Genomic DNA, 71,907 nt, shown 5'->3' on the forward strand with positions numbered 1-71,907 from the left:
CGTTAGCCTGTCCTGCTCTATTTATACCTCTTCAACGTTAGCCTGTCCTGCTCTATTTATACCTCTTCAACGTTAGCCTGTCCTGCTCTATTTATACCTCTTCAACGTTAGCCTGTCCTGCTCTATTTATACCTCTTCAACGTTAGCCTGTCCTGCTCTATTTATACCTCTTCAACGTTAGCCTGTCCTGCTCTATTTTATACCTCTTCAACGTTAGCCTATCCTGCTCTATTTATACCTCTTCAACGTTAGCCTATCCTGCTCTATTTATACCTCTTCAACGTTAGCCTATCCTGCTCTAATACCTCTTCAACGTTAGCCTATCCTGCTCTATTTATACCTCTTCAACGTTAGCCTATCCTGCTCTATTTATACCTCTTCAACGTTAGCCTATCCTGCTCTATTTATACCTCTTCAACGTTAGCCCTATCCTGCTCTATTTATACCTCTTCAACGTTAGCCTGTCCTGCTCATTTGCACAAGGTGATGAAGCCGGTGAGAGACGTGCCATGAGGCTGATGAGGCGGCATCATGTAACATTTAGTATTATGGAATTATTTCCAGTCGTCAGAGACACATCAAGTAAATCTAATCACAATGTTTGATTACTTTACAAAATTCTATAATCATAACCCCATTCGTTGAAGCAAGTGGATAACTTGACTTTAATCGTAAAACTTTAATGACTTTAATATTTTTAAGACATTCAGGCTCAATCCAAATGTGTGTTTAAAATGGCCTTTGTCATTCTATTTGTACTAATTAGAAGTTTATATAAGGATGAATAACACTTATCGGAGGTTATAAGGCTTCACAACGTGCCCTGACATGTTGAGGCTCTGAAAGAACATGTCGTTCTAAAATAACATCTGACTCATTCTTTTAGCCCTTCTGGGAAGGAGAGAGGGAGCAGACTGGAAAAGATGCCAACGATACCAGAGAAGATCAAAAACCTTCTGCTGCTTCAAGGACAAATACACGTTTTTAGATGGATTTTGATGCACAGGGTACTACTATCAACAAAACAAAACCATTTAAAATGAATCTTCCACTATTCATTTTGTCCATCCATTAAACACATTTGTGAATGATTTCACTAATCCAAATCAAGGAGCCATATCTGACCGGTAAGACCTTTTTCTTTTTAGAAGTTGTGGTTTGACTTTCGTTAAACCAAGGAAAGTCGTGACGTTTCTCTCGGTCTCAATGACCATTAGTTCCATGTATCTTCTGTTGTTGATTCACTGATATCAGTTTATTCTCTGTTCTAACCAAAGGGACGAGGCATCATAAGGACAAGCATCATGGACTAGCATCATAAGGACAAGCATCATGGACTAGCATCATAAGCACTAGCATCATGGCACTATGATGATGAAGTGTGAACTGCCAGGACATGTCTCAGCATCCGACCAGACCAGGGGCAGAGTAGGAGTGCTGATCTAGGATCAGGTCCCCCATGTCCATGTTATCTTATTCATTGTGATCTAAAAAGGCAAAACAAATCCTAGATCAGCACTCCTACGCTTGATAAATGGCCCTAGAGCAGAGCTGGTTGACAGAATAACAGAACATAACACAAACACACTTTTGTCTCTGGCAGAGGGAGGCAATGATTTCACAGTCAGCAAGCAGCCATGTGAAGAGTCACAATGCCCCTGTCTCAATGAACGAGTGCCATGTCAAGGGATTGAACCATATTGGAGTGATGATACAGAAAACACTGTTGTATTCCTCTCAGGGGATAATGATGATGAATACACTTATAAAGCTAGACATACACAAACCTGTCTATTATATGAATTCAATGTGGTTGATTTCTTCTTCACACTGACTGTGTGACTTGAATGACGACCAATGTCATTTCCCCTCTGATGATTGTATCAATGATTAGGCAAAGAATGCATTGATGACTCAATCCAGCCAAATCAGGTCTTGGCTGAGCTCGTATATATAGTTCCCATGTTTCTTTCCACTATAAAACTATGAACATTCCCCACATGCAGTTAGTATATTTTCTTCTTGTAAAAACAGATTTTTCTTCTTCTTGTGATTGATTCGTCAACCTGGTTCATCTTCAGTGCTCGTGCCTTACTTTGGACACGCCACTAGGGGCGACAAAATTAACGTTCGTTTTCCTCGCTAACTTTTACAAGCAAGTTATTGGATTGTGAAAGTAACGTAAGTGAAGCCAATAATGTGCTCTAAATCTATTTCAAATCTGCTATGAGAGTTTAAATGGCAAACTAGTGTGTATAATAACTTTAACTGTGTGTTATTTTGACATGTAATTTGTACAACCACTTTATTTTATAGCTAAAGTTTGAATAGCATTAGCCACATGCTACAAGGCCTCTCATCCTCGTGTTTTCCTGATGGCGAAAACGGGAAACTACTAGTAAGGCGTTCACGTTGAATAGCTAGACGTCGACACATAGTAGCGAAGTTGTTGTGGTAGCTAGTAGTACAACGACTAAACATGTAGTGTAATGTTAACCTAGCAAGAGTGTCGTCAAAAAACCGTTTGTTTTTCTATCTGGTGGTGTCGTAGTTACCCATGTAAATACACATGAAGATGCCTCTAAAAAGTGCTGCCTGCTCAGCGACTTGCCAGTCAACGTCCGGACTATAGTAGTTACTCGTTCAACAGTTTTATTTTTGGCGTAACGTTAGTGGTTAAATCACACATGTATTGTAAATACCACACATTGAATATAGCTAGATATAGCTACATTTGACTGTAACGTTGATGTTATCAGATATACTAACTTGTCAATATTGCACACTGGTCTATTTTTACAGGCTTGCAGAGTCCCACAACTGGGTCGTGGGTCTTTCCAAGCTGTTTGTCTTCATTGTGTTTTGACAGATTGATAGGAAACTATCCCATTTGGTTTGGTAGAAATCAAAAGGATGAGGATTGAAGTGTAGGTAACGTTACTTTTCCGGAGGTCAGTTTCTTTCATGCGATTGAATAACATTGATGGATATCTGCAACAGAGAAACTAATCTCAACATGACCAAATGTTAGATCAGATAAAACATTGTAATCAGTGAGTCCAGATGTCAAACCCCTCTTAATCTCAGTGACAAATCGTTACTTTGGCGTTAATCCCATACTTTGTAATTTCATATCCACGGTGGTAACGTTAATATCCAGTGGCAACCAGCTTTCATGTCCAATATTTCACCTGTCAACTTGCATGGCTCTTCCTTTGTTTGGAAAAGCAATAGCTGAGGGAGTCAGTTAAGTCGAGACACCCTTCCTCCAACCCTGCCCATGTCAGTCAAACAGCTGATTATTACACAATGCAGGGCTGTAGTAAACTGGGACATGCCCGGGCATATCCAACTCTAGCGGCCAGCTCAGCACTAAGGGTGGAGGCGGATGCACAGACGCAGGGTGGCCGCTAGGTGTGCTCGTCATATGTTAAAACATGTTACGTGAGGTTAGTCATCTAGTTTCAACCATACGCCGGCTGCGCCCAATAGCATCCTAGCGTTAACAGCCGGAGCAGTGCTAGTCCTGACATGTCTCTGTGCCTATTTAAATCCGGGGGAGACGGGGAAGTGGTTCCTAATGCTACCAGCCGAGCTGAAGCACTTTATGTACAGAATATGAAGGGTGTATTATAGAGGGGGTGTATCAAGAACATCTCATTAGTACTTCTATTTATTTATTTAGGTAAACTTGTTTTTGTCTTCCAAAGCTTTACCTTGACATTGTATGTAATTGTATACTTTTATAAGGCGTTGCATGTTCACTTGGAAATGGAAATGTATTTTACCTCCTACTCTTCGACAGGTGAAAGACAGAATGGCAGAGAATTGTGAGAGAATGTCAGAATGGCATAGAAGTAGTTCCCAAATAAATACGTTGGACAACGAGAAACTTGTAAGTAATCAACTTAAATCTCTGTCTCTCTGTCACACTGTTTAAGTCAGTCATTTGTTTACAGTTACATAGAATGTAAAATAATGTTTTTTTTGTTTTATGTGCTATATTTTCACAGGTACGACCTAAAGAGAAACTGTGCGTGTTATTGCAGCAGGCAGGTGCAGACAAAGACGTTTTCACCATGAAAGAGGTAAGAAGTGACCTGACAGCTGGCTGTTTTGTTTCCTTATATCCTGCTGATATCGAACCACTAGTCTTTGGCTTAACTTTAGTTAATCAAGATATTGTTCCATGAAGCAGACAGAGGAAACCTTTTTAAGATCCTCAATAGACATTATCTCCCGGACTTTTCAGTTTCGGTAATTATTTTCTAGTCTCACATTTTTTTATTTTATTTTTTATTATTTTTTACATTTAAATATTTGATGTTTTGAATTTCCAATTGCAGTATATCTTAGGGTTTACTCCTAGAATAGTGGATATTAGTTTCTAAGGGGGGAAACTCACTCTTAATTTGTCGTTAGCAGCCAAACTACTGGTATATACATTGTGTAGGTGTTTCTGGATTATTCTCTGCATTGCTAGATTTACACGAGTTTCACTATTGATTGTCACTTTCATAAACTAAGCACTGCATACGGTAGATGCTGTCACATACTAGAATGGCTTTTGACTTGGTTCTATTGTTTTCCCATTGATATGCTGTTTTACCTACTGTAGTTGATTAAACTGATTGTAGTGTCTACTAAGCTAGAATACAAATGCACTGTCTTTTTAAGAGCTATGATTGGCTAGCAGACAGGCCACCTTGGTTTGAGGACACGTCACACAGCTTTGATGAGACGTGTCCGAGGGGGTCTGTCTGTGTGAGAGTCTGAGTCATAGAGAGAGACTGGTGATTATCTTAGTTAGAATGTTAGAATGTTCAGTTGCCTCTTGACTTCTACTCTGACTCACTGGGGTTCTAACGGACCTCTGGAATGTCTAACTAGTCTGGGATTCCGTGTTTGGCTCCTTCCTCTCGGTTGTTCATCAGGGAGACAGAGTTATCTCAGAGAGCGAGAGAGAGGGAGGTGCTCCTCTGATGCTTTAGTTTATAGAGTGTATGGGAGTGCAGAGCCTTTTACTGGTCCACATTGATTGCTGGAAAATGTGTTTACAGTCTGTGTTAACCGCTTTTATGATAAGGAACTGATGCCTTCGTGCCAGTGATCAGTCTATCACAATAGCCTCCTGTCAGCTAGAGAAGAATATCGGGTGGAGTCATATACTTCTACCCAGTGCAGTGATCAGTCTATCACTATAGCCTCCTGTCAGCTAGAGAAGAATATCGGGTGGAGTCATATACTTCTACCCAGTGCAGTGATCAGTCTATGACTATAGCCTCCTGTCAGCTAGAGAAGAATATCGGGTGGAGTCATATACTTCTACCCAGTGCAGTGATCAGTCTATCACTATAGCCTCCTGTCAGCTAGAGAAGAATATCGGGTGGAGTCATATACTTCTACCCAGTGCAGTGATCAGTCTATGACTATAGCCTCCTGTCAGCTAGAGAAGAATATCGGTGGAGTCATATACTTCTACCCAGTGCAGTGATCATGTGTCTTATCAGTTGCCTGTCTAATATTCTGGATCAGTATGGGATGAGGTGTATCAACTAGACTGAGACAGGACTGTCTGGATCAGTATATGGAGGGAGGGTATCAACTAGACTGAGACAGGACTGTCTGGATTAGTATATGGAGGGTATCAACTAGACTGAGACAGGACTGTCTGGATCAGTATATGGAGGGTATCAACTAGACTGAGACAGGACTGTCTGGATCAGTATATGGAGGGAGGGTATCAACTAGACTGAGACAGGACTGTCTGGATCAGTATATGGAGGGTATCAACTAGACTGAGACAGGACTGTCTGGATCAGTATATGGAGGAGGGTATCAACTAGACTGAGACAGGACAGTCTGGATCAGTATATGGAGGGAGGGTATCAACTAGACTGAGACAGGACTGTCTGGATCAGTATATGAAGGGTATCAACTAGACTGAGACAGGACTGTCTGGATCAGTATATGGAGGGTATCAACTAGACTGAGACAGGACAGTCTGGATCAGTATATGGAGGGAGGGTATCAACTAGACTGAGACAGGACTGTCTGGATCAGTATATGGAGGGTATCAACTAGACTGAGACAGGACTGTCTGGATCAGTATATGGAGGGTATCAACTAGACTGAGACAGGACTGTCTGGATCAGTATATGGAGGAGGTATCAACTAGACTGAGACAGGACTGTCTGGATCAGTATATGGAGGGAGGGTATCAACTAGACTGAGACAGGACTGTCTGGATCAGTATATGGAGGGAGGGTATCAACTAGACTGAGACAGGACTGTCTGGATCAGTATATGGAGGGAGGGTATCAACTAGACTGAGACAGGACAGTCTGGATCAGTATATGGAGGGAGGGTATCAACTAGACTGAGACAGGACTGTCTGGATCAGTATATGGAGGGTATCAACTAGACTGAGACAGGACAGTCTGGATCAGTATATGGAGGGAGGGTATCAACTAGACTGAGACAGGACTATTGTTGGTGCAGTCTTCTCCTGAGACATTCCCAGGCTTCTTCTCTTGACCCTGCCTGTACCCCCTGTTACTCTCTCCTTGACCCCCCTGCCTGTACCCCCTGTTACTCTCTCTCCTTGACCCCCTGCCTGTATTCCCTGTTACTCTCTCCTCTTGACCCCCCTGCCTGTACCCCTGTTACTCTCTCCTCTTGACCCCCCTGCCTGTATTCCCTGTTACTCTCTCCTCTTGACCCCCCTGCCTGTACCCCCTGTTACTCTCTCCTTGACCCCCATGCCTGTATTCCCTGTTACTCTCTCCTCTTGACCCCCCTGCCTGTACCCCCTGTTACTCTCTCCTTGACCCCCATGCCTGTACCCCCTGTTCCCTCTCTCCTTGACCCCCCTGCCTGTACCCCCTGTTACTCTCTCCTTGACCCCCCTGCCTGTATTCCCTGTTACTCTCTCCTCTTGACCCCCTGCCTGTACCCCCTGTTACTCTCTCCTCTTGACCCCCTGCCTGTATTCCCTGTTACTCTCTCCTCTTGACCCCCCTGCCTGTACCCCCTGTTACTCTCTCCTTGACCCCCCTGCCTGTACCCCCTGTTACTCTCTCTCCTTGACCCCCCTGCCTGTATTCCCTGTTACTCTCTCCTCTTGACCCCCCTGCCTGTACCCCCTGTTACTCTCTCCTCTTGACCCCCCTGCCTGTATTCCCTGTTACTCTCTCCTCTTGACCCCCCTGCCTGTACCCCCTGTTACTCTCTCCTTGACCCCCATGCCTGTATTCCCTGTTACTCTCTCCTCTTGACCCCCCTGCCTGTACCCCCTGTTACTCTCTCCTTGACCCCCATGCCTGTACCCCCTGTTACTCTCTCCTTGACCCCCCCTGCCTGTATTCCCTGTTACTCTCTCCTCTTGACCCCCCTGCCTGTACCCCCTGTTACTCTCTCCTTGACCCCCATGCCTGTATTCCCTGTTACTCTCTCCTCTTGACCCCCCTGCCTGTACCCCCTGTTACTCTCTCCTTGACCCCCCTGCCTGTATTCCCTGTTACTCTCTCCTCTTGACCCCCCTGCCTGTACCCCCTGTTACTCTCTCCTTGACCCCCCCCTGCCTGTATTCCCTGTTACTCTCTCCTCTTGACCCCCTGCCTGTACCCCCTGTTACTCTCTCCTTGACCCCTGCCTGTATTCCCTGTTACTCTCTCTCTCCTCTTGACCCCTGTCCTGTATCCCGTTTATCTCTCTCTCTCGTGTGTGTTACGCTGTGGTGTTGACCTCTGACCCCTGTGCTGTCTATGTGTCAGGTGATATTCTACCTGGGCCAGTACATCATGAAGAAACAGCTTTATGACATGAAGCAGCAACACATAGTGCACTGTGCTGACGACCCCCTGGGAGCTGTACTGGGAGTGGACAGCTTCTCTGTTAAAGAACCACGGTGAGGACACACACTGCACGGTGTGGACATCTTCTCCATCAAAAAGCCACCCGCACTCGCACAATAACACACACAGCTTGGGACGGACAATAAACCCCCAACACACACGCCCTGTTTGCTCGGCTAGCGTTGCTCTAATATAACATCCTGGGGGCTTCTAATGCAGCCCTTCTACACAGCCTCTAATGCAGCCCTTCTACACAGCCTCTAATGCAGCCCTTCTACACAGCCTCTAATGCAGCCCCTCTACACAGCCTCTAATGCAGCCCTTCTACACAGCCTCTAATGCAGCCCTTCTACACAGCCTCTAATGCAGCCCTTCTACACAGCCTCTAATGCAGCCCTTCTACACAGACTCTAATGCAGTCCCTCTACACAGACTCTAATGCAGTCCCTATACACAGTCTCTAATGCAGCCCTTCTACACAGCCTCTAATTCAGTCCCTCTACACAGACTCTAATGCAGTCCCTCTACACAGCCTCTAATACAGTCCCTATACACAGTCTCTAATGCAGCCCTTCCACACAGTCTCTAATGCAGCCCTTCTACACAGCCTCTAATGCATCCCCTCTACACAGCCTCTAATGCAGCCTCTCTACACAGCCTCTAATGCAGCCCTTCTACACAGCCTCTAATGCAGCCCCTCTACACAGCCTCTAATGCAGCCCTTCTACACAGTCTCTAATGCAGCCCTTCTACACAGCCTCTAATGCAGCCCTTCTACACAGCCTCTAATGCAGCCCCTCTACACAGCCTCTAATGCAGCCCTTCTACACAGCCTCTAATGCAGCCCTTCTACACAGCCTCTAATGCAGCTCCTCTGGTTCTCTAATACAGTTTGTCTGGTCCTCTAATACAGACTCTGGCCTCTAACACAGACTCTGTTCTCTAATACAGCTCCTCTAATACAGACTCTGTTCTCTAATACAGACTCTGTTCTCTAATACAGACTCTGTTCTCTAATACAGCTTCTCTAATACAGACTCTGGCCTCTAATACAGCTCCTCTAATACAGACTCTGTTCTCTAATACAGCTCCTCTAACACAGACTCTGTTCTCTAATACAGCTCCTCTAACACAGACTCTGTTCTCTAATACAGCTCCTATAACACAGACTCTGTTCTCTAATACAGACTCTGTTCTCTAACACAGACTCTGTTCTCTAATACAGCTCCCCTAACAGACTCTGTTCTCTAATACAGCTCCTCTAATACAGACTCTGTTCTCTAATACAGACTCTGTTCTCTAATACAGCTCCTCTAACACAGACTCTGTTCTCTAATACAGCTCCTCTAACACAGACTCTGTTCTCTAATACAGCTCCTCTAACAGACTGTTCTCTAATACAGCTCCTCTAACACATACTCTGTTCTCTAATACAGCTCCTCTAACACAGACTCTGTTCTCTAATACAGCTCCTCTAACACAGACTCTGTTCTCTAATACAGCTCCTCTAACACAGACTCTGTTCTCTAATACAGCTCCTCTAACACAGACTCTGTTCTCTAATACAGCTCCTCTAACAGACTCTGTTCTCTAATACAGACTCTGTTCTCTAATACAGCTTCTCTAATACAGACTCTGGCCTCTAATACAGCTCCTCTAATACAGACTCTGTTCTCTAATACATACTCTGTTCTCTAATACAGCTCCTCTAATACAGACTCTGTTCTCTAATACAGCTCCTCTAACACAGACTCTGGCCTCTAATACATCACCTCTAACAGACTCTGGCCTCTAATACAGCTCCTCTAACACAGACTCTGTTCTCTAATACAGCTCCTCTAATACAGACTCTGGCCTCCAATGCAGCTCCTCTAACACAGACTCTGGCCTCTAATACAGCTCCTCTAACACAGACTCTGTTCTCTAATACAGCTCCTCTAATACAGACTCTGGCCTCCAATGCAGCTCCTCTAACACAGACTCTGGCCTCTAATACAGCTCCTCTAACACAGACTCTGTTCTCTAATACAGCTCCTCTAATACAGACTCTGGCCTCTAATGCAGCTCCTCTAACACAGACTCTGTTCTCTAAATACAGCTCCTCTAATACAGACTCTGGCCTCCAATGCAGCTCCTCTAACACAGACTCTGGCCTCTAATACAGCTCCTCTAATACAGACTCTGGCCTCCAATGCAGCTCCTCCAACACAGACTCTGGCCTCTAATACAGCTCCTCTAATACAGACTCTGGCCTCCAATGCAGCTCCTCTAACACAGACTCTGGCCTCTAATACAGCTCCTCTAACACAGACTCTGTTCTCTAATACAGCTCCCCTGGCCTCTAATACAGCCACTGAATATGCTGTCACCTGTTGCATGTGTTGGCTCAGATGTGTACTGATGATTCAAAAATACGTTACTGATGAGCAGACTTCTGTTTGCTAAACAAATCAGAGATGTGTGATAGTGAAACTGTTTCACTATGCTCACGTTAGCCTTGTGTGTTTTTGTTCTTTCAGAGTTCTCTTCGCTATGATCACACAAAATCTCCTAGCAGTGAAAAATCAAGGTACTTTTAGCTTTTCTTTTGTCACTTCTATTATCCTGTAGTTTCTAGTTGATATACATCTCTCTTGAAAAAAAAACATTTGTACGCTAGGCAGTTCAATGTTGCGTTATGTATTGGGCTGATAAGACAAGTGAGGAAGTAGTCTATTCTGATTTTTAAAATGTAGATGTTTCATTTTTTTCCCATTAGAATCCCAATCTGTCTTCACGGAACCCAGGAGCCAGAGTGAACCGGATAGAGGGCCTAAGGTAAGAAGACCACACAGAAAGAGCGTCTATTCATTGTATTTCTATGGTAGACACATTAAACTAAATGAAGGGGGGGGTGGGCAAGAGCATGTGATTGGTTGAAACATTCCAGTTGGGAGGGGGGGCATTGCTATAATGTTGCCGTACTAGATGGCAGCTGTTTTACAAGCTAGAGCACTCAACTTTGCTATTTTGTAATTCTTTAGTCGTAATTATAAAAAATAATTACGCTGTCATTTATTACAACCGACAAGACCTTTTGAACATCAGTTCCGACTTCAACTCATCTGCCCTGGGCTCTTTCTGTAAATCCAACCCATCTGCCCTGGGCTCTTTCTGTAAATCCAACTCATCTGTCCTTGGCTCTTTCTGTAAATCCAACCCATCTGCCCTGGGCTCTTTCTGTAAATCCAACTCATCTGCCCTGGGCTCTTTCTGTAAATCCAACCCATCTGCCCTGGGCTCTTTCTGTAAATCCAACTCATCTGTCCTTGGCTCTTTCTGTAAATCCAACCCATCTGCCCTGGGCTCTTTCTGTAAATCCAACTCATCTGCCCTGGGCTCTTTCTGTAAATCCAACTCATCTGCCCTGGGCTCTTTCTGTAAATCCAACTCATCTGCCCTGGGCTCTTTCTGTAAATCCAACTCATCTGCCCTGGGCTCTTTCTGTAAATCCAACTCATCTGCCCTGGGCTCTTTCTGTAAATCCAACCCATCTGCCCTGGGCTCTTTCTGTAAATCCAACCCATCTGCCCTGGGCTCTTTCTGTAAATCCAACTCATCTGCCCTGGGCTCTTTCTGTAAATCCAACTCATCTGCCCTGGGCTCTTTCTGTAAATCCAACTCATCTGCCCTGGGCTCTTTCTGTAAATCCAACTCATCTGCCCTGGGCTCTTTCTGTAAATCCAACTCATCTGCCCTGGGCTCTTTCTGTAAATCCAACTCATCTGCCCTGGGCTCTTTCTGTAAATCCAACCCATCTGCCCTGGGCTCTTTCTGTAAATCCAACTCATCTGCCCTGGGCTCTTTCTGTAAATCCAACCCATCTGCCCTGGGCTCTTTCTGTAAATCCGACCCAATTTTACGGGCTGCCCCTTGAGAACTTTTGGTTTGGCTTTTGTAGCCACTAGTGTTTAACCAGGGCTGGGATCATGTGAATGTTGCATTGACTATACAGTGTGGCTGGTACTGTTTGGTACTTGTGAGATCTGTTTAGGACAGTTTGGTACTGTCTGGTACTTGTGAGATCTGTTTAGGACAGTTTGGTACTTGTGAGATCTGTTTAGGACAGTTTGGTACTGTCTGGTACTTGTGAGATCTGTTTAGGACAGTTTGGTACTTGTGAGATCTGTTTAGGACAGTTTGGTACTGTCTGGTACTTGTGAGATCTGTTTAGGACAGTTTAGTACTTGTGAGATCTGTTTAGGACAGTTTGATACTGTCTGGTACTTGTGAGATCTGTTTAGGACAGTTTGGTACTTGTGAGATCTGTTTAGGACAGTTTGGTACTTGTGAGATCTGTTTAGGACAGTTTGCGGTGGAACACGTGAAAATTGTATGTACTTTCAGAGTAGTTTGTCGAGCTCGTCATAGGTGGGCTGGTAGCTACTGGTCGCTGGCTATCGACCTGTTGGAGAGCACTGCCCTAGACCCACTCCAAACTGCACACCGCCCCAACCGATGTTCCCTTTGGGTTTTTTTTTTTTTATCACTGAGCAAATCTCAGGTCTGATGAGCACAAACTTGAACGTTGTGACAATCCTGTTCCTACTGGAGAACTTATTTGCATTGCTTTTAATCTTTTTAATGAATTTATCTTATTAACACATTGTTCTAGCTAGCTATTTGTGTAGGTAGCTATCAAGTAAATGCAATGACGCTTACTGTAAACATTGAGGCACGCACCCACTTTAAGTTACAGTTGTAACAGTGGCCTAGTAGGCTACTGTGTCTTGTTTGATCCTAATGTAGTCCTACCTGCGGGGCCTGCCATCAAAAACAATGGAGAAAATTCATCCCATTAATATGGAAATAGCTGTTATATCTTTCAGCGGACAGTAGCAGCCAATGTGTAGTGTTCAACGTAGACCTACATTTCATGAGACTTTTGAAGAGAAAAAAAAAAAACATTGACCTTTTTAACCTGTTTTATCCACTTGTCCTTCAGACAAATGAGGTGACTGAATATTGTGTTTGATGCAAGAAACCACTTGACAAAATAAAATGCATTATTATTCCCACACCATTACTACAGAGAATCAGATACATTATACTAACCTCTGCCTATTGGCTACTTAGCTTATTCAAACCTGTCTCAAAATACAATACTGCCCCTTTAAGACAAAAAAAAAAAGATTTTTACCTGACCGGCTTTTTCAAATATGTCTAGAAATGTACACGTTTTGTGCTCTTGTAGGAAGCAATCACTTCCCTATTGCTGACGACAAATGATCTATAACTGGGCTAATAACTCACTAACTAGAAAATAATATGAACAAATGTGCACAAGTCGATCTCGCTTTGATCTCAAAACAAGCGCATCTACTCACGACCGCTCATGCTGTAAACACAGTCCAGTGAATGGCACAGATCCATATATGGCAATGGTCTATTTGCATATAGGCCTACTGCAGCTCTGATTGGTTATGGCTCACCGGCCTGAGTCGTGCCTGTCAGTGCAACTAGAATCCTACTCATTCTGACCAATTTCTAATTTTCCACTTCTCTTTGGCCGTTGTAAATAAACAGATAGAAATGGCATTTATTTTTTTAAATATAGACTATTTAACAAAAGTAATTGCGAGCACTTTAAGATGTTGTTTTGATGGTATTTCATGGGAAAATATTTAGGCCGATGTGGAGTTTGCTTAAACGGACGTTTCTCATGTCTTTCAATTGTGTATTTCACCACTGCTTTCCCCTAGTTAAACCACGTGAGAGAGCAGCCAAAGGCTTCTGGAAACCTTGGATTACAACCCGTCTCAAAAATAGTTGTACAGCGGTGGGCCACCGTTACTAAATGGATATAGGGGGAAACACTTCTCCATCACCCTCCACTTTAAAGAGTTACAAACAGACTTGTAAATCAAATTTGATTGGTCATATACACGTGTCTAGCAGATGTTATTGGTCACATACACGTGGTTAACAGATGTTATTGGTCACATACACATGTCTAGCAGATGTTATTGGTCACATACACGTGGTTAACAGATGTTATTGGTCACATACACATGTCTAGCAGATGTTATTGGTCACATACACGTGGTTAACAGATGTTATTGGTCACATACACGTGGTTAACAGATGTTATTGGTCACGTACACGTGGTTAACAGATGTTATTGGTCACATACACGTGGTTAACAGATGTTATTGGTCACATACACGTGGTTAACAGATGTTATTGGTCACATACACGTGGTTAGCAGATGTTATTGGTCACATACACGTGTCTAGCAGATGTCATTGGTCACATACACGTGTCTAGCAGATGTTATTGGTCACATACACGTGTCTAGCAGATGTTATTGGTCACATACACGTGTCTAGCAGATGTTATTGGTCACATACACGTGGTTAACAGATGTTATTGGTCACGTACACGTGTCTAGCAGATGTTTTTGGTCACATACACGTGGTTAACAGATGTTATTGGTCACGTACACGTGTCTAGCAGATGTTATTGCGAGTGTAGCGAAAAATGCTTTGTGATCAAACTAATTGCCTAGCTCTGGGTCACAGACATAAACATACTCGACCTCAAGTTGAACCAACTGTAGTTTTGTTGCAGAGGGATGTTTATACTGGCACGTGTTCCAAAGACCGGTTGTTCCCCCTGTGATGTCGTTTTAAGTGGTAGCTGTGTCCGAGTGAGTTTTATCGACAGACCTCCTCAGTGTCCTGGTTCACTGGTTGATTTCTCTAACGGTTCCTTCTGGTTAATCTGTTGACAGGAGACAGACTCAGACTGTCATTCATCATCTACCTCAGAACGCAGGAGGAGAAGGAGGAGTAGTGACCCTGGTGAGTGTCTGTCTGCCTGCCTCTCTGCCTCCCCCTCTGTCTGTCTGTCTGCCCCTCTGTCTGTCTGTCTGCCTGCCCCTCTGCCTCCCCCTCTGTCTGTCTGCCTGTCTGCCCCTCTGTCTGTCTGCCTGCCTCTCTGCCTCCCCGTCTGTCTGCCTGCCTGTCTGCCCCTCTGTCTGTCTGTCTGCCTGCCTCTCTGCCTCCCCCTCTGTCTGTCTGCCTGTCTGCCCCTCTGTCTGTCTGCCTGCCTCTCTGCCTCCCCGTCTGTCTGCCTGCCTGTCTGCCCCTCTGTCTGTCTGTCTGTCTGTCTGCCTGCCTGCCTGCCTCTCTGCCTCCCCCTCTGTCTGTCTGTCTGTCTGTCTGTCTGTCTGCCTGCCTGCCCCTCTGTCTGTCTGTCTGTCTGCCTGCCCCTCTGTCTGTCTGTCTACCCCTCTGTCTGTCTGTCTGTCTGCCTGCCCCTCTGTCTGTCTGCCCCTCTGTCTGTCTGTCTGCCCCTCTGTCTGCCTGCCCGCCCCTCTGTCTGTCTGCCTGCCCCTCTGTCTGTTGTTGTAGTACTCCAGCAGTGTGTACATAAACCTACACCTACTAACTTACACCAGTCCTGCTCATCTGTCTCTCTGCCTGCCTGCCCCTCTGTCTGTCTGCCCCTCTGTCTGTCTGTCTGCCCCTCTGTCTGTCTGTCTGCCCCTCTGTCTGCCTGCCCGCCCCTCTGTCTGTCTGCCTGCCCCTCTGTCTGTTGTTGTAGTACTCCAGCAGTGTGTACATAAACCTACACCTACTAACTACACCAGTCCTGCTCATCTGTCTGTCTGCCTCTCTGTCTGTTGTTGTAGTACTCCAGCAGTGTGTACATAAACCTACACCTACTAACTTACACCAGTCCTGCTCATCTGTCTCTCTGTCTGCCTGTCTCTCTGTCTGTCTGCCTCTCTGTCTGTTGTTGTAGTACTCCAGCAGTGTGTACATAAACCTACACCTACTAACTACACCAGTCCTGCTCATCTGTCTCTCTGTCTGCCTGTCTGTCTGCCTGCCCCTCTGTCTGTCTGTCTGCCTGCCCCTCTGTCTGTTGTTGTAGTACTCCAGTAGTGTGTACATAAACCTACACCTACTAACTACACCAGTCCTGCTCATCTGTCTCTCTGTCTGTCTGCCTGCCTCTCTGTCTGTCTGCCTCTCTGTCTGTCTGTCTGTCTGTCTGCCTCTCTGTCTGTAGTTGTAGTACTCCAGCAGTGTGTACATAAACCTACACCAGTCCTGCTCATGTGGATCTGTGCTGTACCTTTTCTCCTGGATGAAAAACTGTCATGTCAGGCCTCATGGCTTCATGTGGATCTGTGCTGTACCTTTTCTCCTGGACTGTTGCCCAGTCAAGTCTGTTGGGGAAGCAAAGACCGAGTTCTGGAATGCATAGAACCATCAGTCCCTTCTAATGGGTCCGTAGGAACACTGGTCTGGAGGCTGTGGGTGTTTTTAGACGACTTCTGCTCACAACGAGTCTCTTCAGGCCCAAAAGCAGCCTGACGGCATCCACACCACAACGACGTGCCTGTTTCCCTGTTTCCTAACGGACCAGGGGAGAATCAACAACAGTCCTAGTCTGATGGATTGAAACGGACCATTTTTAAAGGACTGGGGTTTTATTGCTCTTAGCTACTGGTTGTACCTCAGGGCCCCAGTACACAACATACGGCTATAAACAAATCCTCCATGTCTTGTGAACATCACACATTCATTGTGGGGGGCAGGGTAGCCTAGTGGTTAGAGTGTTGGACTAGAAATCGGAAGGTTGCGAGTTCAAACCCCCGAGCTGACAAGGTACAAATCTGTCGTTCTGCCCCTGAACAGGCAGTTAACCCACTGTTCCTAGGCCGTCATTGAAAATAATAATTTGTTCTTAACTGACCTGCCTGGTTAAATAAAGGTAAAATAAAAAAAATAATTAAAATGTCATCAAGGGAGAAACCGCTTTGTTGAAGACGTGTCAGTATGTTTCAATATGTCAACGGAGTGATCGGATGCACAATATGCTTCTCTATTTTACCGTCAGAGAGGAGAAATGGCGTATTTGAAAGAAATTGTTAGACGTAAAACCACTGCTCAGACCCTCTCTGTTCTACTCCAGAGGGGACGTCGTCGACACAAGAGGAGGACGGGTGTGAGTCCAGGAAGAGACACAGGTCAGACAGCTTTTCTCTGACCTTTGATGACAGCATGTCCTGGTATGTGATTGGAGGCCTGAGACGAGACCGGAGGAGCAGCGAGTCTTCAGACTCACACAGTAACACTGTGAGTAGCCTCCTGTAACACTGTGAGTAGCCTCCTGTAACACTGTGAGGAGCCTCCTGTAACTCTGTGGGGGAGCCTCCTGTAACTCTGTGGGGGAGCCTCCTGTAACACTGTGAGTAGCCTCCTGTAACACTGTGAGGAGCCTCCTGTAACTCTGTGAGGAGCCTCCTGTAACTCTGTGGGGGAGCCTCCTGTAACACTGTGGGGGAGCCTCCTGTAACTCTGTGGGGGAGCCTCCTGTAACACTGTGGGGGAGCCTCCTGTAACACTGTGGGGAGCCTCCTGTAACACTGTGGGGGAGCCTCCTGTAACACTGTGGGGGAGCCTCCTGTAACACTGTGGGGGAGCCTCCTGTAACACTGTGGGGGAGCCTCCTGTAACACTGTGGGGGAGCCTCCTGTAACACTGTGGGGGAGCCTCCTGTAACACTGTGGGGGAGCCTCCTGTAACTCTGTGGGGGAGCCTCCTGTGACTCTGTGGGGGAGCCTCCTGTAACTCTGTGGGGGAGCCTCCTGTAACACTGTGGGGGAGCCTCCTGTAACACTGTGGGGGAGCCTCCTGTAACTCTGTGGGGGAGCCTCCTGTGACACTGAGTAGCCTCCTGTAACTCTGTGGGGGAGCCTCCTGTGACTCTGTGGGGGAGCCTCCTGTGACTCTGTGGGGGAGCCTCCTGTAACTCTGTGGGGGAGCCTCCTGTGACTCTGTGGGGGAGCCTCCTGTAACTCTGTGGGGGAGCCTCCTGTAACACTGTGAGGAGCCTCCTGTGACTCTGTGGGGGAGCCTCCTGTAACTCTGTGGGGGAGCCTCCTGTAACTCTGTGGGGAGCCTCCTGTGACTCTGTGGGGAGCCTCCTGTAACTCTGTGGGGGAGCCTCCTGTAACTCTGTGGGGGAGCCTCCTGTAACTCTGTGGGGGAGCCTCCTGTGACTTTGTGGGGAGCCTCCTGTAACACTGTGGGGGAGCCTCCTGTGACTCTGTGGGGGAGCCTCCTGTAACTCTGTGGGGGAGCCTCCTGTAACTCTGTGGGGGAGCCTCCTGTGACTCTGTGGGGGAGCCTCCTGTGACTCTGTGGGGGAGCCTCCTGTGACTCTGTGGGGGAGCCTCCTGTAACTCTGTGGGGAGCCTCCTGTAACTCTGTGGGGAGCCTCCTGTGACTCTGTGGGGGAGCCTCCTGTAACTCTGTGGGGGAGCCTCCTGTAACACTGTGAGGAGCCTCCTGTAACTCTGTGGGGGAGCCTCCTGTAACTCTGTGGGGGATCCTACTGCAGTACAACTATTTACCCTGTCAGACTGTAGTTTCACCAATCCTAAATAAAAGGAGGGTGAGATCCTAAACGAGAGAATACCTGCTGGGTTACCACATTATGCAGATGATAGAATGGGATTATTCATTCCTACACATTCAGACGAAATGTTTCACGTCTAGTGTGTGACATCGGTTTGTTCAGTACTTTAGATTCTGAGTAAAAAAAATGATGATTGTAGTTTGTAAATCTTATCGGCAGCTGTGTCCCAAGTCCCATGTTACTGAGCTCTCTCTCTCGTCTCTCTCAACAGGAAGTCGGTTCATTGGTCAGTGACGCATGTGACGATGTTCTGAGCCAGGATCTGGGCTCAGACTCTGATAACTTCAGCGTGGAGTTTGAGGTGGAGTCCATTGACTCGGATGCCTACAGCGATCCTGAAGAGGCTTCAGTGTCTGGAGAGGACGAGGTCTCGGCTCACTGTCTTTTCAACTGTCTCTGTGTGTGTGTGTGTGTGTGTTTCCGCTGCATTTATTTAGCTGTGGTGCACCACCACACCGACATAAAGCGGACCTTTTCGGTGGTTCTAAAATTATCACCGGGGGGGGGGCATGCTCCCGGACCCCCCGAGGAAACATTGGTGTGTGTGTGTGTCATTTCAAACAGCTCCCTCTAGTGTCCTGGGGTCAAACTGCAGCTGTTGACTCCCTGTGTGTCTGTCGTTCTCTCACAGGTGTATGAAGTCACCATCTTCGAGGAGGACTCGTTCGACGACGACACTGAGATCACGGAAGCAGTACGTTTCATATTACCCTTAATAAAACACGTCTAAATCAACACAAGTATACAACAGATCATTTCTCAGAATTCTGATTGGCCAACAAGCTGCTTAGCTGGGGGTTTTTTGTCACTCGCTACCAATGTTCTGGTTGGCTAGTGCCTGTGGTCTAATCTAGTGGTGGTGCCTGTGGTCTAATCTAGTGGTTTTGTCTAATCTAGCGGTGGTGTGGTCTAATCTAGCGGTGGTGTGGTCTAATCTAGCGGTGGTGTGGTCTAATCTAGCGGTGGTGTGGTCTAATCTAGCGGTGGTGTGGTCTAATCTAGCGGTGGTGTTGTCTAATCTAGCGGTGGTGTTGTCTAATCTAGCGGTGGTGTGGTCTAATCTAGCGGTGTTGTCTAATCTAGCGGTGGTGTGGTCTAATCTAGCAGTGTTGTTTAATCTAGCGGTGTTGCCTGTGGTCTAATCTAGCAGTGTTGTCTGTGGTCTAATCTAGCGGTTTTGTCTAATCTAGCGGTCTTGTCTATGGTCTAATCTAGTGGTGGTGTGGTCTAATCTAGTGGTGGTGTGGTCTAATCTAGTGGTGGTGTGGTCTAATCTAGTGGTGGTGTGGTCTAATCTAGTGGTGGTGGTGTGGTCTAATCTAGCGGTGGTGGTATGGTCTAATCTAGCGGTGGTGGTGTGGTCTAATCTAGCGGTGGTGGTGTGGTCTAATCTAGCGGTGGTGGTGTGGTCTAATCTAGCGGTTTTGCCTGTGGTCTAATTTAGCGGTGTTGCCTGTGGTCTAATCTAGCGGTGTTGCCTGTTGTCTAATCTAGCGGTGTTGCCTGTTGTCTAATCTAGCGGTGTTGCCTGTTGTCTAATCTAGTGGTGTTGCCTGTGGTCTAATCTAGTGGTGTTGCCTGTTGTCTAATCTAGTGGTGTTGCCTGTGGTCTATTCTAGCGGTGGTGGTATGGTCTAATCTAGCGGTGGTGGTGTGGTCTAATCTAGCGGTGGTGGTGTGGTCTAATCTAGCGGTTTTGCCTGTGGTCTAATTTAGCGGTGTTGCCTGTGGTCTAATCTAGCGGTGTTGCCTGTGGTCTAATCTAGCGGTGTTGCCTGTTGTCTAATCTAGTGGTGTTGCCTGTTGTCTAATCTAGTGGTGTTGCCTGTGGTCTAATCTAGCGGTGGTGCCTGTGGTCTAATCTAGTGGTGTTGCCTGTGGTCTAATCTAGCGGTGGTGCCTGTGGTCTAATCTAGTGTTGTGTGTTGTTTAATCTAGTGGTGCTGTGGTCTAATCTAGTGGTGCTGTGGTCTAATCTAGCGGTCTTGCCTGTGGTCTAATCTAGTGTTGTGTGTTGTTTAATCTAGTGGTGCTGTGGTCTAATCTAGTGGTGGTGCCTGTGGTCTAATCTAGTGTTGCGTGTTGTTTAATCTAGTGGTGCTGTGGTCTAATCTAGTGGTGTCATCTAGTGTTGTGTGTTGTTTAATCTAGTGGTGCTGTGGTCTAATCTAGTGTTGTGTGTTGTTTAATCTAGTGGCGCTGTGGTCTAATCTAGTGGTGTCATCTAGTGTTGTGTGTTGTTTAATCTAGTGGCGCTGTGGTCTAATCTAGTGGTGTCATCTAGTGTTGTGTGTTGTTTAATCTAGTGGTGCTGTGGTCTAATCTAGCGGTCTTGCCTGTGGTCCAATCTAGTGTTGTGTGTTGTTTAATCTAGTGGCGCTGTGGTCTAATCTAGTGTTGTTTAATCTAGTGGCGCTGTGGTCTAATCTAGTGGTGTCTTGTTTAATCTAGTGGCGCTGTGGTCTAATCTAGTGGTGTCATCTAGTGTTGTGTGTTGTTTAATCTAGTGGTGCTGTGGTCTAATCTAGTGGTGTCATCTAGTGTTGTGTGTTGTTTAATCTAGTGGTGCTGTGGTGTCATCTAGTGTTGTGTGTTGTTTAATCTAGTGGTGCTGTGGTCTAATCTAGTGGTGTCATCTAGTGTTGTGTGTTGTTTAATCTAGTGGTGCTGTGGTCTAATCTAGTGGTGTCATCTAGTGGTGTCATCTAGTGTTGTGTGTTGTTTAATCTAGTGGTGCTGTGGTCTAATCTAGTGGTGTCATCTAGTGTTGTGTGTTGTTTAATCTAGTGGCGCTGTGGTCTAATCTAGTGGTGTCATCTAGTGTTGTGTGTTGTTTAATCTAGTGGCGCTGTGGTCTAATCTAGTGGTGTCATCTAGTGTTGTGTGTTGTTTAATCTAGTGGCGCTGTGGTCTAATCTAGTGGTGTCATCTAGTGTTGTTTAATCTAGTGGCGCTGTGGTCTAATCTAGTGGTGTCATCTAGTGTTGTGTGTTTAATCTAGCGGCGCTGTGGTCTAATCTAGTGGTGTCATCTAGTGTTGTGTGTTGTTTAATCTAGTGGTGCTGTGGTCTAATCTAGTGGTGTCATCTAGTGTTGTGTGTTGTTTAATCTAGTGGCGCTGTGGTCTAATCTAGTGTTGTTTAATCTAGTGGCGCTGTGGTCTAATCTAGTGGTGTCATCTAGTGTTGTGTGTTGTTTAATCTAGTGGTGCTGTGGTCTAATCTAGTGGTGTCATCTAGTGTTGTGTGTTGTTTAATCTAGTGGCGCTGTGGTCTAATCTAGTGGTGTCATCTAGTGTTGTGTGTTGTTTAATCTAGTGGTGCTGTGGTCTAATCTAGTGGTGTCATCTAGTGTTGTGTGTTGTTTAATCTAGTGGCGCTGTGGTCTAATCTAGTGGTGTCATCTAGTGTTGTGTGTTGTTTAATCTAGTGGTGCTGTGGTCTAATCTAGTGGTGTCATCTAGTGTTGTGTGTTGTTTAATCTAGTGGTGCTGTGGTCTAATCTAGTGGTGTCATCTAGTGTTGTGTGTTGTTTAATCTAGTGGTGCTGTGGTCTAATCTAGTGGTGTCATCTAGTGTTGTGTGTTGTTTAATCTAGTGGTGCTGTGGTCTAATCTAGTGGTGTCATCTAGTGGTGTCATCTAGTGTTGTGTGTTGTTTAATCTAGTGGTGCTGTGGTCTAATCTAGTGGTGTCATCTAGTGTTGTGTGTTGTTTAATCTAGTGGCGCTGTGGTCTAATCTAGTGGTGTCATCTAGTGTTGTGTGTTGTTTAATCTAGTGGCGCTGTGGTCTAATCTAGTGGTGTCATCTAGTGTTGTGTGTTGTTTAATCTAGTGGCGCTGTGGTCTAATCTAGTGGTGTCATCTAGTGTTGTGTGTTGTTTAATCTAGTGGCGCTGTGGTCTAATCTAGTGGTGTCATCTAGTGTTGTTTAATCTAGTGGCGCTGTGGTCTAATCTAGTGGTGTCATCTAGTGTTGTGTGTTTAATCTAGCGGCGCTGTGGTCTAATCTAGTGGTGTTGCCTATGGTCCAATCTAGTGTTGTGTGTTGTTTAATCTAGTGGCGCTGTGGTCTAATCTAGTGGTGTCATCTAGTGTTGTTTAATCTAGTGGCGCTGTGGTCTAATCTAGTGGTGTCATCTAGTGTTGTGTGTTGTTTAATCTAGTGGTGCTGTGGTCTAATCTAGTGGTGTGTGTTGTTTAATCTAGTGGTGTCATCTAGTGTTGTTTAATCTAGTGGTGCTGTGGTCTAATCTAGTGTTGTGTGTTGTTTAATCTAGTGTTGTGTGTTTAATCTAGTGGCGCTGTGGTCTAATCTAGTGTTGTGTGTTGTTTAATCTAGTGTTGTGTGTTGTTTAATCTAGTGGTGCTGTGGTCTAATCTAGTGGTGTCATCTAGTGGTGTCATCTAGTGTTGTGTGTTGTTTAATCTAGTGGTGCTGTGGTCTAATCTAGTGGTGTCATCTAGTGTTGTGTGTTGTTTAATCTAGTGGCGCTGTGGTCTAATCTAGTGGTGTCATCTAGTGTTGTGTGTTGTTTAATCTAGTGGCGCTGTGGTCTAATCTAGTGGTGTCATCTAGTGTTGTGTGTTGTTTAATCTAGTGGCGCTGTGGTCTAATCTAGTGGTGTCATCTAGTGTTGTTTAATCTAGTGGCGCTGTGGTCTAATCTAGTGGTGTCATCTAGTGTTGTGTGTTTAATCTAGCGGCGCTGTGGTCTAATCTAGTGGTGTCATCTAGTGTTGTGTGTTGTTTAATCTAGTGGTGCTGTGGTCTAATCTAGTGGTGTCATCTAGTGTTGTGTGTTGTTTAATCTAGTGGCGCTGTGGTCTAATCTAGTGTTGTTTAATCTAGTGGCGCTGTGGTCTAATCTAGTGGTGTCATCTAGTGTTGTGTGTTGTTTAATCTAGTGGTGCTGTGGTCTAATCTAGTGGTGTCATCTAGTGTTGTGTGTTGTTTAATCTAGTGGCGCTGTGGTCTAATCTAGTGGTGTCATCTAGTGTTGTGTGTTGTTTAATCTAGTGGTGCTGTGGTCTAATCTAGTGGTGTCATCTAGTGTTGTGTGTTGTTTAATCTAGTGGTGCTGTGGTCTAATCTAGTGGTGTCATCTAGTGTTGTGTGTTGTTTAATCTAGTGGTGCTGTGGTCTAATCTAGTGGTGTCATCTAGTGTTGTGTGTTGTTTAATCTAGTGGTGCTGTGGTCTAATCTAGTGGTGTCATCTAGTGGTGTCATCTAGTGTTGTGTGTTGTTTAATCTAGTGGTGCTGTGGTCTAATCTAGTGGTGTCATCTAGTGTTGTGTGTTGTTTAATCTAGTGGCGCTGTGGTCTAATCTAGTGGTGTCATCTAGTGTTGTGTGTTGTTTAATCTAGTGGCGCTGTGGTCTAATCTAGTGGTGTCATCTAGTGTTGTGTGTTGTTTAATCTAGTGGCGCTGTGGTCTAATCTAGTGGTGTCATCTAGTGTTGTGTGTTGTTTAATCTAGTGGCGCTGTGGTCTAATCTAGTGGTGTCATCTAGTGTTGTTTAATCTAGTGGCGCTGTGGTCTAATCTAGTGGTGTCATCTAGTGTTGTGTGTTTAATCTAGCGGCGCTGTGGTCTAATCTAGTGGTGTTGCCTATGGTCCAATCTGGTGTTGTGTGTTGTTTAATCTAGTGGCGCTGTGGTCTAATCTAGTGGTGTCATCTAGTGTTGTTTAATCTAGTGGCGCTGTGGTCTAATCTAGTGGTGTCATCTAGTGTTGTGTGTTGTTTAATCTAGTGGTGCTGTGGTCTAATCTAGTGGTGTGTGTTGTTTAATCTAGTGGTGTCATCTAGTGTTGTTTAATCTAGTGGTGCTGTGGTCTAATCTAGTGTTGTGTGTTGTTTAATCTAGTGTTGTGTGTTTAATCTAGTGGCGCTGTGGTCTAATCTAGTGTTGTGTGTTGTTTAATCTAGTGTTGTGTGTTTAATCTAGAGGTGCTGTGGTCTAATCTAGTGTTGTGTGTTGTTTAATCTAGTGGTGCTGTGGTCTAATCTAGTGTTGTGTGTTGTTTAATCTAGTGGTGTCATCTAGTGTTGTTTAATCTAGTGGTGCTGTGGTCTAATCTAGTGTTGTGTGTTGTTTAATCTAGTGTTGTGTGTTTAATCTAGTGGCGCTGTGGTCTAATCTAGTGTTGTGTGTTGTTTAATCTAGTGGTGCTGTGGTCTAATCTAGTGTTGTGTGTTTAATCTAGAGGTGCTGTGGTCTAATCTAGTGGTGTGTGTTTAATCTAGTGGCGCTGTGGTCTAATCTAGTGTTGTGTGTTTAATCTAGAGGTGCTGTGGTCTAATCTAGTGTTGTGTGTTTAATCTAGTGGTGCTGTGGTCTAATCTAGTGGTGTGTGTTTAATCTAGTGGTGTGTGTTTAATCTAGTGGCGCTGTGGTCTAATCTAGTGTTGTGTGTTTAATCTAGTGGCGCTGTGGTCTAATCTAGTGTTGTGTGTTGTTTAATCTAGTGTTGTGTGTTTAATCTAGAGGTGCTGTGGTCTAATCTAGTGTTGTGTGTTGTTTAATCTAGTGGTGCTGTGGTCTAATCTAGTGTTGTGTGTTGTTTAATCTAGTGGTGCTGTGGTCTAATCTAGTGTTGTGTGTTGTTTAATCTAGTGGTGTCATCTAGTGTTGTTTAATCTAGAGGTGCTGTGGTCTAATCTAGTGGTGTGTGTGTTTAATCTAGTGGCGCTGTGGTCTAATCTAGTGGTGCTGTGGTCTAATCTAGTGGTGTTGTGTGTTTAATCTAGTGGTGCTGTGGTCTAATCTAGTGTTGTGTGTTTAATCTAGAGGTGCTGTGGTCTAATCTAGTGTTGTGTGTTTAATCTAGTGGCGCTGTGGTCTAATCTAGTGTTGTGTGTTTAATCTAGTGGTGCTGTGGTCTAATCTAGTGTTGTGTGTTTAATCTAGTGGTGCTGTGGTCTAATCTAGTGTTGTGTGTTGTTTAATCTAGTGGTGCTGTGGTCTAATCTAGTGGTGTCATCTAGTGTTGTGTGTTGTTTAATCTAGTGGCGCTGTGGTCTAATCTAGTGGTGTCATCTAGTGTTGTGTGTTGTTTAATCTAGTGGCGCTGTGGTCTAATCTAGTGGTGTCATCTAGTGTTGTGTGTTGTTTAATCTAGTGGCGCTGTGGTCTAATCTAGTGGTGTCATCTAGTGTTGTGTGTTGTTTAATCTAGTGGCGCTGTGGTCTAATCTAGTGGTGTCATCTAGTGTTGTTTAATCTAGTGGCGCTGTGGTCTAATCTAGTGGTGTCATCTAGTGTTGTGTGTTTAATCTAGCGGCGCTGTGGTCTAATCTAGTGGTGTTGCCTATGGTCCAATCTAGTGTTGTGTGTTGTTTAATCTAGTGGCGCTGTGGTCTAATCTAGTGGTGTCATCTAGTGTTGTTTAATCTAGTGGCGCTGTGGTCTAATCTAGTGGTGTCATCTAGTGTTGTGTGTTGTTTAATCTAGTGGTGCTGTGGTCTAATCTAGTGGTGTGTGTTGTTTAATCTAGTGGTGTCATCTAGTGTTGTTTAATCTAGTGGTGCTGTGGTCTAATCTAGTGTTGTGTGTTGTTTAATCTAGTGTTGTGTGTTTAATCTAGTGGCGCTGTGGTCTAATCTAGTGTTGTGTGTTGTTTAATCTAGTGTTGTGTGTTGTTTAATCTAGTGGTGCTGTGGTCTAATCTAGTGGTGTCATCTAGTGGTGTCATCTAGTGTTGTGTGTTGTTTAATCTAGTGGTGCTGTGGTCTAATCTAGTGGTGTCATCTAGTGTTGTGTGTTGTTTAATCTAGTGGCGCTGTGGTCTAATCTAGTGGTGTCATCTAGTGTTGTGTGTTGTTTAATCTAGTGGCGCTGTGGTCTAATCTAGTGGTGTCATCTAGTGTTGTGTGTTGTTTAATCTAGTGGCGCTGTGGTCTAATCTAGTGGTGTCATCTAGTGTTGTTTAATCTAGTGGCGCTGTGGTCTAATCTAGTGGTGTCATCTAGTGTTGTGTGTTTAATCTAGCGGCGCTGTGGTCTAATCTAGTGGTGTCATCTAGTGTTGTGTGTTGTTTAATCTAGTGGTGCTGTGGTCTAATCTAGTGGTGTCATCTAGTGTTGTGTGTTGTTTAATCTAGTGGCGCTGTGGTCTAATCTAGTGTTGTTTAATCTAGTGGCGCTGTGGTCTAATCTAGTGGTGTCATCTAGTGTTGTGTGTTGTTTAATCTAGTGGTGCTGTGGTCTAATCTAGTGGTGTCATCTAGTGTTGTGTGTTGTTTAATCTAGTGGCGCTGTGGTCTAATCTAGTGGTGTCATCTAGTGTTGTGTGTTGTTTAATCTAGTGGTGCTGTGGTCTAATCTAGTGGTGTCATCTAGTGTTGTGTGTTGTTTAATCTAGTGGTGCTGTGGTCTAATCTAGTGGTGTCATCTAGTGTTGTGTGTTGTTTAATCTAGTGGTGCTGTGGTCTAATCTAGTGGTGTCATCTAGTGTTGTGTGTTGTTTAATCTAGTGGTGCTGTGGTCTAATCTAGTGGTGTCATCTAGTGGTGTCATCTAGTGTTGTGTGTTGTTTAATCTAGTGGTGCTGTGGTCTAATCTAGTGGTGTCATCTAGTGTTGTGTGTTGTTTAATCTAGTGGCGCTGTGGTCTAATCTAGTGGTGTCATCTAGTGTTGTGTGTTGTTTAATCTAGTGGCGCTGTGGTCTAATCTAGTGGTGTCATCTAGTGTTGTGTGTTGTTTAATCTAGTGGCGCTGTGGTCTAATCTAGTGGTGTCATCTAGTGTTGTGTGTTGTTTAATCTAGTGGCGCTGTGGTCTAATCTAGTGGTGTCATCTAGTGTTGTTTAATCTAGTGGCGCTGTGGTCTAATCTAGTGGTGTCATCTAGTGTTGTGTGTTTAATCTAGCGGCGCTGTGGTCTAATCTAGTGGTGTTGCCTATGGTCCAATCTGGTGTTGTGTGTTGTTTAATCTAGTGGCGCTGTGGTCTAATCTAGTGGTGTCATCTAGTGTTGTTTAATCTAGTGGCGCTGTGGTCTAATCTAGTGGTGTCATCTAGTGTTGTGTGTTGTTTAATCTAGTGGTGCTGTGGTCTAATCTAGTGGTGTGTGTTGTTTAATCTAGTGGTGTCATCTAGTGTTGTTTAATCTAGTGGTGCTGTGGTCTAATCTAGTGTTGTGTGTTGTTTAATCTAGTGTTGTGTGTTTAATCTAGTGGCGCTGTGGTCTAATCTAGTGTTGTGTGTTGTTTAATCTAGTGTTGTGTGTTTAATCTAGAGGTGCTGTGGTCTAATCTAGTGTTGTGTGTTGTTTAATCTAGTGGTGCTGTGGTCTAATCTAGTGTTGTGTGTTGTTTAATCTAGTGGTGTCATCTAGTGTTGTTTAATCTAGTGGTGCTGTGGTCTAATCTAGTGTTGTGTGTTGTTTAATCTAGTGTTGTGTGTTTAATCTAGTGGCGCTGTGGTCTAATCTAGTGTTGTGTGTTGTTTAATCTAGTGGTGCTGTGGTCTAATCTAGTGTTGTGTGTTTAATCTAGAGGTGCTGTGGTCTAATCTAGTGGTGTGTGTTTAATCTAGTGGCGCTGTGGTCTAATCTAGTGTTGTGTGTTTAATCTAGAGGTGCTGTGGTCTAATCTAGTGTTGTGTGTTTAATCTAGTGGTGCTGTGGTCTAATCTAGTGGTGTGTGTTTAATCTAGTGGTGTGTGTTTAATCTAGTGGCGCTGTGGTCTAATCTAGTGTTGTGTGTTTAATCTAGTGGCGCTGTGGTCTAATCTAGTGTTGTGTGTTGTTTAATCTAGTGTTGTGTGTTTAATCTAGAGGTGCTGTGGTCTAATCTAGTGTTGTGTGTTGTTTAATCTAGTGGTGCTGTGGTCTAATCTAGTGTTGTGTGTTGTTTAATCTAGTGGTGCTGTGGTCTAATCTAGTGTTGTGTGTTGTTTAATCTAGTGGTGTCATCTAGTGTTGTTTAATCTAGAGGTGCTGTGGTCTAATCTAGTGGTGTGTGTGTTTAATCTAGTGGCGCTGTGGTCTAATCTAGTGGTGCTGTGGTCTAATCTAGTGGTGTTGTGTGTTTAATCTAGTGGTGCTGTGGTCTAATCTAGTGTTGTGTGTTTAATCTAGAGGTGCTGTGGTCTAATCTAGTGTTGTGTGTTTAATCTAGTGGCGCTGTGGTCTAATCTAGTGTTGTGTGTTTAATCTAGTGGTGCTGTGGTCTAATCTAGTGTTGTGTGTTTAATCTAGTGGTGCTGTGGTCTAATCTAGTGTTGTGTGTTGTTTAATCTAGTGTTGTGTGTTTAATCTAGTGGCGCTGTGGTCTAATCTAGTGGTGTTGTGTGTTTAATCTAGTGGTGCTGTGGTCTAATCTAGTGGTGTTGTGTGTTTAATCTAGTGGTGCTGTGGTCTAATCTAGTGGTGTTGTGTGTTTAATCTAGTGGTGCTGTGGTCTAATCTAGTGAGGTTGTTTCAGGACTACTGGAAGTGCTCAAAGTGTGAGGAGTTGAACCCTCCCCTCCCCCGAAACTGCAACCGCTGTTGGACGCTAAGAATGGACTGGTTTCCCGATTCTGACAGCAACTCTGCTGCCCCCAACCTCAAACCCTTACCCCCCAAGCCTACCCCAGCCCCGACAGAGCCCGACGAGACCGAAGGTCTGGATGTCCCAGACGGGAAGAGAGCCAGGTCGCCCCTTCCCCTCCTCAAAGACTCCCAGGAATTGATGTCTGTCTCTGGCCCCGATTCCCAAGACTCAGCCTGCTCCTCCCAGCCCTCCACCTCTTCTTCGAACTCCAACGGCGTGGGCTCAGGCTCGTCCTCTACTAGCGCCCCCTTCAGTCAAGAAGTGATGGCACCAGACTTGGAGCGTTTCAACAGCCTGGAGGCTCACCTCCCCGCCAGCTGCCTGGAGCCCTGCGTCATCTGTCAGACCAGGCCCAAGAACGGCTGCATCGTACACGGACGCACTGGGCACCTCATGGCCTGTTACACCTGCGCCAGGAAGCTGAAGAAGAGGAACAAGCTGTGTCCGGTCTGCAGGCAGCCTATCCAGTCTGTCGTCTTAATTTATCTCAGCTGAGGACGGCTATCGGCTAGACTGTGCATTCCAAATAAGCAGTCTATTCCCTTATGTAAGTGCACTACTCTCAACCATGGCCCCAATAGGACTCTGGTCTAAAGTAGTGCACTATTTAGGGAATAGGGTGTAACCCATAGCTACACAACTCCCTGTTCCTCAAAAACAACTTAAATCCTGAATGAATAAATAATGTTTTAATTTTGTTTATTTGGAAGTGATTTTATTTATGAACTCTATCAAACAAGGTACCTGTTGTTGTGTTGATTTGGGATTGATTTCTAGTGTTCAGTCAAATAGCCTTTCTAGTTTTTGAAATTTATCAAATTCTCTTAGTGGTGAAATATTCAATATATTTTATTAAATAAAGAATGTTTAGCAAATTAACAGAGATGGGGTTTCCTTTGTTTATTTTCACCTCGTCTTCCCTCTATTCTGCACAGATGATAATGATAGCGTTTTATATCATTGTATCTATAATGACGTGGGGTTTAAACTACGTGAAAGTCAAATGTCTCAATAAAGTTCGCTGGTAGAAAGAGACGTTTGTTGTTGACTCCGTCGACAAGAGCGAGTGGGTAGTGGTTACCAGGGTGACGACTTTTCATTTAAATCTTCAGGAAACATGTCTCAACCTGTTCTCTTGTCGAGCCCCATCCATATCTATTGCCCCTGGTGATAACTTGCCCGCCCCCCCCCCCCCAAAGCCCAAAGTCACTAGGGTAACCTATTCCCGTTTCTAGTGCACAGCTATTAACCAGGGCCCATGGGGAGCCATTTGGGTCACAAGATGACACTAAAACACTGCTGCTTTCTCAAGTCTCAACCCAGGCAAGACGACGAACTGCAGTTTGAAACATTTAAGGCTGTCGTTGATGCCATTGGAGTGCCGAAGAGACATTTTGAACCAATATTAAACCCAGGTTTTGATTTATATGGGCTAACATGTATTTGGTTTGCTGTGATTCTCGTTCTTTTAACCCTGTTTTGGTAGTTAAACCTTCCGCCACCTGACAAGCCTCCAATCTAGTACTAAACCTTCCTCCACCTGACAAGCCTCCAATCTAGTACTAAACCTTCCCCCACCTGTCCCCTACCTGACAAACCTCCAATCTAGTACTAAACCTTCCCCTACCTGACCCCTACCTGACAAGCCTCCAATCTAGTACTAAACCTTCCCCCACCTGACAAGCCTCCAATCTAGTACTAAACCTTCCCCCACCTGACCCCTACCTGACAAACCTCCAATCTAGTACTAAACCTTCCCCTACCTGACCCCTACCTGACAAGCCTCCAATCTAGTACTAAACCTTCCTCTACCTGACAAGCCTCCAATCTAGTACTAAACCTTCCTCCACCTGACAAGCCTCCAATCTAGTACTAAACCTTCCTCCACCTGACAAGCCTCCAATCTAGTACTAAACCTTCCTCCACCTGACCCCTTTCTGACAAGCCTCCAATCTAGTACTAAACCTTCCTCCACCTGACAAGCCTCCAATCTAGTACTAAACCTTCCTCCACCTGACAAGCCTCCAATCTAGTACTAAACCTTCCTCCACCTGACCCCTATCTGACAAGCCTCCAATCTAGTACTAAACCTTCCTCCACCTGACAAGCCTCCAATCTAGTACTAAACCTCCCCCACCTGACCCCTATCTGACAAGCCTCCAATCTAGTACTAAACCTTCCTCCACCTGACAAGCCTCCAATCTAGTACTAAACCTTCCTCCACCTGACCCCTATCTGACAAGCCTCCAATCTAGTACTAAACCTTCCTCCACCTGACAAGCCTCCAATCTAGTACTAAACCTTCCTCCACCTGACAAGCCTCCAATCTAGTACTAAACCTTCCTCCACCTGACCCCTATCTGACAAGCCTCCAATCTAGTACTAAACCTTCCTCCACCTGACAAGCCTCCAATCTAGTACTAAACCTCCCCCACCTGACAAGCCTCCAATCTAGTACTAAACCTCCCCCCACCAGACAAGCCTCCAATCTAGTACTAAACCTTCCTCCACCTGACAAGCCTCCAATCTAGTACTAAACCTTCCTCCACCTGACCCCTATCTGCCAAGCCTCAAATCTAGTACTAAACCTTCCTCCACCTGACAAGCCTCCAATCTAGTACTAAACCTCCCCCACCTGACCCCTATCTGACAAGCCTCCAATCTAGTACTAAACCTTCCTCCACCTGACAAGCCTCCAATCTAGTACTAAACCTTCCTCCACCTGACCCCTATCTGACAAGCCTCCAATCTAGTACTAAACCTTCCTCCACCTGACAAGCCTCCAATCTAGTACTAAACCTTCCTCCACCTGACAAGCCTCCAATCTAGTACTAAACCTTCCTCCACCTGACCCCTATCTGACAAGCCTCCAATCTAGTACTAAACCTTCCTCCACCTGACAAGCCTCCAATCTAGTACTAAACCTCCCCCACCTGACAAGCCTCCAATCTAGTACTAAACCTCCCCCCACCTGACAAGCCTCCAATCTAGTACTAAACCTTCCTCCACCTGACAAGCCTCCAATCTAGTACTAAACCTTCCTCCACCTGACCCCTATCTGACAAGCCTCCAATCTAGTACTAAACCTTCCTCCACCTGACAAGCCTCCAATCTAGTACTAAACCTCCCCCACCTGACAAGCCTCCAATCTAGTACTAAACCTCCCCCCACCTGACAAGCCTCCAATCTAGTACTAAACCTTCCCCCACCTGACCCCTACCTGACAAGCCTCCAATCTAGTACTAAACCTTCCCCCACCTGACCCCTACCTGACAAGCCTCCAATCTAGTACTAAACCTTCCCCCACCTGACCCCTACCTGACAAGCCTCCAATCTAGTACTAAACCTTCCCCCACCTGACCCCTACCTGACAAGCCTCCAATCTAGTACTAAACCTTCCTCCACCTGACAAGCCTCCAATCTAGTACTAAACCTTCCTCCACCTGACAAGCCTCCAATCTAGTACTTCTAGCTATAATGGCATTCCCCTCCACAGTGGTCTTAGTCTGGGTTGTCATGGTTTTCCCCTCCACAGTGGTCTTAGTCTAGGTTGTCATGGCGTTCCCCTCCACAGTGATCTTAGTCTGGGTTGTCATGGCGTTCCCCTCCACAGTGGTCTTAGTCTGGGTTGTCATGGCGTTCCCCTCCACAGTGATGTTAGTCTGGGTTGTCATGGTGTTCCCCTCCACAGTGATCTTAGTCTGGGTTGTCATGGTGTTCCCCTCCACAGTGATGTTAGTCTGGGTTGTCATGGCTTTCCCCTCCACAGTGATCTTAGTCTGGGTTGTCATGGCGTTCCCCTCCACAGTGATGTTAGTCTGGGTTGTCATGGCGTTCCCCTCCACAGTGATGTTAGTCTGGGTTGTCATGGCTTTCCTCTCCACAGTGATCAGTGCAACATGATCATTCCAATGCTTCACACAGTTGTCAAGTTGTGCTGGATGTCCTTTGGTGGGGTGGATCATTCCTGGTACCTACTACCATACTCCGTTTAAATATTTCGTCTTTCCCCATTCACCCATTGAATGGTACACAATCCCTGGTTTCAATTGTCTCCTCCCTATCATCTACACCAGGGCGGCCCAACCCTCTTCCTGGAGATCTACTGTCCTGTAGGTTATCAGTCCAACCCTCTTCCTGGAGATCTACTGTCCTGTAGGTTATCAGTCCAACCCTCTTCCTGGAGATCTATTGTCCTGTAGGTTATCAGTCCAACCCTCTTCCTGGAGATCTACTGTCCTGTAGGTTATCAGTCAACCCTCTTCCTGGAGATCTATTGTCCTGTAGGTTATCAGTCCAACCCTCTTCCTGGAGATCTATTGTCCTGTAGGTTATCAGTCCAACCCTCTTCCTGGAGATCTATTGTCCTGTAGGTTATCAGTCCAACCCTCTTCCTGGAGATCTATTGTCCTGTTGGTTATCAGTCCAACCCTCTTCCTGGAAATCTATTGTCCTGTTGGTTATCAGTCCAACCCTCTTCCTGGAGATCTATTGTCCTGTTGGTTATCAGTCCAACCCTCTTCCTGGAGATCTATTGTCCTGTTGGTTATCAGTCCAACCCTCTTCCTGGAGATCTACTGTCCTGTAGGTTATCAGTCCAACCCTCTTCCTGGAGATCTATTGTCCTGTAGGTTATCAGTCCAACCCTCTTCCTGGAGATCTACTGTCCTGTAGGTTATCAGTCCAACCCTCTTCCTGGAGATCTATTGTCCTGTAGGTTATCAGTAGTTAATAATAATAATTAATAAGTTAATTATTAACCTTTCGGTTACTAGTCCAACGCTTTAACCACTATTCTACCCTGCCTCTAACCGCTAGGCTACCTGCCTCTAACCGCTAGGCTACCTGCCTCTAACCACTAGGCTACGCTGCCTCTAACCACTAGGCTACGCTGCCTCTAACCACTAGGCTACGCTGCCTCTAACCACTAGGCTACCTGCCTCTAACCACTAGGCTACCTGCCTCTAACCACTAGGCTACGCTGCCTCTAACCACTAGGCTACGCTGCCTCTAACCACAAGGCTACGCTGCCTCTAACCGCTAGGCTACGCTGCCTCTAACCGCTAGGCTACGCTGCCTCTAAACACTAGGCTACCCTCGCCTCTAACCACTAGGCTACCTGCCTCTAGCCACTGGGCTACCCTCGCCTCTAACCACTGGGCTACGCTGCCTCTAACCACTAGGCTACCCTGCCTCTAACCACTAGGCTACCTGCCTCTAACCACTATTCTACCCTGTCTCTAACCGCTAGGCTACCTGTCTCTAACCGCTAGGCTACCTGCCTCTAACCACTAGGCTATGCTGCCTCTAACCACTAGGCTACGCTGCATCTAACCACTAGGCTACCTGCCTCTAACCACTAGGCTACCTGCCTCTAACCACTAGGCTACCTGCCTCTAACCACTAGGCTACGCTGCCTCTAACCACTAGGCTACCTGCCTCTAACCACTAGGCTACCTGCCTCTAACCACTAGGCTACCTGCCTCTAACCACTAGGCTACACTGCCTCTAACCACTAGGCTACCTGCCTCTAACCACTAGGCTACGCTGCCTCTAACCACTAGGCTACGCTGCCTCTAACCACTAGGCTACGCTGCCTCTAACCACTAGGCTACCTGCCTCTAACCACTAGGCTACCTGCCTCTAACCACTAGGCTACGCTGCCTCTAACCACTAGGCTACGCTGCCTCTAACCACTAGGCTACGCTGCCTCTAACCACTAGGCTACCTGCCTCTAGCCACTAGGCTAACCTCGCCTCTAACCACTGGGCTACGCTGCCTCTAACCACTAGGCTACCCTGCCTCTAACCACTAGGCTACCTGCCTCTAACCACTAGGCTACCTGCCTCTAACCACTAGGCTACCTGCCTCTAACCACTAGGCTACCTGCCTCTAACCACTAGGCTACCTGCCTCTAACCACTAGGCTACCTGCCTCTAACCACTAGGCTACCTGCCTCTAACCACTAGGCTACCTGCCTCTAACCACTAGGCTACCTGCCTCTAACCACTAATCTACCCTGTCTCTAACCGCTAGGCTACCTGCCTCTAACCACTAATCTACCCTGTCTCTAACCGCTAGGCTACCTGCCTCTAACCACTAGGCTACCTGCCTCTAACCACTAGGCTACCTGCCTCTAACCACTAGGCTACCTGCCTCTAACCACTAGGCTACCTGCCTCTAACCACTAGGCTACCTGCCTCTAACCACTAGGCTACCTGCCTCTAACCACTAGGCTACCTGCCTCTAACCACTAGGCTACCTGCCTCTAACCACTAGGCTACCTGCCTCTAACCACTAGGCTACCTGCCTCTAACCACTAGGCTACCTGCCTCCTAACCACTAGGCTACCTGCCTCTAACCACTAGGCTACCTGCCTCTAACCACTAGGCTACCTGCCTCTAACCACTAGGCTACCTGCCTCTAACCACTAGGCTACGCTGCCTCTAACCACTAGGCTACGCTGCCTCTAACCACTAGGCTACCTGCATCTAACCACTAGGCTACCTGCCTCTAACCACTAGGCTACGCTGCCTCTAACCACTAGGCTACGCTGCCTCTAACCACTAGGCTACGCTGCCTCTAACCGCTAGGCTACGCTGCCTCTAACCACTAGGCTACGCTGCCTCTAACCGCTAGGCTACGCTGCCTCTAACCACTAGGCTACGCTGCCTCTAACCACTAGGCTACGCTGCCTCTAACCACTAGGCTACCTGCCTCTAACCGCTAGGCTACGCTGCCTCTAACCACAAGGCTACCCTCGCCTCTAACCGCTAGGCTACCTGCCTCTAGCCACTAGGCTAACCTCGCCTCTAACCACTGGGCTACGCTGCCTCTAACCACTAGGCTACCCTGCCTCTAACCACTAGGCTACCTGCCTCTAACCACTAATCTACCCTGTCTCTAACCGCTAGGCTACCTGCCTCTAACCACTAATCTACCCTGTCTCTAACCGCTAGGCTACCTTCCTCTAACCACTAGGCTACGCTGCCTCTAACCACAAGGCTACCCTCGCCTCTAACCACTAGGCTACCTGCCTCTAGCCACTAGGCTAACCTCGCCTCTAACCACTGGGCTACGCTGCCTCTAACCACTAGGCTACCCTGCCTCTAACCACTAGGCTACCTGCCTCTAACCACTAGGCTACCTGCCTCTAACCACTAGGCTACCTGCCTCTAACCACTAGGCTACCTGCCTCTAACCACTAGGCTACCTGCCTCTAACCACTAGGCTACCTGCCTCTAACCACTAGGCTACCTGCCTCTAACCACTAGGCTACGCTGCCTCTAACCACTAGGCTACGCTGCCTCTAACCACTAGGCTACGCTGCCTCTAACCACTAGGCTACGCTGCCTCTAACCACTAGGCTACGCTGCCTCTAACCGCTAGGCTACGCTGCCTCTAACCACAAGGCTACCCTCGCCTCTAACCACTAGGCTACCTGCCTCTAGCCACTGGGCTAACCTCGCCTCTAACCACTGGGCTACTCTGCCTCTAACCACTAGGCTACCTGCCTCTAACCGCTAGGCTACGCTGCCTCTAACCACAAGGCTACCCTCGCCTCTAACCACTAGGCTAACCTCGCCTCTAACCACTGGGCTACGCTGCCTCTAACCACTAGGCTACCCTGCCTCTAACCACTAGGCTACCTGCCTCTAACCACTAATCTACCCTGTCTCTAACCGCTAGGCTACCTGCCTCTAACCACTAATCTACCCTGTCTCTAACCGCTAGGCTACCTGCCTCTAACCACTAGGCTACGCTGCCTCTAACCACAAGGCTACCTCGCCTCTAACCACTAGGCTACCTGCCTCTAGCCACTAGGCTAACCTCGCCTCTAACCACTGGGCTACGCTGCCTCTAACCACTAGGCTACCTGCCTCTAACCACTAGGCTACCTGCCTCTAACCACTAGGCTACCTGCCTCTAACCACTAGGCTACCTGCCTCTAACCACTAGGCTACCTGCCTCTAACCACTAGGCTACCTGCCTCTAACCACTAGGCTACCTACCTCTAACCACTAGGCTACGCTGCCTCTAACCACTAGGCTACGCTGCCTCTAACCACTAGGCTACCTGCCTCTAACCACTAGGCTACGCTGCCTCTAACCACTAGGCTACCTGCCTCTAACCACTAGGCTACGCTGCCTCTAACCACTAGGCTACGCTGCCTCTAACCACTAGGCTACGCTGCCTCTAACCACTAGGCTACGCTGCCTCTAACCACTAGGCTACCTGCCTCTAACCACTAGGCTACACTGCCTCTAACCACTAGGCTACCTGCCTCTAACCACTAGGCTACGCTGCCTCTAACCACTAGGCTACACTGCCTCTAACCACTAGGCTACCTGCCTCTAACCACTAGGCTACGCTGCCTCTAACCACTAGGCTACCTGCCTCTAACCACTAGGCTACCTGCCTCTAACCACTAGGCTACCTGCCTCTAACCACTAGGCTACCTGCCTCTAACCACTAGGCTACCTGCCTCTAACCACTAGGCTACCTGCCTCTAACCACTAGGCTACCTGCCTCTAACCACTAGGCTACCTGCCTCTAACCACTAGGCTACCTGCCTCTAACCACTAGGCTACGCTGCCTCTAACCACTAGGCTACCTGCCTCTAACCACTAGGCTACCTGCCTCTAACCACTAGGCTACGCTGCCTCTAACCACTAGGCTACACTGCCTCTAACCACTAGGCTACCTGCCTCTAACCACTAGGCTACGCTGCCTCTAACCACTAGGCTACGCTGCCTCTAACCACTAGGCTACCTGCCTCTAACCACTAGGCTACCTGCCTCTAACCACTAGGCTACGCTGCCTCTAACCACTAGGCTACGCTGCCTCTAACCACTAGGCTACCTGCCTCTAACCACTAGGCTACCTGCCTCTAACCACTAGGCTACGCTGCCTCTAACCACTAGGCTACCTGCCTCTAACCACTATTCTACCCTGTCTCTAACCGCTAGGCTACCTGTCTCTAACCGCTAGGCTACCTGCCTCTAACCACTAGGCTATGCTGCCTCTAACCACTAGGCTACGCTGCATCTAACCACTAGGCTACCTGCCTCTAACCACTAGGCTACGCTGCCTCTAACCACTAGGCTACCTGCCTCTAACCACTAGGCTACCTGCCTCTAACCACTAGGCTACCTGCCTCTAACCACTAGGCTACACTGCCTCTAACCACTAGGCTACCTGCCTCTAACCACTAGGCTACGCTGCCTCTAACCACTAGGCTACGCTGCCTCTAACCACTAGGCTACGCTGCCTCTAACCACTAGGCTACCTGCCTCTAACCACTAGGCTACCTGCCTCTAACCACTAGGCTACGCTGCCTCTAACCGCTAGGCTACGCTGCCTCTAACCACTAGGCTACGCTGCCTCTAACCACTAGGCTACGCTGCCTCTAACCACTAGGCTACCTGCCTCTAACCGCTAGGCTACGCTGCCTCTAACCACAAGGCTACCTCGCTCTAACCGCTAGGCTACCTGCCTCTAGCCACTAGGCTAACCTCGCCTCTAACCACTGGGCTACGCTGCCTCTAACCACTAGGCTACCCTGCCTCTAACCACTAGGCTACCTGCCTCTAACCACTAATCTACCCTGCCTCTAACCGCTAGGCTACCTGCCTCTAACCACTAATCTACCCTGTCTCTAACCGCTAGGCTACCTGCCTCTAACCACTAGGGCTACGCTGCCTCTAACCACAAGGCTACCCTCGCCTCTAACCACTAGGCTACCTGCCTCTAGCCACTAGGCTAACCTCGCCTCTAACCACTGGGCTACGCTGCCTCTAACCACTAGGCTACCCTGCCTCTAACCACTAGGCTACCTGCCTCTAACCACTAGGCTACCTGCCTCTAACCACTAGGCTACCTGCCTCTAACCACTAGGCTACCTGCCTCTAACCACTAGGCTACCTGCCTCTAACCACTAGGCTACCTGCCTCTAACCACTAGGCTACCTGCCTCTAACCACTAGGCTACGCTGCCTCTAACCACTAGGCTACGCTGCCTCTAACCACTAGGCTACGCTGCCTCTAACCGCTAGGCTACGCTGCCTCTAACCGCTAGGCTACGCTGCCTCTAACCACAAGGCTACCCTCGCCTCTAACCACTAGGCTACCTGCCTCTAGCCACTGGGCTAACCTCGCCTCTAACCACTGGGCTACTCTGCCTCTAACCACTAGGCTACCTGCCTCTAACCGCTAGGCTACGCTGCCTCTAACCACAAGGCTACCCTCGCCTCTAACCACTAGGCTAACTCGCCTCTAACCACTGGGCTACGCTGCCTCTAACCACTAGGCTACCCTGCCTCTAACCACTAGGCTACCTGCCTCTAACCACTAATCTACCCTGTCTCTAACCGCTAGGCTACCTGCCTCTAACCACTAATCTACCCTGTCTCTAACCGCTAGGCTACCTGCCTCTAACCACTAGGCTACGCTGCCTCTAACCACAAGGCTACCCTCGCCTCTAACCACTAGGCTACCTGCCTCTAGCCACTAGGCTAACCTCGCCTCTAACCACTGGGCTACGCTGCCTCTAACCACTAGGCTACCTGCCTCTAACCACTAGGCTACCTGCCTCTAACCACTAGGCTACCTGCCTCTAACCACTAGGCTACCTGCCTCTAACCACTAGGCTACCTGCCTCTAACCACTAGGCTACCTGCCTCTAACCACTAGGCTACCTGCCTCTAACCACTAGGCTACCTGCCTCTAACCACTAGGCTAACTACCTCTAACCACTAGGCTACGCTGCCTCTAACCACTAGGCTACGCTGCCTCTAACCACTAGGCTACCTGCCTCTAACCACTAGGCTACGCTGCCTCTAACCACTAGGCTACCTGCCTCTAACCACTAGGCTACGCTGCCTCTAACCACTAGGCTACGCTGCCTCTAACCACTAGGCTACGCTGCCTCTAACCACTAGGCTACGCTGCCTCTAACCACTAGGCTACCTGCCTCTAACCACTAGGCTACACTGCCTCTAACCACTAGGCTACCTGCCTCTAACCACTAGGCTACGCTGCCTCTAACCACTAGGCTACACTGCCTCTAACCACTAGGCTACCTGCCTCTAACCACTAGGCTACGCTGCCTCTAACCACTAGGCTACGCTGCCTCTAACCACTAGGCTACGCTGCCTCTAACCACTAGGCTACGCTGCCTCTAACCACTAGGCTACACTGCCTCTAACCACTAGGCTACCTGCCTCTAACCACTAGGCTACGCTGCCTCTAACCACTAGGCTACACTGCCTCTAACCACTAGGCTACCTGCCTCTAACCACTAGGCTACGCTGCCTCTAACCACTAGGCTACCTGCCTCTAACCACTAGGCTACCTGCCTCTAACCACTAGGCTACCTGCCTCTAACCACTAGGCTACCTGCCTCTAACCACTAGGCTACGCTGCCTCTAACCACTAGGCTACCTGCCTCTAACCACTAGGCTACGCTGCCTCTAACCACTAGGCTACCTGCCTCTAACCACTAGGCTACGCTGCCTCTAACCACTAGGCTACGCTGCCTCTAACCACTAGGCTACGCTGCCTCTAACCACTAGGCTACGCTGCCTCTAACCACTAGGCTACGCTGCCTCTAACCACTAGGCTACCTGCCTCTAGCCACTGGGCTAACCTCGCCTCTAACCACTGGGCTACTCTGCCTCTAACCACTAGGCTACCTGCCTCTAACCGCTAGGCTACGCTGCCTCTAACCACAAGGCTACCCTCGCCTCTAACCACTAGGCTAACCTCGCCTCTAACCACTGGGCTACGCTGCCTCTAACCACTAGGCTACCCTGCCTCTAACCACTAGGCTACCTGCCTCTAACCACTAATCTACCCTGTCTCTAACCGCTAGGCTACCTGCCTCTAACCACTAATCTACCCTGTCTCTAACCGCTAGGCTACCTGCCTCTAACCACTAGGCTACGCTGCCTCTAACCACAAGGCTACCCTCGCCTCTAACCACTAGGCTACCTGCCTCTAGCCACTAGGCTAACCTCGCCTCTAACCACTGGGCTACGCTGCCTCTAACCACTAGGCTACCTGCCTCTAACCACTGGGCTACCTGCCTCTAACCACTAGGCTACCTGCCTCTAACCACTAGGCTACCTGCCTCTAACCACTAGGCTACCTGCCTCTAACCACTAGGCTACCTGCCTCTAACCACTAGGCTACCTACCTCTAACCACTAGGCTACGCTGCCTCTAACCACTAGGCTACGCTGCCTCTAACCACTAGGCTACCTGCCTCTAACCACTAGGCTACGCTGCCTCTAACCACTAGGCTACCTGCCTCTAACCACTAGGCTACGCTGCCTCTAACCACTAGGCTACGCTGCCTCTAACCACTAGGCTACGCTGCCTCTAACCACTAGGCTACGCTGCCTCTAACCACTAGGCTACACTGCCTCTAACCACTAGGCTACCTGCCTCTAACCACTAGGCTACGCTGCCTCTAACCACTAGGCTACGCTGCCTCTAACCACTAGGCTACCTGCCTCTAACCACTAGGCTACGCTGCCTCTAACCACTAGGCTACCTGCCTCTAACCACTAGGCTACCTGCCTCTAACCACTAGGCTACGCTGCCTCTAACCACTAGGCTACACTGCCTCTAACCACTAGGCTACCTGCCTCTAACCACTAGGCTACGCTGCCTCTAACCACTAGGCTACGCTGCCTCTAACCACTAGGCTACCTGCCTCTAACCACTAGGCTACCTGCCTCTAACCACTAGGCTACGCTGCCTCTAACCACTAGGCTACGCTGCCTCTAACCACTAGGCTACCTGCCTCTAACCACTAGGCTACCTGCCTCTAACCACTAGGCTACGCTGCCTCTAACCACTAGGCTACGCTGCCTCTAACCACTAGGCTACCTGCCTCTAACCACTAGGCTACCTGCCTCTAACCACTAGGCTACCTGCCTCTAACCACTAGGCTACGCTGCCTCTAACCACTAGGCTACCTGCCTCTAACCACTAGGCTACCTGCCTCTAACCACTAGGCTACCTGCCTCTAACCACTAGGCTACCTGCCTCTAACCACTAGGCTACCTGCCTCTAACCACTAGGCTACCTGCCTCTAACCACTAGGCTACCTGCCTCTAACCACTAGGCTACCTGCCTCTAACCACTAGGCTACCTGCCTCTAACCACTAGGCTACCTGCCTCTAACCACTAGGCTACCTGCCTCTAACCACTAGGCTACGCTGCCTCTAACCACTAGGCTACGCTGCCTCTAACCACTAGGCTACCTGCCTCTAACCACTAGGCTACGCTGCCTCTAACCACTAGGCTACGCTGCCTCTAACCACTAGGCTACGCTGCCTCTAACCACTAGGCTACGCTGCCTCTAACCACTAGGCTACGCTGCCTCTAACCACTAGGCTACGCTGCCTCTAACCACTAGGCTACGCTGCCTCTAACCACTAGGCTACGCTGCCTCTAACCACTAGGCTACGCTGCCTCTAACCACTAGGCTACCTGCCTCTAACCACTAGGCTACCTGCCTCTAACCACTAGGCTACGCTGCCTCTAACCACTAGGCTACGCTGCCTCTAACCACTAGGCTACGCTGCCTCTAACCACTAGGCTACGCTGCCTCTAACCACTAGGCTACCTGCCTCTAACCACTAGGCTACGCTGCCTCTAACCACTAGGCTACCTGCCTCTAACCACTAGGCTACCTGCCTCTAACCACTAGGCTACCTGCCTCTAACCACTAGGCTACCTGCCTCTAACCACTAGGCTACCTGCCTCTAACCACTAGGCTACCTGCCTCTAACCACTAGGCTACCTGCCTCTAACCACTAGGCTACCTGCCTCTAACCACTAGGCTACCCTGACTCTAACCACTAGGCTACCTGCCTCTAACCACTAGGCTACGCTGCCTCTAACCACTAGGCTACCTGCCTCTAACCACTAGGCTACCTGCCTCTAACCACTAGGCTACCTGCCTCTAACCACTAGGCTACCTGCCTCTAACCACTAGGCTACCTGCCTCTAACCACTAGGCTACCTGCCTCTAACCACTAGGCTACCCTGCCTCTAACCACTAGGCTACCTGCCTCTAACCACTAGGCTACCTGCCTCTAACCACTAGGCTACCTGCCTCTAACCACTAGGCTACCTGCCTGTCTTGTATTTCTTCAGGTCAAACACCTCCAGAACCTGGTCTGATATCTGCAGCATGAAGGCCAACGCTTCATGAACAGTAAGTAAGTGGCAGGCTGAACATTTCAGTTAATGTAACAATGCAAAGAAATTCTAAGAATCATATGAACACTCATGCTCTTGTTCATAAATCTGACTAGACAATAGATATTACATTCTGATTGGTTATTGTTGGGACTAGACAATAGATATTACATTCTGATTGGTTAATGTTGGGACTTGACAATAGATATTACATTCTGATTGGTTAATGTTGGGACTAGACAATAGATATTACATTCTGATTGGTTAATGTTGGGACTAGACAATAGATATTACATTCTGATTGGTTAATTTTGGGACTAGACAATAGATATTACATTCTGATTGGTTAATGTTGGGACTTGACAATAGATATTACATTCTGACTGGTTAATGTTGGGACTAGACAATAGATATTACATTCTGACTGGTTAATGTTGGAACTAGACAATAGATATTACATTCTGATTGGTTAATGTTGGGACTAGACAATAGATATTACATTCTGATTGGTTAATGTTGGGACTAGACAATAGATATTACATTCTGATTGGTTAATTTTGGGACTAGACAATAGATATTACATTCTGATTGGTTAATGTTGGGACTTGACAATAGATATTACATTCTGACTGGTTAATGTTGGGACTAGACAATAGATATTACATTCTGACTGGTTAATGTTGGAACTAGACAATAGATATTACATTCTGATTGGTTAATGTTGGGACTAGACAATAGATATTACATTCTGATTGGTTAATGTTGGGACTAGACAATAGATATTACATTCTGATTGGTTATTGTTGGGACTAGACAATAGATATTACATTCTGATTGGTTAATGTTGGGACTAGACAATAGATATTACATTCTGATTGGTTAATGTTGGGACTAGACAATAGATATTACATTCTGATTGGTTAATGTTGGGACGAGACAATAGATATTACATTCTGATCGGTTAATGTTGGGACTAGACAATAGATATTACATTCTGATTGGTTATTGTTGGGACTAGACAATAGATATTACATTCTGATTGGTTAATGTTGGGACTAGACAATAGATATTACATTCTGATTGGTTAATGTTGGGACTAGACAATAGATATTACATTCTGATTGGTTAATGTTGGGACTAGACAATAGATATTACATTCTGATTGGTTAATGTTGGGACTAGACAATAGATATTACATTCTGATTGGTTAACGTTGGAACTATACAATAGATATTACATTCTGATTGGTTAATGTTGGGACTAGACAATAGATATTACATTCTGATTGGTTATTGTTGGGACTAGACAATAGATATTACATTCTGATTGGTTAATGTTGGGACTAGACAATAGATATTACATTCTGATTGGTTAATGTTGGGACTAGACAATAGATATTACATTCTGATTGGTTAACGTTGGAACTATACAATAGATATTACATTCTGATTGGTTAATGTTGGAACTAGACAATAGATATTACATTCTGATTGGTTAATGTTGAAACTAGACAATAGATATTACATTCTGATTGGTTAATGTTGGGACTAGACAATAGATATTACATTCTGATTGGTTAATGTTGGGACTAGACAATAGATATTACATTCTGATTGGTTAATGTTGGGACTTGACAATAGATATTACATTCTGATTGGTTAATGTTGGGACTAGACAATAGATATTACATTCTGATTGGTTAATGTTGGGACGAGACAATAGATATTACATTCTGATTGGTTAATGTTGGGACTAGACAATAGATATTACATTCTGATTGGTTAATGTTGGGACTTGACAATAGATATTACATTCTGATTGGTTAATGTTGGGACTAGACAATAGATATTACATTCTGATTGGTTAATGTTGGGACGAGACAATAGATATTACATTCTGATTGGTTAATGTTGGGACTAGACAATAGATATTACATTCTGATTGGTTAATGTTGGGACTAGACAATAGATATTACATTCTGATTGGTTAATGTTGGGACTAGACAATAGATATTACATTCTGACTGGTTAATGTTGGGACTAGACAATAGATATTACATTCTGATTGGTTAATGTTGGGACGAGACAATAGATATTACATTCTGATCGGTTAGTACTAAACCTTCCCCCACCTGCGCCCTGATCGGTCCAGTAGATCACTACATCCTGTATCTGGTCCTCCTTAAAGTCCAGTAGATCACTTCCTACTCATCACTACATCCTGTATCTGGTCCTCATTAAAGTCCAGTAGATCACTACATCCTGTATCTGGTCCTCATTAAAGTCCCATAGATCACTTCCTACTCATTACTACATCCTGTATCTGGTCCTCATTAAAGTCCAGTAGATCACTTCCTACTCATTACTACATCCTGTATCTAAAGGATGTCAGGTCCTCATTAAAGTCCAGTAGATCACTTCCTACTCATCACTACATCCTGTATCTGGTCCTCATTAAAGTCCAGTAGATCACAATATCCTGTATCTAAAGGTTGTCTGGTCCTCATTAAAGTCCAGTAGATCACTTCCTACTCATCACTACATCCTGTATCTGGTCCTCATTAAAGTCCAGTAGATCACTTCCTACTCATCACTACATCCTGTATCTAAAGGTTGTCTGGTCCTCATTAAAGTCCAGTAGATCACTTCCTTATTCACTTTTTTTGTTTGGTTTATAAAGCTCTACTACACATGGTTGGTTAACTCTCTGAGGTTCCTCGGGTCGTCACCGAATTAGGAGAATCCGCTTTTAGTTTTAATGTGCCTCACTGCTGGAACAATTTGCAGAACGAATAACAATTGGATATTCTGGTGCAGTTTAGTGTGTTGGGGACCTAGTAGCTGAGGAATGACAGTAGCTGAGGAATGACAGTAGCTGAGGAATGACAGGAGCTGAGGAATGACAGGAGCTGAGGAATGACCGGAGCTGAGGAATGACCGGAGCTGAGGAATGACCGTAGCTGAGGAATGGAACATTCTTGTGCTTTTTTAAAAACATTTTATTAGACATTGTATTGATTACTGTTTGGTTTCACATCGTTTCTTTATTTATTGTTGTAGTACTGTAAATCAGGGCACCCTGGGGGATGAGACCCTGGTCTCATTGGTTTTCCCCTGAATAAATGAATAAATTAATAAAATGACAGATCTGGGTTTATGGTGGTGTGTGGGTCTGGATGGTTGCCCAGGCGACTGACGACAGTCGACCTATCCCTGACCTGCAGATCTTTAGGCATAGTGGAGACAGGACTCCACCTGCTGGTTAAAAAGATCATAACTACTATCAGAATCTTCATCCGTCCACTTCCCATCATCACCTCTCAAGCAAGGTTCGTGTGTAGTGTCATGATTTAAGCTACTGATATTGAAGGCGTGACCAGGGACTTGATCCCGGGTCCAACGACTATCAAGCCAACACATGAATCGCTACATTATATCGGTTAACTTTGACACAACACCTGAAGACACATGAACAATGTAACCACAGACGTGGAGGGGGAAAAAAAGACTGATCCTAAAACATAAATTGACAGATTTAATCGTCAAGGCACAACAATCATTGTCAGCTGAAAGGTCAAAAGGTCAGTTGATAGATGAGGTAGAACAACACAAGAGGCATCTATGGACAATTTTGTCTCTGTCCCAAATGGCACCCAATCGATTCCCTATATAGTGCACTACTTTTAACCAGTGCCTATAGGGCTTTGGTAAAAATGTAGTGCACTAGGTAGGGAATAGGGTGGCATTTATGGGTCTACCATCCATCATTACCCATAATGCTTCAGGAAGGTTCTGTTTTTGACAATAACTATAGTGATACAGTCTACAGTCCACCAGTACAGGTATTGTGATACAGTCCACCAGTACAGGTATTGTGATACAGTCCACCAGTACAGGTATTGTGATAGAGTCTCCAGTCCACCAGTACAGGTATTGTGATACAGTCCACCAGTACAGGTATTGTGATACAGTCCACCAGTACAGGTATTGTGATACAGTCCACTAGTACAGGTATTGTGATAGTCTCCAGTCCACCAGTACAGGTATTGTGATACAGTCCACCAGTACAGGTATTGTGATACAGTCCACCAGTACAGGTATTGTGATACAGTCCACCAGTACAGGTATTGTGATACAGTCCACCAGTACAGGTGTTGTGATACAGTCCACCAGTACAGGTATTGTGATACAGTCCACCAGTACAGGTATTGTGATACAGTCCACCAGTACAGGTATTGTGATACAGTCCACCAGTACAGGTATTGTGATACAGTCCACCAGTACAGGTATTGTGATACAGTCCACCAGTACAGGTATTGTGATACAGTCCACCAGTACAGGTATTGTGATAGAGTCTCCAGTCCACCAGTACAGGTATTGTGATAGTCTCCAGTCCACCAGTACAGGTGTTGTGATACAGTCCACCAGTACAGGTATTGTGATACAGTCCACCAGTACAGGTATTGTGATACAGTCCACCAGTACAGGTTTTGTGATACAGTCCACCAGTACAGGTATTGTGATACAGTCCACCAGTACAGGTATTGTGATACAGTCCACCAGTACAGGTATTGTGATACAGTCCACCAGTACAGGTATTGTGATACAGTCCACCAGTACAGGTATTGTGATAGAGTCTCCAGTCCACCAGTACAGGTATTGTGATACAGTCCACTAGTACAGGTATTGTGATACAGTCCACCAGTACAGGTATTGTGATACAGTCCACCAGTACAGGTATTGTGATACAGTCCACCAATACAGGTATTGTGATAGAGTCTCCAGTCCACCAGTACAGGTATTGTGATACAGTCCACCAGTACAGGTATTGTGATAGAGTCCACTAGTACAGGTATTGTGATACAGTCCACCAGTACAGGTATTGTGATAGAGTCTCCAGTCCACCAGTACAGGTATTGTGATAGTCTCCAGTCCACCAGTACAGGTATTGTGATACAGTCCACTAGTACAGGTATTGTGATAGTCTCCAGTCCACCAGTACAGGTATTGTGATACAGTCCACCAGTACAGGTATTGTGATACAGTCCACCAGTACAGGTATTGTGATACAGTCCACTAGTACAGGTATTGTGATACAGTCCACTAGTACAGGTATTGTGATACAGTCCACTAGTACAGGTATTGTGATAGTCTCCAGTCCACTAGTACAGGTATTGTGATACAGTCCACCAGTACAGGTATTGTGATACAGTCCACCAGTACAGGTATTGTGATACAGTCCACTAGTACAGGTATTGTGATACAGTCCACCAGTACAGGTATTGTGATACAGTCCACTAGTACAGGTATTGTGATAGTCTCCAGTCCACCAGTACAGGTATTGTGATACAGTCCACCAGTACAGGTATTGTGATACAGTCCACCAGTACAGGTATTGTGATACAGTCCACTAGTACAGGTATTGTGATACGGTCTGGAGAGAGGATATGTTTCAATTTATGTTCTGTCTGTGCAGTGTGTTCTCTGCTGTCTGTGCAGTGAGCTCAGGCAGGTCGTCTCTGTCTAAAAGTCTTGTCATGTTTGCAGGTAGAGGTGTGATTCCAGGTGTTTGCAGGTGGACTGGTAGGATCTTAGAGGCACTTCTAGACCTTCTCAACACCCCTCCATCCCTCCCTTACCCCCTGTCCTCAACAACCTTCCCTCCCTTACCCCCTGTCCTCAACACCCCTCCCTCCCTTACCCCCTGTCCTCAACACCCCTCCCTCCCTTACCCCCTGTCCTCAACACCCCTCCCTCCCTTACCCCCTGTCCTCAACACCCCTCCCTCCCTTACCCCCTGTCCTCAACACCCCTCCCTCCCTTACCCCCTGTCCTCAACACCCCTCCCTCCCTTACCCCCTGTCCTCAACACCCCTCCCTCCCTTACCCCCTGTCCTCAACACCCCTCCCTCCCTTACCCCTGTCCTCAACACCCCTCCCTCCCTTACCCCCTGTCCTCAACACCCCTCCCTCCCTTACCCCCTGTCCTCAACACCCCTCCCTCCCTTACCCCCTGTCCTCAACACCCCTCCCTCCCTTACCCCCTGTCCTCAACACCCTTCCCTCCCTTACCCCCTGTCCTCAACACCCCTCCCTCCCTTACCCCCTGTCCTCAACACCCCTCCCTCCCTTACCCCCTGTCCTCAACACCCCTCCCTCCCTTACCCCTGTCCTCAACACCCCTCCCTCCCTTACCCCCTGTCCTCAACACCCCTCCCTCCCTTACCCCCTGTCCTCAACACCCTCCCTCCCTTACCCCCTGTCCTCAACACCCCTCCCTCCCTTACCCCCTGTCCTCAACACCCCCCCTCCCTCCCTTACCCCCCCTGTCCTCAACACCCTTCCCTCCCTTACCCCTGTCCTCAACACCCTTCCCTCCCTTACCCCTGTCCTCAACACCCCTCCCTCCTTTACCCCCTGTCCTCAACACCCCTCCCTTACCCCCTGTCCTCAACACCCCTCCCTCCCTCCCTTTAGTCTCTTCTTCTCAGCTTGGCATGGCAGATTGCTGGCTGGCAGTAATTGCTTTCTTTCAGCACAATATTTAAAAAAAAACTAAAAAAGCATCAATACAAAACATACAATTTTTAAAAACACAAAATGGCTCACGTGTTTGTGCAAGGTAGAGCAATGCAAAGTGTTACAAGAAAATATATATAGGATTTTCTTTGTTTGTACAAAAATACTGAAAAAAAAAGAAGAGATTGTCTCTGGACTGGGAGATCCCATCTCAGTCAGTCTGTCTGTCCGTCTCCATGGATACGTCCCAAATCGCATCCTGTCCCCTATATAGTGCACTACTTTCGACCAGAGTCCTACACTACACAGGGAATAAGGTTCCATTTGGGACGTGACCCGTCTCTCGGTCACAGTAACACGGTATCCCAGAGAACCAGGAGCACCAGGAGGAGGGTGACGCCCGAGGGGCCCAGGCTGGGAGAGTGGCCACCCAGGGGCCTCCAGACCTGGGGTGGGGTGCAGGACTGGGTGGGGGGGCTGGGGCCAGGGGTGGCAGCTGCGGACCTCTGCAGATGGAAGTTGTGGACGAGGGCCGAGAATGAGTCGGGACCGTACGGGACCGTCAACGTCTCCGTCAACACCTGGTGGCCCGAGAACGTCACCTGGCGATCACATCGATCGATTAGTTCATGTATTGATCAATTATTACAATGTTGAGTAAACACACAGGCAAATATGTCGATCACATCGATCGATTAGTTCATGTATTGATCAATTATTACAATGTTGAGTAAACTTCACACACAGGCAAATATGTCAATCACATTGATTGATTTGATACTATTGATTGATTGATTCATACCCAGTTGTATACCCACAAAATATACAGTATTGTACTGTAGATTGATTCATACCCAGCTGTATTGTACTGTAGATTGATTCATACCCAGATGTATACCAACTAAAGATACAGTATTGTACTGTAGATTAAGTGTCTATTCTGTCTGAACAGATGAATTTTAATAAAGTTTCACAATATCTCTGTTGTTGTTAAATGTTCTGGTGCTTTCTCTGAGCCGCCTGTCGGAGGAACGGTTGCTATCTGTCCGTTGATCAGATGTTTACTGGAGACTGTGGGACCTCAAACGTGCTACTGCACCACACCACCCGGGAGGACCACCCACGTGGCTTTGTATGAGCTGGCTCAAAATAAAAACACTGAGAAACATTCATTGAGGTCGTGTCCTAAACGGCACCCTATTCCCTTTTTAGAGTGCACTACTTTTGGACTTAGAGCCCATAAGATTGACTCACTCGAGTCTGTGTCCTAAACGGCACCCTAATCCCTATATAGTGCACTAGTTTGACCAAAGCCCCATGTCCTCTCCACGCCACTTAGAGACAGATGACCCTCCACCCTCTTTGGTTTATTTGAGAGCAGTTAAATAATTCCTATCGGTCCCAGTCCAATCTCAGTGTTGTATTTAGGGAGGGGGGTGAGGGAGGAGGGGGGGTCAAACAGCAAACATGCATCCAACAAGTTTGTAGAGTCACAAGTTTGATGAAGTCCTTGCTTGCTAGGAATATGGGACCAAATACTACACTTTTGACTACTTTAATACACATAGGAGGTACATTTGTCCAAAACAGGCAGTTAACCCACTGTTCCTAGACCAGTTAACCCACTGTTCCTAGGCAGTTAACCCACTGTTCCTAGGCAGTTAACCCCACTGTTCCCTAGGCAGTTAACCCACTGTTCCTAGGCAGTTAACCCCACTGTTCCCTAGGCAGTTAACCCCACTGTTCCCTAGGCAGTTAACCCACTGTTCCTAGGCAGTTAACCCCACTGTTCCCTAGGCAGTTAACCCCACTGTTCCTAGGCAGTTAACCCCACTGTTCCCTAGGCAGTTAACCCCACTGTTCCCTAGGCAGTTAACCCACTGTTCCAAGGCAGTTAACCCCACTGTTCCTAGGCAGTTAACCCCACTGTTCCTAGGCAGTTAACCCCACTGTTCCTAGGCAGTTAACCCCACTGTTCCTAGGCAGTTAACCCCACTGTTCCTAGGCAGTTAACTCACTGTTCCTAGACCAGTTAACCCACTGTTCCTAGACCAGTTAACCCACTGTTCCTAGACCAGTTAACCCACTGTTCCTAGACCAGTTAACCCACTGTTCCTAGACCAGTTAACCCACTGTTCCTAGACCAGTTAACCCACTGTTCCTAGACCAGTTAACCCACTGTTCCTAGACCAGTTAACCCACTGTTCCTAGACCAGTTAACCCACTGTTCCTAGACCAGTTAACCCACTGTTCCTAGACCAGTTAACCCATTGTTCCTAGACCAGTTAACCCACTGTTCCTAGGCAGTTAACCCACTGTTCCTAGGCAGTTAACCCACTGTTCCTAGACCAGTTAACCCACTGTTCCTAGACCAGTTAACCCACTGTTCCTAGACCAGTTAACCCACTGTTCCTAGGCAGTTAACCCACTGTTCCTAGGCAGTTAACCCCACTGTTCCTAGGCAGTTAACCCCACTGTTCCTAGACCAGTTAACCCACTGTTCCTAGGCAGTTAAACCCATTGTTCCTAGGCAGTTAACCCACTGTTCCTAGACCAGTTAACCCACTGTTCCTAGGCAGTTAACCCACTGTTCCTAGACCAGTTAACCCACTGTTCCTAGACCAGTTAACCCACTGTTCCTAGACCAGTTAACCCACTGTTCCTAGACCAGTTAACCCACTGTTCCTAGACCAGTTAACCCACTGTTCCTAGACCAGTTAACCCACTGTTCCTAGGCAGTTAAACCCATTGTTCCTAGGCAGTTAACCCACTGTTCCTAGACCAGTTAACCCACTGTTCCTAGGCAGTTAACCCACTGTTCCTAGACCAGTTAACCCACTGTTCCTAGACCAGTTAACCCACTGTTCCTAGACCAGTTAACCCACTGTTCCTAGACCAGTTAACCCACTGTTCCTAGACCAGTTAACCCACTGTTCCTAGACCAGTTAACCCACTGTTCCTAGACCAGTTAACCCACTGTTCCTAGACCAGCTAACCCACTGTTCCTAGACCAGTTAACCCACTGTTCCTAGGCAGTTAACCCACTGTTCCTAGGCAGTTAACCCACTGTTCCTAGGCAGTTAACCCACTGTTCCTAGACCAGTTAACCCACTGTTCCTAGACCAGTTAACCCACTGTTCCTAGACCAGTTAACCCACTGTTCCTAGACCAGTTAACCCACTGTTCCTAGACCAGTTAACCCACTGTTCCTAGACCAGTTAACCCACTGTTCCTAGACCAGTTAACCCACTGTTCCTAGACCAGTTAACCCACTGTTCCTAGGCAGTTAACCCACTGTTCCTAGACAGTTAACCCACTGTTCCTAGACCAGTTAACCCACTGTTCCTAGACCAGTTAACCCACTGTTCCTAGACCAGTTAACCCACTGTTCCTAGACCAGTTAACCCACTGTTCCTAGACCAGTTAACCCACTGTTCCTAGACCAGTTAACCCACTGTTCCTAGACCAGTTAACCCACTGTTCCTAGACCAGTTAACCCACTGTTCCTAGACCAGTTAACCCACTGTTCCTAGACCAGTTAACCCACTGTTCCTAGACCAGTTAACCCACTGTTCCTAGACCAGTTAACCCACTGTTCCTAGGCAGTTAACCCACTGTTCCTAGGCAGTTAACCCACTGTTCCTAGACCAGTTAACCCACTGTTCCTAGACCAGTTAACCCACTGTTCCTAGACCAGTTAACCCACTGTTCCTAGACCAGTTAACCCACTGTTCCTAGACCAGTTAACCCACTGTTCCTAGACCAGTTAACCCACTGTTCCTAGACCAGTTAACCCACTGTTCCTAGACCAGTTAACCCACTGTTCCTAGGCAGTTAACCCACTGTTCCTAGACCAGTTAACCCACTGTTCCTAGACCAGTTAACCCACTGTTCCTAGACCAGTTAACCCACTGTTCCTAGACCAGTTAACCCACTGTTCCTAGGCAGTTAAACCCATTGTTCCTAGGCAGTTAACCCACTGTTCCTAGACCAGTTAACCCACTGTTCCTAGACCAGTTAACCCACTGTTCCTAGACCAGTTAACCCACTGTTCCTAGACCAGTTAACCCACTGTTCCTAGACCAGTTAACCCACTGTTCCTAGACCAGTTAACCCACTGTTCCTAGACCAGTTAACCCACTGTTCCTAGGCAGTTAACCCCACTGTTCCTAGGCAGTTAACCCCACTGTTCCTAGGCAGTTAACCCCACTGTTCCTAGACCAGTTAACCCACTGTTCCTAGGCAGTTAAACCCATTGTTCCTAGGCAGTTAACCCACTGTTCCTAGACCAGTTAACCCACTGTTCCTAGGCAGTTAACCCACTGTTCCTAGACCAGTTAACCCACTGTTCCTAGACCAGTTAACCCACTGTTCCTAGACCAGTTAACCCACTGTTCCTAGACCAGTTAACCCACTGTTCCTAGACCAGTTAACCCACTGTTCCTAGACCAGTTAACCCACTGTTCCTAGACCAGTTAACCCACTGTTCCTAGACCAGTTAACCCACTGTTCCTAGACCAGTTAACCCACTGTTCCTAGACCAGTTAACCCACTGTTCCTAGGCAGTTAACCCACTGTTCCTAGACCAGTTAACCCACTGTTCCTAGACCAGTTAACCCACTGTTCCTAGACCAGTTAACCCACTGTTCCTAGACCAGTTAACCCACTGTTCCTAGGCAGTTAAACCCATTGTTCCTAGGCAGTTAACCCACTGTTCCTAGACCAGTTAACCCACTGTTCCTAGACCAGTTAACCCACTGTTCCTAGACCAGTTAACCCACTGTTCCTAGACCAGTTAACCCACTGTTCCTAGACCAGTTAACCCACTGTTCCTAGACCAGTTAACCCACTGTTCCTAGACCAGTTAACCCACTGTTCCTAGACCAGTTAACCCACTGTTCCTAGGCAGTTAACCCCACTGTTCCTAGACCAGTTAACCCCACTGTTCCTAGACCAGTTAACCCACTGTTCCTAGGCAGTTAAACCCATTGTTCCTAGGCAGTTAACCCACTGTTCCTAGACCAGTTAACCCACTGTTCCTAGACCAGTTAACCCACTGTTCCTAGACCAGTTAACCCACTGTTCCTAGACCAGTTAACCCACTGTTCCTAGACCAGTTAACCCACTGTTCCTAGACCAGTTAACCCACTGTTCCTAGACCAGTTAACCCACTGTTCCTAGACCAGTTAACCCACTGTTCCTAGACCAGTTAACCCACTGTTCCTAGACCAGTTAACCCACTGTTCCTAGACCAGTTAACCCACTGTTCCTAGACCAGTTAACCCACTGTTCCTAGACCAGTTAACCCACTGTTCCTAGACCAGTTAACCCACTGTTCCTAGACCAGTTAACCCACTGTTCCTAGGCAGTTAACCCACTGTTCCTAGACCAGTTAACCCACTGTTCCTAGACCAGTTAACCCACTGTTCCTAGACCAGTTAACCCACTGTTCCTAGACCAGTTAACCCACTGTTCCTAGGCAGTTAAACCCATTGTTCCTAGGCAGTTAACCCACTGTTCCTAGACCAGTTAACCCACTGTTCCTAGACCAGTTAACCCACTGTTCCTAGACCAGTTAACCCACTGTTCCTAGACCAGTTAACCCACTGTTCCTAGACCAGTTAACCCACTGTTCCTAGACCAGTTAACCCACTGTTCCTAGACCAGTTAACCCACTGTTCCTAGACCAGTTAACCCACTGTTCCTAGACCAGTTAACCCACTGTTCCTAGACCAGTTAACCCACTGTTCCTAGACCAGTTAACCCACTGTTCCTAGGCAGTTAACCCACTGTTCCTAGACCAGTTAACCCACTGTTCCTAGACCAGTTAACCCACTGTTCCTAGACCAGTTAACCCACTGTTCCTAGACCAGTTAACCCACTGTTCCTAGGCAGTAAACCCACTGTTCCTAGGCAGTAAACCCACTGTTCCTAGACCAGTTAACCCACTGTTCCTAGACCAGTTAACCCACTGTTCCTAGACCAGTTAACCCACTGTTCCTAGACCAGTTAACCCACTGTTCCTAGACCAGTTAACCCACTGTTCCTAGACCAGTTAACCCACTGTTCCTAGACCAGTTAACCCACTGTTCCTAGACCAGTTAACCCACTGTTCCTAGACCAGTTAACCCACTGTTCCTAGACCAGTTAACCCACTGTTCCTAGGCAGTTAACCCACTGTTCCTAGGCAGTTAACCCACTGTTCCTAGGCAGTTAACCCACTGTTCCTAGGCAGTTAACCCACTGTTCCTAGGCAGTTAACCCCACTGTTCCTAGGCAGTTAACCCCACTGTTCCTAGACCAGTTAACCCACTGTTCCTAGGCAGTTAAACCCATTGTTCCTAGGCAGTTAACCCACTGTTCCTAGACCAGTTAACCCACTGTTCCTAGGCAGTTAACCCACTGTTCCTAGACCAGTTAACCCACTGTTCCTAGGCAGTTAACCCACTGTTCCTAGACCAGTTAACCCTGTTCCTAGACCAGTTAACCCACTGTTCCTAGACCAGTTAACCCACTGTTCCTAGACCAGTTAACCCACTGTTCCTAGACCAGTTAACCCACTGTTCCTAGACCAGTTAACCCACTGTTCCTAGACCAGTTAACCCACTGTTCCTAGACCAGTTAACCCACTGTTCCTAGACCAGTTAACCCACTGTTCCTAGACCAGTTAACCCACTGTTCCTAGACCAGTTAACCCACTGTTCCTAGACCAGTTAACCCACTGTTCCTAGGCAGTTAACCCACTGTTCCTAGGCAGTTAACCCACTGTTCCTAGGCAGTTAACCCACTGTTCCTAGACCAGTTAACCCACTGTTCCTAGACCAGTTAACCCACTGTTCCTAGACCAGTTAACCCACTGTTCCTAGACCAGTTAACCCACTGTTCCTAGACCAGTTAACCCACTGTTCCTAGACCAGTTAACCCACTGTTCCTAGACCAGTTAACCACTGTTCCTAGACCAGTTAACCCACTGTTCCTAGACCAGTTAACCCACTGTTCCTAGACCAGTTAACCCACTGTTCCTAGGCAGTTAACCCACTGTTCCTAGACCAGTTAACCCACTGTTCCTAGACCAGTTAACCCACTGTTCCTAGACCAGTTAACCCACTGTTCCTAGACCAGTTAACCCACTGTTCCTAGGCAGTTAAACCCATTGTTCCTAGGCAGTTAACCCACTGTTCCTAGACCAGTTAACCCACTGTTCCTAGACCAGTTAACCCACTGTTCCTAGACCAGTTAACCCACTGTTCCTAGACCAGTTAACCCACTGTTCCTAGACCAGTTAACCCACTGTTCCTAGACCAGTTAACCCACTGTTCCTAGGGCAGTTAACCCACTGTTCCTAGGCAGTTAACCCCACTGTTCCTAGGCAGTTAACCCCACTGTTCCTAGACCAGTTAACCCACTGTTCCTAGGCAGTTAAACCCATTGTTCCTAGGCAGTTAACCCACTGTTCCTAGACCAGTTAACCCACTGTTCCTAGGCAGTTAACCCACTGTTCCTAGACCAGTTAACCCACTGTTCCTAGACCAGTTAACCCACTGTTCCTAGACCAGTTAACCCACTGTTCCTAGACCAGTTAACCCACTGTTCCTAGACCAGTTAACCCACTGTTCCTAGACCAGTTAACCCACTGTTCCTAGACCAGTTAACCCACTGTTCCTAGACCAGTTAACCCACTGTTCCTAGACCAGTTAACCCACTGTTCCTAGGCAGTTAACCCACTGTTCCTAGGCAGTTAACCCACTGTTCCTAGGCAGTTAACCCACTGTTCCTAGGCAGTTAACCCACTGTTCCTAGGCAGTTAACCCCACTGTTCCTAGACCAGTTAACCCCACTGTTCCTAGGCCATCATTGAAGATAAGAATTTGTTCTTAACTGACTTGCCTAGTTAAATAAAGGTAAAATAGATTGTAAAAAAAATACCTTCAAAAAGAAGCATAAAGCGGAGCCCTATATAATCTATCATTATTATTATTATTATTAATTAAAATATAAATGGGATTTTCTAAAATCCACAACAATGTTTAAACCACATCAGGAGAGAACTTTTGAGGTCTGGGAAATGTTTAGGAAATGTTCAGTTTTGGGGTGTCGTTCCCCTTTAATTCCCCTGTGCACCCCAACGAGGCTGCTGTTTAGTGGTGTTTTTATGGCACACGTGTGATGGTAGAGTTGACTAAACAAATGACCCATATGAGGATCCTGTATTTTACATTATAGCCCGTTACCATATATGTGATTGAATATTATCTGCTGTTGGCTTGTGATGTATGTATATGTTATGCAACATAGCTGACTTGAAACATTGTTAACAGTCTCAGGGCCATGGGACTTTCTCATGATGGAAAAATACAGAGAAGCATGAAGACAGGAACTGTTCAATGAGTTGGGGGGGAGGGGCACATTCAGAGCGGGGTGTTGCGAGAACAAGCGGTCTTTTGTTAGATAACATGAGCCAGGTGCGAGATAACGGTATGGAGCATGAGAACCTGGATGTACATCTATCAACAGAAGCGCCAAGAGGCTGGGACATGCCTGAGCGCCTGCAATAGGCTGAGCAAGTTTAAACCACGCCCAGCCTCTACTGTGATAGGCCAACAGAAGGGTTGGAACTGTCTATCACAGTATAAAGAATACTGTTTTACATACGTCTTGTCAGTTCTCTGTTTTGCCCTGCGTGGTATTACAGTGAGCCCGTATATAAGAAAATTGCATTTACCACTTATTGCTTAGCTAATAAAAAATACATAGCATACAATCGGTGACTCATTGTCATATTTATCCTGATACCAGATTGGAATTGACGCAACCCCCACCGGACTGAATCAAATAATCATGATATCATTCTGCCAGGAAGGCAATAGACTACTTTGTAGTTAACATTTTAATTGAGAAGGTTTTTTTTCCTGTGAAAGCCTTTCCATCTACCAGAAGACCATTGTGGTTTTATTAGCATCATCGCTAACAGCTATTTATTAGCATCATCGCTAACAGCTATTTATTAGCATCATCGCTAACAGCTATTTATTAGCATCATCGCTAACAGCTATTTATTAGCATCATCGCTAACAGCTATTTATTAGCATCATCGCTAACAGCTATTTATTAGCATCATCACTAACAGCTATTTATTAGCATCATCGCTAACAGCTACACCGAGTGGTAGCCGGGCACATACACAGACGGTGGGGATTCTCGATGCGGTTCAGAAACCTGAAAGAAATACGAATCACTGACGCATTCTGTTCTCGTCTTATTATAAACTTGGGTAAATTCATACATTTAGTTGATTTCCTACTATATTCCATATATTTTTGAATAGTGTTGAATTCCGTGTTATTATCTAGTTTCCGTGATTCAGCGTTCTTCGCATCACGGATTTTTAAATCGGACCCTAAATAAAAAGTGCTTTCATTTCTAAACGTTAAAACCGATATGTATGAAACTACCCTCAAATAAAAAGGTGACATTTTGTACATTCGCCTCATATGAAACATTTTTATCTCAAATCCAAAATGCTGGGAATAATAGAGACAAATAAAAAAATTAGCTTCACTGTCCAAATAAATAACTACCACCCAGACCGGTCCCAAATGGCACCCCATTCCCTATATATAGTGGAATAGGGCTCCGGTCAAAAGTAGTGCACTCCATAGGGAATAGGGTGCCAGCAACAGCAGTAGTTGAATAAACCTTAACTATCAGCACTACCACCAGAGGGGGCTGTCTCACCCTAAAGGTGTAGTTGCCTGGCAGCAGCAGTAGTTGAATAAACCCTAACTATCAGCACTACCACCAGAGGGGGCTGTCTCACCCTAAAGGTGTAGTTGCCTAGCAGCAGCAGTAGTTGAATAAACCCTAACTATCAGCACTACCACCAGAGGGGGCTGTCTCACCCTAAAGGTGTAGTTGCCTAGCAGCAGCAGTAGTTGAATAAACCCTAACTATCAGCACTACCACCAGAGGGGGCTGTCTCACCCTAAAGGTGTAGTTGCCTGGCAGCAGCAGTCTGTAGTATTCTCCATGACGGTCGGTTCTGAAGGGACAGAGGTTCTGTCTCCCCTCCACCTCCACCAGAGCATTCTGTGATGGGTTTCCCTCCGCGTCCATCACCTGCCCTTTCACACCTAGAGACACACACACACACACACACACACACACACACACACACACACACCAGGACGGAAGGAGAGAAAGACAATCAATACCAACCAAGCCAATTGGTTTTCAATTTATGGTCATCCAAATTGTTAAAAGGTTTTTAAAACCATTCGAGTAAATGCAACAGTTGAACAGTTGAAATTCCTCCAAAACTCCATCAGGTATCGACTGGATTATAGCACATAAAACATTTTACTGGAACAGACAAATAATACCTGGGATTTTGGTACTCAATATGTCAAATTTCACTTTTATTTTCTTAGCATTCACTCATATGCACATTTTGTAATGGTATCTGGTATTTAAAACAATATGTGTTCAAATAAAGAAAACGACGTATGCCTCATTTGCATAAACACACGAGGTAATTTGCATATATGAATAAATTCACCTAGGTGGAACTGGCCTGCAACCACCAACCACTAGCTCTGTCTAGGCTTACCTGCTCGGTCTAGACAGCCTCATTCAATACTGTTGTCAAGTTGTGTTGCATAATTCAACATGTTGCGTCACTAGCAGGATAGCCTCAGATTAAAGATCAACAGGCTTGGCTCTAGATCACATCTATCTAAACAGACATAATATCACTATCGTCCCAGTGTTCATTTTCAGGAAGTTGCTTTCATGTCAGCTCATCTAATTTGTAAACATTAAAAAATGACAGACACAAGCAAATACTATGAAAGATTCACAGGAGTAAAATGAACGTAATCAATCCAGCGAGATTTAAGTGCCAAGTGGATTTCGCCCCTCCCCCTCACACACAGGAAATAGATCCTCAGGTGGGCGGAGCTTGCTTGCGCTTCTACTCCAATTGTCCGGCTGTTAGTTAGACGATACCCCATTAACTATTCAGAAAGGGGCGGAGTTTCCTCCTTCTTAACTTTACTGGAATGAATGAACCCTTCGTCGCCTTATTCTGTGTTTACCTCGACACAACACAGGAGAACAGTCAGACTATTCTGGAAAAGCTTTCGACTGGACTACAGGGGGAGCTTCTGTTGGGTTATTAAATATGACCTTTTAGCCAGGGTCACATTACAGTGGTGATTGTTGTGATGTCAGTTGAGGCACCAAGCATCACACCGACTCTCCTCTGCATCCCAAATGGTGCCCTAATACCTATATAGTGCACTACTTGACCAGAGTCCTATGGCACTCTATTCCCTATATAGTGCACTACTTTTGACCAGGGCCCACAGCCCAAATGGCACAATATTCCCTATATAGTGCACTACTTTACACCGTGATGACTGACTTGGACCAGGAGTCATCCCAGGGTAGAAGACCGTGATGACTGACCTGGACCAAGAGTCGTCCCAGGGTAGAAGACCGTGATGACTGACCTGGACCAGCAGTCATCCCAGGGTAGACCGTGATGACTGACCTGGACCAGGAGTCGGCCCAGGGTAGACCGTGATGACTGACTCGGACCAGGAGTCGTCCCAGGGTAGAAGACCGTGATGACTGACCTGGACCAGGAGTCGTCCCAGGGTAGAAGACCGTGATGACTGACCTGGACCAGGAGTCATCCCAGGGTAGACAGTGATGACTGACCCGGACCAGGAGTCGTCCCAGGGTAGACCGTGATGACTGACCCGGACCAGGAGTCGTCCCAGGGTAGACCGTGATGACTGACCTGGACCAGGAGTCATCCCAGGGTAGAAGACCGTGATGACTGACCTGGACCAGGAGTCGTCCCAGGGTAGACCGTGATGACTGACCTGGACCAGGAGTCATCCCAGGGTAGAAGACCATGATGACTGACCCTGACCAGGAGTCGTCCCAGGGTAGACCGTGATGACTGACCCTGACCAGGAGTCATCCCAGGGTAGACCGTGATGACTGACCCTGACCAGGAGTCATCCCAGGGTAGACCGTGATGACTGACCTGGACCAGGAGTCGTCCCAGGGTAGAAGACCGTGATGACTGACCTGGACCAGGAGTCGTCCCAGGGTAGAAGACCGTGATGACTGACCTGGACCAGCAGTCATCCCAGGGTAGACCGTGATGACTGACCTGGACCAGCAGTCATCCCAGGGTAGAAGACCGTGATGACTGACCTGGACCAGGAGTCGTACCAGGGTAGACCGTGATGACTGACCTGGACCAGGAGTCGTCCCAGGGTAGACCGTGATGACTGACCTGGACCAGCAGTCATCCCAGGGTAGAAGACCGTGATGACTGACCTGGACCAGGAGTCATCCCAGGGTAGAAGACCGTGATGACTGACCTGGACCAGGAGTCATCCCAGGGTAGACCGTGATGACTGACCTGGACTAGCAGTCATCCCAGGGTAGACCATGATGACTGACCTGGACCAGGAGTCGTCCCAGGGTAGACCGTGATGACTGACCTGGACCAGGAGTCGTCCCAGGGTAGACCGTGATGACTGACCTGGACCAGGAGTCGTCCCAGGGTAGAAGACCGTGATGACTGACCTGGACCAGGAGTCGTCCCAGGGTAGACCGTGATGACTGACCTGGACCAGGAGTCGTCCCAGGGTAGACCGTGATGACTGACCTGGACCAGGAGTCGTACCAGGGTAGAAGACCGTGATGACTGACCTGGACCAGGAGTCATCCCAGGGTAGACCGCGATGACTGACCTGGACCAGTAGTCATCCCAGGGTAGACCGTGATGACTGACCTGGACCAGGAGTTGTCCCAGGGTAGACCGTGATGACTGACCTGGACCAGGAGTCATCCCAGGGTAGACCGCGATGACTGACCTGGACCAGTAGTCATCCCAGGGTAGACCGTGATGACTGACCTGGACCAGGAGTTGTCCCAGGGTAGACCGTGATGACTGACCTGGACCAGGAGTCGTCCCAGGGTAGAAGACCGTGATGACTGATCTGGACCAGGAGTCGTCTCAGGGTAGACCGTGATGACTGATCTGGACCAGGAGTCATCTCAGGGTAGACCGTGATGACTGATCTGGACCAGCAGTCTTCCCAGGGTAGAAGACCGTGATGACTGACCTGGACCAGGAGTCGTCCCAGGGTAGACCGTGATGACTGACCTGGACCAGCAGTCTTCCCAGGGTAGAAGACCGTGATGACTGACCTGGACCAGGAGTCGTCTCAGGGTAGACCGTGATGACTGATCTGGACCAGCAGTCTTCCCAGGGTAAACCGTGATGACTGACCCGGACCAGGAGTCGTCCCAGGGTAGAAGACCGTGATGACTGACCTGGACCAGGAATCATCCCAGGGTAGACCGTGATGACTGACCTGGACCAGGAGTTGTCCCAGGGTAGACCGTGATGACTGACCTGGACCAGGAGTCATCCCAGGGTAGAAGACCGTGATGACTGACCTGGACCAGCAGTCATCCCAGGGTAGACCGTGATGACTGACCTGGACCAGGAGTCGTCCCAGGGTAGACCGTGATGACTGACCTGGACCAGGAGTCGTCCCAGGGTAGACCGTGATGACTGACCTGGACCAGGAGTCGGCCCAGGGTAGAAGACCGTGATGACTGACCTGGACCAGGAATCATCCCAGGGTAGAAGACCGTGATGACTGACCTGGACCAGGAGTTGTCCCAGGGTAGACCGTGATGACTGACCCTGACCAGGAGTCGTCCCAGGGTAGACCGTGATGACTGACCTGGACCAGGAGTCGTCCCAGGGTAGACCGTGATGACTGACCTGGACCAGGAGTCATCCCAGGGTAGAAGACCGTGATGACTGACCTGGACCAGGAGTCATCCCAGGGTAGACCGTGATGACTGACCTGGACCAGGAGTCGTCCCAGGGTAGAAGACCGTGATGACTGACCTGGACCAGGAGTCGTCCCAGGGTAGACCATGATGACTGACCTGGACCAGGAGTCGTCCCAGGGTAGAAGACCGTGATGACTGACCCTGACCAGGAGTCGTCCCAGGGTAGACCGTGATGACTGACCTGGACCAGCAGTCGTCCCAGGGTAGACCATTGTTGTGAGATCTGATCTGTAGATCTATTTTAGTGCCTGGGGGCTTTTCAGCATGTGACATAACATTGTGATTTTTTTTTTTTACAGAATTACCTTAAGCTTACATTCAATATCCACAAATCTTAAATGAATCGTTTAACCTTACCGATTCTTACCTAAATTAATCATACTACCACTGAAATGATCAAGCCACCACCTGGTAGTGAAACACTGTATTGCAGTATTGATTGATTTGATTGTATTTACGATAGACAGCGTGGTACGAACCCGCGACAGACAGCGTGGTACTAACCAACGACAGACAGCGTGGTACTAACCCACGACAGACAGCGTGGTACTAACCCACGATAGACAGCGTGGTACTAACCCACGATAGACAGAGTGGTACGAACCCGCGACAGACAGCGTGGTACTAACCCGCGACAGACAGCGTGGTACTAACCCGCGACAGACAGCGTGGTACTAACCCGCGACAGACAGCGTGGTACTAACCCGCGATAGACAGAGTGGTACTTACCCACGATAGACAGCATGGTACTAACCCACGATAGACAGCGTGGTACTGACCCACGATAGACAGCGTGGTACTAACCCACGATAGACAGCACGGTACTAACCCACGATAGACAGCACGGTACTAACCCACGATAGACAGCGTGGTACTAACCCACGATAGACAGCGTGGTACTAACCCACGATAGACAGCGTGGTACTAACCCACGATAGACAGAGTGGTACTTACCCACGATAGACAGCATGGTACTGACCCACGATAGACAGCGTGGTACTAACCCACGATAGACAGCGTGGTACTAACCCACGACAGACAGCGTGGTACTAACCCACGACAGACAGCGTGGTACTAACCCACGACAGACAGAGTGGTACTAACCCACGACAGACAGCGTGGTACTAACCCACGACAGAGTGGTAATAACCCACGATAGACAGCGTGGTACTAACCCACGACACACAGCGTGGTACTAACCCACGACACACAGCGTGGTACTAACCCACGATAGACAGAACGGTACTGACCTGTGACAGACAGCATGGTAATAACCCACGATAGACAGCGTGGTACTAACCCACGACAGACAGAGTGGTACTGACCCAGATGGACCTGTTGCATGTATGCCAGCAGCGCGGCCCGGTTGGCGTCCCAGAGCTCAGGCAGATCACTCTCTGGAGGGAATTTACAACAGGACAGCTCCAAGGTGATCTCTAGACACTGGCCCCACACGTAGTTATAGTCCTGCATCCCTCCTAGGAAACAGATAGAAAAACATGAAACTGAGCCAGACTGGAGCCATAATGGTGCTCTTCACTGTAGTCTATTAGACCAGTATCCTAGGAAACAGATAGAAAAACATGAAACTGAGCCAGACTGGAGCCATAATGGTGCTCTTCACTGTAGTCTATTAGACCAGTATCCTAGGAAACAGATAGAAAAACATGAAACTGAGCCAGACTGGAGCCATAATGGTGCTCGTCACTGCACAAGTCACTGTAGTCTATTAGACCAGTATCTTAGGAAACGGATAGAAAAACATGAAACTGAGCCAGACTGGAGCCATAATGGTGCTCTTCACTGTAGTCTATTAGACCAGTATCCTAGGAAACGGATAGAAAAACATGAAACTGAGCCAGACTGGAGCCATAATGGTGCTCGTCACTGCACAAGTCACTGTAGTCTATTAGACCAGTATCTTAGGAAACGGATAGAAAAACATGAAACTGAGCCAGACTGGAGCCATAATGGTGCTCGTCACTGTAGTCTATTAGACCAGTATCCTATGAAACGGATAAAAAAACATGAAACTGAGCCAGATTAGAGCCATAATGGTGCTCGTCACTGCACCAGTCACTGTAGTCTATTAGACCAGTATCCTAGGAAACGGATAGAAAAACATGAAACTGAGCCAGACTAGAGCCATAATGGTGCTCGTCACTGTAGTCTATTAGACCAGTATCCTAGGAAACGGATAGAAAAACATGAAACTGAGCCAGACTGGAGCCATAATGGTGCTCGTCACTGCACCAGTCACCGTAGTCTATTAGACCAGTATCCTAGGAAACGGATAGAAAAACATGAAACTGAGCCAGACTGGAGCCATAATGGTGCTCGTCACTGCACCAGTCACTGTCGTCTATTAGACCAGTTTCTATAGGGTGAAGGGACATAATGACTGAACGTACATGTGCAGTTCTATATGTATTCTACACTGAGATGATGCGGAACACTCCGGAACATTTACATAAATCTCCCATTGACATCAATGATCGGATGTCTTAGCAACTCTGCTAAATCTTAACCCAATATCTCCAGGGTTGATGACAACACGGACGTTGACCCAGCGAAAGGTCATGTATGTACAGTCGTGGTCAAAAGTTTTGAGAATGACACAAATATGCATTTTCACAACACGACTGTACACGTGACCTCTAGTATTAGTACTGTATCGAATTTATCCCGTTTTGAACTATGAACCCGGGGGAGGGGGGGGGGCAGCTTGCGACTATCAACCCAACACCCTTAACTATTACCCCAGATCTGTAAGCTGATAGATGTATTGACTGACCTGGCAGAGGGTACCAGTAGTAGCCGTTGGTGATGCCCTCCTTAAAGTCCTTGGAGTCGTAACAGTGGTCTCCCTTGTGCATCTTGCTGTGGGTGTAGGAGTAGGTCTTAGCCAGCTGGATCAACACGTCGCTGTCGGGGGCAACACTGGATCCACTCTGCAGCTCACTACCTGTGTGACAACACAACACGTCAACCTGTTCCCTATATAGTGCACTACTTTAGACCAGAGCCCTATTCCCTATATAGTGCACTACTTTAGACCAGAGCCCTATTCCCTATATAGTGCACTACTTTAGACCAGAGCCCTATTCCCTATATAGTGCACTACTTTAGACCAGAGCCCTATTCCCTATATAGTACACTACTTTAGACCAGAGCCCTATTCCCTATATAGTACACTACTTTAGACCAGAGCCCTATTCCCTATATAGTACACTACTTTAGACCAGAGCCCTATTCCCTATATAGTGCACTACTTTAGACCAGAGCCCTATTCCCTATATAGTACACTACTTTAGACCAGAGTCCTATTCCCTATATGGTACACTACTTTAGACCAGAGCCCTATATAGTACACTACTTTAGACCAGAGCCCTATTCCTATATAGTGCACTACTTTAGACCAGAGCCCTATTCCCTATATAGTACACTACTTTAGACCAGAGTACAATTCCCTATATAGTACACTACTATAGACCAGAGCCCTATTCCCTATATAGTACACTACTTTAGACCAGAGGCCTATTCCCTATATAGTGCACTACTTTAGACCAGAGCCCTATATAGTACACTACTTTAGACCAGAGCCCTATTCCCTATATAGTGCACTACTTTAGACCAGAGCCCTATTCCCTATATAGTGCACTACTTTAGACCAGAGCCCTATTCCCTATATAGTGCACTACTTTAGACCAGAGCCCTATTCCCTATATAGTACACTACTTTAGACCAGAGTACAATTCCCTATATAGTACACTACTATAGACCAGAGCCCTATTCCCTATATAGTACACTACTATAGACCAGAGTACAATTCCCTATATAGTACACTACTATAGACCAGAGCCCTATTCCCTATATAGTACACTACTTTAGACCAGAGGCCTATTCCCTATATAGTGTACTACTTTAGACCAGAGCCCTATTCCCTATATAGTGCACTACTTTAGACCAGAACCCTATTCCCTATATAGTGCACTACTTTAGACCAGAGCCCTATTCCCTATATAGTGCACTACTTTAGACCAGAGCCCTATTCCCTATATAGTACACTACTTTATACCAGGGCCCAATACCTATATAGTGCACTACTATAGACCTAAGCCCTATTCCCTATATAGTGCACTACTTTAGACCAGAGCCCTATTCCATATATAGTACACTACTTTAGACCAGAGCCCTATTCCCTATATAGTACACTACTTTAGACCAGAACCCTATTCCCTATGTAGTACACTACTTTAGACCAGAGCCCTATTCCCTATATAGTGTACTACTTTAGACCAATGCCCTGGGCTATTTGGGACACAATGGAGACATAACCAATATTGATGTGATTGACTGATTGGTTGATCTATTGATCTCTTGACAGGGACACCTGTTGTTACTCTGTAGTCATTCTAGTAGTCTCTATATTAGACACCTGTTGATTCTCTACTCTGTAGTCAGTCTAGTAGTCTCTATATTAGACACCTGTTGTTACTCTGTAGTCATTCTAGTAGTCTCTATATTAGACACCTGTTGATTCTCTACTCTGTAGTCATTCTAGTAGTCTCTATATTAGACACCTGTTGTTACTCTGTAGTCAGTCTAGTAGTCTCTATATTAGACACCTGTTGATTCTCTACTCTGTAGTCATTCTAGTAGTCTCTATATTAGACACCTGTTGATTCTCTACTCTGTAGTCATTCTAGTAGTCTCTATATTAGACACCTGTTGATTCTCTACTCTGTAGTCATTCTAGTAGTCTCTATATTAGACACCTGTTGATTCTCTACTCTGTAGTCATTCTAGTAGTCTCTATATTAGACACCTGTTGTTACTCTGTAGTCATTCTAGTAGTCTCTATATTAGACACCTGTTGATTCTTACTCTGTAGTCATTCTAGTAGTCTCTATATTAGACACCTGTTGATTCTCTACTCTGTAGTCATTCTAGTAGTCTCTATATTAGACACCTGTTGATTCTCTACTCTGTAGTCATTCTAGTAGTCTCTATATTAGACACCTGTTGATTCTCTACTCTGTAGTCATTCTAGTAGTCTCTATATTAGACACCTGTTGATTCTCTACTCTGTAGTCATTCTAGTAGTCTCTATATTAGACACCTGTTGATTCTCTACTCTGTAGTCATTCTAGTAGTCTCTATATTAGACACCTGTTGATTCTCTACTCTGTAGTCATTCTAGTAGTCTCTATATTAGACACCTGTTGATTCTCTACTCTGTAGTCATTCTAGTAGTCTCTATATTAGACACCTGTTGATTCTCTACTCTGTAGTCATTCTAGTAGTCTCTATATTAGACACCTGTTGATTCTCTACTCTGTAGTCATTCTAGTAGTCTCTATATTGGGATCACTCAGCCTCTTTCTCTCTTTCTGTGTGTAAAGTACCTCCGTTGCTGTTGTCGTAGGGGTAGCTGGCCACCACAGCCCCACCGTGCAGGTTGGCCGACAGGACGAAGCTCTCAGTCTTCAGCCAGTCCATAATGGCTCTCACCTCCATTTCTCTCATTCCACTCTCCTTCTTAGAGAAGGCATCTGGGAAGTTCCTGTTCAGATCGATGCCGTTCTTATTGAACCTGTCAGGGAACCATATGACAAAATACAGAATATTAAGTTCACTAGGTACCGACCAAATAAAATACAATTTTATTTGTCACATGCGCCAAATGCAACAGACCTTAGTGAAATGCTGAATACAACAGGTGTAGTAGACCTTACAGTGAAATGCTGAATACAACAGGTGTAGTTGACCTTACAGTGAAATGCCGAATACAACAGGTGTAGTAGACCTCACAGTGAAATGCTGAATACAACAGGTGTAGGTAGACCTTACAGTGAAATGCTGAATACAACAGGTGTAGGTAGACCTTACAGTGAAATGCTGAATACAACAGGTGTAGGTAGACCTTACAGTGAAATGCTGAATACAAACAGGTGTAGTAGACCTTACAGTGAAATGCTGAATACAAACAGGTGTAGTAGACCTTACAGTGAAATGCTGAATACAAACAGGTGTAGTAGACCTTACAGTGAAATGCTGAATACAACAAGTGTAGGTAGACCTTACAGTGAAATGCTGAATACAACAGGTGTAGTAGACCTTACAGTGAAATCCCGAATACAACAGGTGTAGTAGACCTTAGTGAAATGCTGAATACAACAGGTGTAGGTAGACCTTAGTGAAATGCTGAATACAACAGGTGTAGGTAGACCTTAGTGAAATGCTGAATACAACAGGTGTAGTAGACCTTAGTGAAATGCTGAATACAACAGATGTAGGTAGACCTTAGTGAAATGTTGAATACAACAGGTGTAGGTAGACCTTAGTGAAATGCTGAATACAACAGGTGTAGTAGACCTTAGTGAAATCCCGAATACAACAGGTGTAGTAGACCTTAGTGAAATGCTGAATACAACAGGTGTAGTTGACCTTACAGTGAAATGCTGAATACAACAGGTGTAGGTAGACCTTACAGTGAAATGCTGAATACAACAGGTGTAGGTAGACCTTACAGTGAAATGCTGAATACAACAGGTGTAGTAGACCTTACAGTGAAATGCTGAATACAACAGGTGTAGGTAGAGCTTAGTGAAATGCTGAATACAACAGGTGTAGATAGACCTTAGTGAAATGCTGAATACAACAGGTGTAGATAGACCTTAGTGAAATGCTGAATACAACAGGTGTAGTAGACCTTAGTGAAATGCTGAATACAACAGGTGTAGTAGACCTTAGTGAAATGCTGAATACAACAGGTGTAGGTAGACCTTAGTGAAATGCTGAATACAACAGGTGTAGGTAGACCTTAGTGAAATGCTGAATACAACAGGTGTAGATAGACCTTAGTGAAATGCTGAATACAACAGGTGTAGTAGACCTTAGTGAAATGCTGAATACAACAGGTGTAGTAGACCTTAGTGAAATGCTGAATACAACAGGTGTAGGTAGACCTTAGTGAAATGCTGAATACAACAGGTGTAGTAGACCTTAGTGAAATCCCGAATACAACAGGTGTAGTAGACCTTACTGAAATGCTGAATACAACAGGTGTAGGTAGACCTTAGTGAAATGCTGAATACAACAGGTGTAGTAGACCTTAGTGAAATGCTGAATACAACAGATGTAGGTAGACCTTAGTGAAATGCTGAATACAACAGGTGTAGTAGACCTTAGTGAAATGCTTCCTTACAAGCCCTTAACCAACAATGCAGTTAAGAAAATACCAACAAAAAAAGTAAGAGATAACAAATAATTAAATAGCAGCAGTAAATAACAATAGCGGGGCTATACACAGGGGGTACCGGTACAGAGTCAGTGTGCTGGGGCACCGGTGTTGATGTACATGTAGGTAGAGTTATTGAAGTGACTATGCATAGATAATAAGAGAGTAGCAGGGGTTTAAAATGGGGGGGCAATGCAAATAGTCTGGGTCGCAATTTGATTAGCTGTTGATTAGCTGTTCAGGAGTCTTATGGCTTGGGTATCGCCCTCCAGGTTCCCTCGGAGAGTTCATCAATGAGCTTGATGCCTTGATAAGCTCCTTTCCTGAGGACGGCTCACCTCTCACAGTCCTGGGCGACTTTAACCTCCCCACGTCTACCTTTGACTCATTCCTCTCTGCCTCCTTCTTTCCACTCCTCTCCTCTTTTGACCTCACCCTCTCACCTTCCCCCCTACTCACAAGGCAGGCAATACGCTCGACCTCATCTTTACTAGATGCTGTTCTTCCACTAACCTCACTGCAACTCCCCTCCAAGTCTCCGACCACTACCTTGTATCCTTTTCCCTCTCGCTCTCATCCAACACTTCCCACTGCCCCTACTCGGATGGTATCGCGCCGTCCCAACCTTCGCTCTCTCTCCCCCGCTTACTCTTTCCTCTTCCATCCTATCATCTCTTCCCTCTGCTCATACCTTCTCCAACCTTTCTCCTGATTCTGCCTCCTCAACCCTCCTCTCTTCCCTTTCTGCATCCTTTGACTCTCTATGTCCCCTATCCTCCAGGCCGGCTCGGTCCTCCCCTCCCGCTCCGTGGCTCGATGACTCATTGCGAGCTCACAGAACAGAGCTCCGGGCAGCCGAGCGGAAATGGAGGAAAACTCGCCTCCCTGCGGACCTGGCATCCTTTCATTCCTCCTCTCTACATTTTCCTCCTCTGTCTCTGCTGCTAAAGCCACTTTCTACCACTCTAAATTCCAAGCATCTGCCTCTAACCCTAGGAAGCTCTTTGCCACCTTCTCCTCCCTCCTGAATCCTCCTCCCCCTCCCCCCTCCTCCCTCTCTGCAGATGACTTCGTCAACCATTTTGAAAAGAAGGTTGACGACATCCGATCCTCGTTTGCTAAGTCAAACGACACCGCTGGTTCTGCTCACACTGCCCTACCCTGTGCTCTG

At 46.8% G+C, this 71,907-nt stretch overlaps 2 protein-coding genes and 1 long non-coding RNA gene across 4 annotated transcripts in view; 2 read left to right on the top strand and 1 right to left on the bottom strand.

The window, feature by feature from the left end:
- The first annotated feature begins 1,519 nt into the window (after nucleotides 1–1,519).
- On the top strand, nucleotides 1,520–29,755 carry LOC135529147 (E3 ubiquitin-protein ligase Mdm2-like). Of its 2 annotated transcripts, none has more exons than XM_064958024.1 (11): nucleotides 1,520–2,181; nucleotides 3,806–3,895; nucleotides 4,014–4,088; nucleotides 7,776–7,909; nucleotides 10,376–10,425; nucleotides 10,615–10,673; nucleotides 14,629–14,698; nucleotides 16,824–16,987; nucleotides 18,544–18,699; nucleotides 18,964–19,026; nucleotides 28,760–29,755. In XM_064958024.1, the coding sequence occupies exons 2-11, from the start codon at nucleotides 3,818–3,820 to the stop codon at nucleotides 29,363–29,365; spliced, it is 1,455 nt and encodes a 484-aa protein (XP_064814096.1). In that variant the 5' UTR covers nucleotides 1,520–2,181; nucleotides 3,806–3,817; the 3' UTR covers nucleotides 29,366–29,755. The 2 variants fall into 2 exon arrangements, with proteins under 2 accessions (XP_064814096.1, XP_064814095.1); XM_064958023.1 differs by lacking the exon at nucleotides 1,520–2,181 and adding an exon at nucleotides 2,246–3,685.
- A 12,791-nt stretch (nucleotides 29,756–42,546) lies between these two features.
- LOC135529151 (uncharacterized) lies at nucleotides 42,547–47,227 on the top strand. Its single transcript, XR_010453663.1, has 3 exons — nucleotides 42,547–43,098; nucleotides 45,899–47,011; nucleotides 47,093–47,227. It is a non-coding gene; the product is annotated as an uncharacterized LOC135529151 (long non-coding RNA).
- Nucleotides 47,228–49,552: 2,325 nt separating this feature from the next.
- Nucleotides 49,553–71,907, bottom strand: part of LOC135529152 (carboxypeptidase M-like) — a 102,904-nt gene continuing 80,549 nt past the window's right edge. The window contains exons 5-9 of the mRNA XM_064958026.1: nucleotides 68,902–69,089; nucleotides 66,288–66,458; nucleotides 64,819–64,971; nucleotides 59,582–59,730; nucleotides 49,553–50,202 (exon numbers count right to left, since the gene is read on the bottom strand). Coding sequence (XP_064814098.1) covers nucleotides 49,948–50,202; nucleotides 59,582–59,730; nucleotides 64,819–64,971; nucleotides 66,288–66,458; nucleotides 68,902–69,089 — 916 coding nt within the window. The 3' untranslated portion in view covers nucleotides 49,553–49,947. The remainder of the gene's footprint in view (nucleotides 50,203–59,581; nucleotides 59,731–64,818; nucleotides 64,972–66,287; nucleotides 66,459–68,901; nucleotides 69,090–71,907) is intronic.

Source organism: Oncorhynchus masou, unplaced genomic scaffold (genome assembly GCF_036934945.1).
Source record: "Oncorhynchus masou masou isolate Uvic2021 unplaced genomic scaffold, UVic_Omas_1.1 unplaced_scaffold_1106, whole genome shotgun sequence".
Lineage (NCBI taxonomy): Eukaryota > Metazoa > Chordata > Actinopteri > Salmoniformes > Salmonidae > Oncorhynchus > Oncorhynchus masou.

Bases quoted from the DNA above. Each gene is read 5' to 3' on its own strand.
- LOC135529147 (XM_064958024.1), top strand. From the start codon at position 3,818: ATGGCAGAGAATTGTGAGAGAATGTCAGAATGGCATAGAAGTAGTTCC. The intron at 10,674-14,628 runs GTAAGAAGACCA...ATCTGTTGACAG, and splicing joins AACCGGATAGAGGGCCTAAG to GAGACAGACTCAGACTGTCA. The intron at 16,988-18,543 runs GTGAGTAGCCTC...CTCTCTCAACAG, and splicing joins CAGACTCACACAGTAACACT to GAAGTCGGTTCATTGGTCAG.